The sequence below is a fragment of the Lactuca sativa genome, chromosome 4, assembly GCF_002870075.4.
Source record: "Lactuca sativa cultivar Salinas chromosome 4, Lsat_Salinas_v11, whole genome shotgun sequence".
Lineage (NCBI taxonomy): Eukaryota > Viridiplantae > Streptophyta > Magnoliopsida > Asterales > Asteraceae > Lactuca > Lactuca sativa.
The window spans coordinates 108,473,261-108,545,349 of NC_056626.2; the positions used below are offsets into that span (position 1 = coordinate 108,473,261).

The window sequence follows — 72,089 nt, forward strand, 5'->3', positions numbered from 1 at the left end:
AAGGCCATCAGGACCTTTGCTGAGGAGCAGTTGTCCATTGAGTATTTCTTTAGCAGTTCAGAGGTGTAGTTTTCTTGATGAATGAATATTCCTTGCGCAACTTGTTTGATTTGAAAACCTAGAAAGAAATTCATCTCTCTATTCATGCTCATTTGAAATTTACTGGTCATGAGCTTTGCAAATTCATCCACCATTCCCTGATCTGTAGAGCTGAAGATGATATCATCTACATATATTTGTACTAGCACATGGTGATTAACGTTTTCTTTTCTAAATAAAGTGGGATCAATCACTCCTCTTTTGTACCCAAATGAGACAAGAAATTCTAAGAGAGTCTCGTACCATGCTCTTGGAGCTTGCTTTAGACCATAGACTGCCTTTTTAAGTTTGTAATAGTGATCTGGAAATTCAAGACTTTCGAAGCCACGAGGTTGCTGAAGATAAACCTCCTCTTTTAATTCACCGTTGAGAAAAGTACTTTTCACATCAATTTGATGTACTTTGATGTTCTTGTGAGCTACATATGCTAAGAAGATTCGGATGGCTTCCATTCGTGCCACCGGAGCGTACGTTACATCATAGTCAATACGTTCAAGTTGACTATATCCCTTGGCAACTAGCCTTGCCTTGTTTCTGACGACCGCATCGGATTCATCCAACTTGTTCTTGTACACCCATCTAGTACCAACAATAGTGTGACCTTGCGGTTTTGGAATGAGTTGCCACACTTTGTTTCTTTTGAATTCGTCTAGTTCTTCTTGCGTTGCGGATATACAGTCTGGTTCTAGTAATGCTTCATTGATCGTTCGGGGCTCGACCGAGGACATAAATGCTGCGTAGTGACAGTAATCAGATAAATCCTTGGAAGATCGATTTTGGATACCTACGGATGGGTTGCCAATGATTTGACCCGGTGGGTGGTCCTTCGTCCATATGTGTAGCTGGGGTTGAAGATGAACAACATCTGCAGTAGAGGGAATGTCTTCAATATCGGAAGATTCTGCCGTTGGAGATGGCAGTTCCCCTTGGACATAAGAGGAGCCTGCAGAATCATCTTGGACTGTTGGAACAAGATTAGCATTTTCTTGAACAATTTGAATAGGTTCCCCCTGGATTGCTGATGGAAGATCCTCTTGAGCTTGAGAAGGTTCCCCCTGGATTATTGGAAGAATTGTGAAAATTCTTGAGTCGGTTCTAGTGTCAATATTCTCTATTTGTTCATCATCCGAGTCCGAAGAAACGTTTGATGGTTGAGATCCTCTGCGGAGAGTTACTGGAGCTGCTTCTTCTAGTACTGGAACCTCGATGGTTTTCGTATGATCCGGAGTTGAGTTTTCCCCCTCAAGTGGTGAGGTGGAAGTATTTAGTGACACATCATCGGATAACGTAGGCCCAAATACTTCAGCATGTTGCATTTGGGCTTCAGGACACACAAGAACCTCAGATAAATTAGCAGTCTCTATTGGGTCGAAGAGATTATCATAGTTAACTTTAACTATGTTTAATGGACCCGAAGAGTCAGGAACATCACATTCCAAGATTGCTTTGGTTTCGGTGGAGGGAGCAGTGTTGCGGACATAATGATCATCGAATTTTACATCAAAGCCTTCGACTATTAGTCTCGTACGTCTTATGAGCACCCTATAGGCTACCTTTTTTGTTGAGTACCCAAGGAAGATGCCTTCATCAGATTTTGGTGCAAACTTGTTGAGATGATCCTTGTTGTTGATCACAAAACATCTGCACCCAAATATGTGAAAGAATCGGACATTAGGCTTTCTGTTGTTAAGGCCCTCATATGGTGTTTTGTTGAGACGTTTGCACATGATGCTTTGGTTCTTGACAAAGCATGTTGTGGCCGCTACTTTTGCCCAGAAGTAGAGAGAAAGGTTTGCAAAATTGAGCATAGATTTGGCTGCTTCTACCAAAGTGCGATTCCTTCGCTCTACTACTCCATTCTGTTGTGGTGTGTATAGAGTTGAGAGGTTGTGACTTATGCCCTTGGAAACCAAGAAACTATTTAGATGATGATTAGTGAATTCGGTTCCATTGTCATTACGGATGCAACACACTTGTAGTTTGATTTGAAGTTCTGTTTACTTGGTAAAATTGATAAGTGCTTGCGGTGTTTCTGACTCGAGTCTAAGAAAGAAAACCCATGTGAAACGTGTGAAGTCATCTACTATAACCAGTATGTATTTCTTGTGGTGAAGACTGGCTACAGTGGATGGACCGTAGAGATCAATATGAAGAAGTTCCAGTGGTTCTGAGATTGAGGAGTCGATCACCATAGGATGACTTGTTTTGGACTGTTTTCCACACTCATATGCAAGGCAGAGAGTGTCATTGTGATACTTAAGAATAGGGAGACCTTGGACAAGTTCCCCTGTGACCAAGTTGTTGATATACCAAAAATTGAGATGAGCAAGCTTGTGGTGCCAGAGCCAGCTTACTTCGGATATGGCTTTTGATAAAAAAAAACATAGTTGTGGTTTGTCGATGATCAGAGAGACATCCAGAGGATACATAGTACCTTCGGATCTAGATTTGATCAGACAAGTATTCCTATTGCTTGTCATTATGTAGCAGAATTGGTTATCAAATTCAACCCGATGGCCTACCTAGTTGGCCAACACTGATGAGATTGTGTTTAAGACCTTCCACATAAGCGACCTTTTGTATAGAAAAATTTATAGTAGTAAGAACACCATAACCTCGGATGACCCCATTCGCGTTGTTGCCGCATGTGACGTTACCCCCGTTGCAAACTGGCCTGAAATCCCGAAGGTACTCTAACCTTCTGGTCATGTGCAAGGAGCAGGCACTATCGATCAACCATTCTTCTTCTTGGTCCTGCTTGCACAAAGCCTAAGAATTAAACGGTCAGTTTGGGCACCCAAACGAGTTTGGAGCCCGGGGCAACATATGAATTCTTAATTGATGCATGATACGAGGTTACCGGGACAAGTTTCGTGTCAACTTTTAAACGTAGTCCTAGGTGTTTGAGATTTTTTGGAGTTTTGTGAGATTGAGTAAAGTTACGAGGTATTTGAAAAGAACGAGGTTTGACATGAGTAGAAATCTTTTGACACTGACATTTGCAAACTGAACTTTTGTCATTTCCCTTGACATTTTGTTTGGACAATGGTTTTGGTGAGGAAGTATGCTTGTGACCAGTCTGAGGGTTGTGAGGTCTGACAGTGGTGTTGGTAAGATTTTAAAAAGCAGGTTTTGTAGATTTTGCAGGTGTAAAAGCACATGTAGACCTTTTGTGAGGTGATTTCTTAAAACTTTGATGTGATTTTAAGAGTGCTGGAGTTGGTAAAATACCCTTCTATTTTGGATATGAGGAATAGAATTGAAAACCATTGCTTCGAAAAGACTTTTCTTTCTTTTGGGTTGTGTCAGATGAATTTGGAATTGATTTAGAAACTATACATTCCTTTTTCTTTGTTTTCATAACTGCAGAGTTTTTGGACAAATAATTTGAGAAAACAAGTTTTTCTGGACTCCTAGACTTTGGAATTTTGACAGATTGCTTTTGTTTTGAAAGATTTTCCCGCTTTTTGCCACGTGATCGAAATTCTTCTTTGAAAGCCTTTTTCGCCTCGGTTTTAGGAGAACCGCAGTCAGTGATATTAAGTTGCGATTTCCTAGAAACATTTGGTAATTTTGAAAAATGAGGACTTGATTCATCCGAACTGGAGAGTTCAGGATTCAGGGGACATTGGCCAACTTCAAAATTTTTGATTGGTAATTCATGATAAATTGGTTGGATGGTCACAATACTTTTGACTAAGGTCTACGGTTCGGAGCTTTAAACAACCGCATAATAAGTCTGAGTTGATACATTGGTGGGACAATTGATGGAAGGTAGATGGATAAACTGCAGTTCATGGCTGCAGTAAGAGATATTGCGGTCTAACGGAAGAGATGGGAAGTCCATTGAGACTTCGGGATCTTCCAAGAAAATTTCCTCACCAGCAAATGATCAAGTCTGAGAACTGGGAAGAGTGGTGCTATCTATACGATTAGAGAATTCAGGAAGAATTTCTTGGATAACATAATTGTTACTCAGATCGTGAAGTCTAACAAAGTGATCTTTGATATCACCAGGAAATGTTTTGTCTTTGACCGGAAACAAGAATTCTCGGTCCGGAAGGACGTAGGGACGGTATCTATTGAATCGGGGTGATGAGTCCGTTGCGGTAGAGTACCCATTGGACCAACCCCAATTGTAAGAATTGTCAGTAGTCCCATTGTTAACAAGATTCTCAATGGCTTCACTTTCATTAAACAATTTTTCTATTAAAAGATTTAAACGTACAATTTCACTCTGAGCTAAATCTCTCTGATTCAAAGCTATTTCTAACTATTTTTCACTCAATATTCTTGCATCTTTCTCTAACATTAAGTCCTTTTCTAACATAGCCATTTTGAGTCTTTTGTTGTCCAGTCGTCCTCTTATGTGAAACATCTCCTGGGACGCAATGTTCTTCTCATATAATGCTTTGTTATAGTCTGTAAGGATGACAACATATGTGTCATTAAGATTGTCTATGAAGGGATGACAATCATGCATGCTATAATTTAGAGTTTGAATCATAAGTTTTACCTGTTTGACAATGCTGAGTGTCCCATCTTTCGCCATATAGCAATAATTCTTTTCCATTTTTGTAGAGCAACTTCATCGGCAGTTGCTATCATACAGATCTTCCCCTTTCCTTTGATGTTGTTGATGTCCCCATCTTCATCCCTAGAGGACCAAACTTGATGATCTCTTTTTACTTGAGCAACATATGCCCTTCCTTTTTCTTTTTCCTCCAGTTCTTGAGCCATTCTGAGATAGAATGCTCTATCTTTTACTACATTTGCCTTGCAGTCTTTGGTAAAGTGATTCTCATTGTTGCACTTGTGACATATTACAACGTCACTTTTGTCTTCTGAGGGAGTACTGGAGTCAGTGGTTTGGATGGACATCGGTGCCTCCTTGGGTTGAGTATTTTGAGAATGCGGTGGTGGGTGAGTGTTTATAGTGAAACGAGAGTGATTGTTTTGAGAGTTAAGATTGTGGTTGAAAGGTGGTTTGTTATACTTCTGATTCTTTAGAAATGAAGAAGGTGGTAATCGGTTGAATTGTTGGCTGACAAGAGCGATTGCATTCTGAAATTCTTCTTCATCTTCATACTCTAAGTCTCCTTCATATGTCTGTGGAGAGTTGTCAAATGCTGCAAAGTATGGTTAAGAGTGAGGAGATTGTGCTATGAGAGCAAGTGGAGCATCGAGGTCTGCACAGTCTTTGAGTACCGTAGACTCTTGGGCTTGCAATTCACCGTAGAGCTTATAAAGAGATAGAGAATGAATCTTTCTATCCCCTTGAACAATCATTTTGGCAGTCGTCCAGTTTCTTCCTAAACCGTTAAGAAACTAAATATTTGTTTCATAGTTGCTTCGGACAGTGCCAACATTGGATAGCTTTGTGACTATCAGATTAAATCTTTTAAAGGAATCTTCAAAACTTTCACCCGCATGAGCTTTAAAGTTATTAAATTCATTGAGTGCAGTAGTAAGATTTTTGTCTTGAGCTTGTTCAGTTCCTTCATATAGGTTTTTAAGAACATCCCAGATTTCCTTTGCAGACTTGAAATTTATGATTATGTCGAAGTTGTCAGGCGCAACTCCACACAAAATCTCATAAAATGCAATAGCGTCATTTTCCATTTTGTCAAGATCGTATTTGGTGGGATGATTCAATGCTGGTTGACCTCCTCCTAGTCTGGCTGTGGCTCCATCGGTTTGTACTGGAGTAAGAACAGGAACATGAGGCCCTTCTTCAACATATCTCCATATGTCTCTTCCAAGTCTCCTTAAATATCTTTCCATTCTCTGTGACCAGTGATGATATTGATTTTCCACAAGTATCGGTGCTCTATTTGAACCACCAACACTGTTTGATACCTTGAGAGATAATTCCGGTGCCATATTTCCTTGTTTTGAAAAGCTTTTTTTTTTTTTTTTTAAGAATGAGCTTTAGTGGTATAGAAGGATTTTTGAAAACCAGAGTTCTGTTTCAAAAGACAACCACTTTGGCTCTGATACCAATTGTTGAGAGAAAAACTTGAGACACACTTGAACAAATGTTAGAACAAGTATAGTTGCGAAATAGTTTATCTCAGAGGATCTATAAGCTCAACAATAATAATAAGTTAGAGTTAGATAATTAGAGAGTTAGGTGCGGAAAGGTAAGGAAATATAAATGACAACATGTATTATATCAAGTATACACATAAGCTGATTCTTAACAAGGAATGCATTCAGACCAAGTTAGTAAGTGAGATCAAACTTAGTGATTAAGTCAAGAATTACTTTCTCCGAAGAGAGATAATATTCAGTTATATTCTAGTGAACTTTTAGGAGTAAGAAGGAGATGAGAGTAATAAGATATGAGATTCAAGATGCGTAGTGTTCTCTGATATAGAATAAGAAAGGTTGAGCTCTATTTATAGAGACTCAAATGTTACATTTGTTCACCTATCTAAGTGTAGCCATGCAAGGCATACTGGAAAAAAGAGAGTATTCTAATAAAAACAGATAAACAGTTACACTAAGAAAGCTAGATAGTGAACTGCGAATGTCAAAGTGCGGAAAGGGTTGCTGATCAGTGTTGACTGCGGATCTTGGAGGACTGCGGTAAACAAAGTTTAAGAGGGTCACTTTTTATGATTCAACAGATATTACACCAGACCCCATACAAATAATGCAGCTAAATTTTAAGAGCAAACACCCCTGCTCCCAACTCCAAATCATGAGTTGGATAATAAACCTCATGCGGCTTCTACTGTTGAGAAGCATAAGTAATAACTCTCCCACGCTGCATAAGCACCGCTCCCAACCCAGTGATGGATGCATCACAAATACCACAAAATTCTCAACACACTTTGGTAGGGTTAGCTTTGGGGCCTCAAACAATTTTCGCCTCAGGGTCTCAAATGTTTCCTGCTGTTCAAGCCCGTAGTGGAAAACCACGTCCTTCCTTATCAGACAAGTGAGGGGTACCATAATCTTGGAGAAGTGATGAAGAAATCTCCGATAAGAACCTGTTAATCCCAAGAAACTCCTGATCCCACTGCATCACAACCTCAATCTTGGTCGGATAGACCAATAACCCTTTCTTGTTAACGAGATGCCCCAAGAACTGGACCTCTTGTAACCCAAACTCACACTTCGAGAACTTGGCGTACAGCCTTTCTCGCATTAAAACTCCCAAAAGCTCTTGAAGGTGCTCCTCAAGCTGCTTCATGGTCTTGGAATACACAAAAATATCATTAATAAACACAATGACTGATCAATCGAGCATCGACCTGCATACCCGATTCATCAGATCCGTAAATGTCACATGCGCATGGTGATCCCAAATGGCATCATCACGAACTCGTAATGACGATAAAGAGTCTGAAACACAATATTCTCCACGTCCTCCTATCTAACCCTCATATGATGATACCCATAAGTGTGTAACAGTTCGTCACCATCAACTTGTTCAACTCCCGGTAAATAATTACATTCTGGTGTGAACCATCCTTCTTCATGAAGAAAACAATTGGTGCTTCGCACGGAAAAATGCTCAGTCTAATAAATTGTTTGCCCAACAAATCCTAAAGCTGAGAGGACAACTGTTGTATCTTAGGTGGTGCGAATCGGTATGGTGCCTTCACAATCAGGGGAGCACCTAGAACCAAACCAATCATGAAATCAACCTGCCTCTCAGGAGGCACGCCGGGGTAACTCCTCCAGGAACACATCATCAAACTCTCTAACAACAGACAAGTCGAAAATCAAAAACTACTTCCCAGCTCAAGTATCAACCACATACATAAGATAACCCATACAACCATGTTGAATATACTACCAAACCCCGGAAGCAGAACAAAAGGATGACCTAATCCTAGTACCCTCTCCATAAATAACCAATTGTCTCCCACTTAGGGTTCGAACTACCACTCGCAGTGAATCTATGCACCATGCCTACTTAACCAGTCCATCCCGACTATCACGCACACATCCCCCATGGGAATAGGAATCAAATCAATCGGATAAGGCACCCCAAAAATCTCTAGGACATAACCTTGGTAAACGCTCGATACAGATATCCCGTGCTCGTTCGCAATAGAAACCCATACTGGACACTCTAACTCTCCAAGAGTCAAACCAAAACCGTTACTAAAATACTGAGATACAAAGGACCGACTCGCACCTGAGTTATAAAGCAGATGAGTAGTCATGAAGTTCACTAAGAAGGTACCAGTAACAATGTCCGACACCGTCCTAGCCTCCTCTGCAGTAACCTGGAAAGCACGATCTCAAGCCCTCGGGGACTCCACCCTACCCTGGCGTCCAACAATGATCCTCAGAGTAGCCGGTGTTAGAGCCTGCATCGACTTGGCGGTGGGCAAAGGACAGTTGGCTTCATATGGCCAACCTGATTATAGTGGTAACAAATCTTGGCGCTCGGTACTGGGGCTGGTTGGCGACAATCCCTCGTGAAGTGCCCCTCCCCGCCACATTTTTAGCATCCAGCAAATAATTAGCGGGCACCCTCATGAACCTTGTCGCACTTTCCACAAGTGCATCCCCTCTGTTCCCCAGATCTTGAATCAACGGGCTTGAACCGCTTCACTATAGGCTGTGACTGAATAAAAGCCTGCCTTAGCTCCCTCGTTGGGAGCTCCATCTTAATTTCTCGCCGCCTTGTGACCTATTGAAGCTCAGCAAGAGTACCATAACGCCGGGTGAACACAAACCGGAGAATATCTGTCTTAAGCAGTCTCAAATACCAGGTCATCTAAGCCTGCTCAGAAGCAGCAAACTCAGGGTAGAAAAGAGCCCTCTCCGTAAACATCTTGGTGATCTCCATCACCATTTCAGTCGTCTGTCTCAGATCCAAGTACTCATGATCCAACCTCTCCATCTCCACCAAGGGATCATATCTCGTACGGAACATCTCTGAGAACTAATCCCAAGTAACCGCAACTCTCTGCTCATGAGTGTAAGCACTAGTCACCAGTCTCCATCAATCTTTCGCCCCTAACCAAAGAAGGTTCAAGGCACACTTTAGCTTCTGGTTAACATGGAAAGAGCATGTGAAGAAACAACCCACCACGTCAGACAGCCACCTCATAGCCATAATTGGGTCCCTAACCAAAGCAAACTCTGGGGGCTTTGTATTGTCAAAGTCCCGATACTAGAAGGATCTCTCTCCTCAAATCCCCACCGCATAAACAACCACATTAGTTGCAGCAACAGCCTTAGAAAGAGCAGCATATCGATCATTAAAGAGATCAATCATGGCGGTCTTGACAGATCCAAACATCTCCGACATAGACCTCCAAACAGCAGCAGCCACCTCAGTGGCGATGATCTCCTGAATTTGAACATTAGACAATCCTAGCCCACCAGATCTTGATCCTCTTGTCTCCACCATACTGAAAAAAAAAACCCAACACATATCGGAAAAGCCACATTGATACAATCACAAGAACGTACTAACCCTTGGGATTTGTGAATTCCTTGCAACGTGTACGGGTCCTGTGCTTTCAGTAGTACTGACCCATACTACCTTCCATACATACTCGTATTTGTCTGAAGGATCATCACAACCACCCAAAATACATGCAAAAATAGGATACGCATACACCCTATCATCACTCTCTCGAGAATGGCTATACATGCCTCATCTGGTCGGCTGCTCACAAACCTACTCACCCATGAAACTTCCACCAACCCTATAACACTCGTGTATTCTAATCATACATAACATTGGATCCTATAGAAAGTTTAATACTTGATTCTACCCTAAGCCCACAACCAAACAAGGAACATGAAATAAGGCTAAACCAAATATTCTCAAGCCATAAAGTTTTAGTTATGTAGTGCTATGATGCATATAATAAGAAACTAAAATAATGATTTCAATTTCACACAAGAAGTAATCGTATGCTATCAGGCGTCACACATAAGGAAATTATATCATGCAATTCATGAAGATCCCTAGCCTATTACTAGCATGTTGTTCTATCATAAACATCATATAAAATAATATTGGGGTAACTTGGGGTATACTTTCTTGCCCCGATTGATCGTACACATCGTGTCCTTCCTTGGTTACTTTTAAAAACAATTTTTAAAACCATTTTAAAAACTTTTTTAGTTCCTTAGTTTGAGTCTAGATTCACATGAATGTTCATCCAATTCTCTCAAACCAAGGCTATGATACCAACTTGTAACATCCTAAAAATTAGAGTAATTTGAATTTTTTAAAACCAACCTAATAACCATAATGTTTACAAAATCATTGTTTCAAAAGTATTTATCAAATATCAGAGTATCCCAAAATCCAAAATCATAGAAATAAGAAGATGTACACGATCACGTCTTCACCTTCCCTCGATCCTCTAAAGTACTTGAAACAAAAAACTAAAACCGTAATCCAAAGCTTAATGAGTTTCCCCCAAACTAATACCACACCACATTACCAACAACAACATCCATACATGAGCCTTCAGCATGACTGGACCAATTCACCGGGCCTACAACCTATCTAGACCGCTATCCGGGCCGTTGGCATAACTTGACCGCTTCGTAGGCCTATAGTCAATCCGGGCCACCCTGGGTATCTTGGCCTTCAACACTAGCTCGACATCCTCAACCCATCAAAACATAACATGTCGATGTATACAATACTTTCAATAATCAACAAACATAGGTAGTCCTGCAGATCTACCAGCCTAACATATATCTAATAAAACAAGTAGTCCAACAGATCTACCAGTCTAACCACAAAATCAGTGAACACATATCCCAACCTATCAGTACATAACAAACTAGTATACCTAATCCAATGGGCCGATCTTGGTGCCTTTGACCTATTAGTACAGTGAGGAAAACTCACCTGTTAGTCCGATCAATTAGCTGAATAGGTCGTTGCTCCGAATATCAGCTCTACCTGTCACATATTTATCAAATAGTGACTAATCTCAATTACAACTCAAAATACCCAAAATACCCTTAGGTTAAACTTGGTCAAATCATGGTTAAAGTCAAAAAGTCAACCAAGTCAACTCAGCTTGAGAACGCATAACGTTCTATACACATGTCGTTCCTGGAGAATGCATAGCATTCTCCGACTATTCCGCTTTTTTCTTACATTAAGATCTCAATCCCTGAGCTCTTTTGATCAAATTCCAGATCTAGCCCTAAAATAATGTCCTTAACCATAAAGTTTCCAACTATAAAGTTTCCAACTTTATGGTCTTGCGTGGCTAATAAGTGCCCAACAACAAAAACCCTTACTCCTTAACTCATTAAGAAACTAAAACTCATGCATGGAGGGAAACTAGCAATCAAGATTGCATTTTTATGACCTTAGACACTCCAAAACGTCTGGAAAGACAATATATTTGGGTCTAGTGCATGCCATACTGAAGAACACCTTTATTTGGGACAAAAGCTCATAATAACATAATACAACCTAGATCATATCAAATAAGCCTCGAGGTTTGAACTTTATACCTTCTAGAGATGTAGCGAGGTGCAAAACTTCCAGATCTAATATTCTTCCAAGCTTCTAAGTGGTTCTCTTCTCCTTCTCCTTCTTCTATGAACACCAAAATACACACCAAAGGCTCAAGAATGCTCAAAACGAATTAAGGTTAATTTGAAAAAGGGTCGAAATGAGGTTGGAGGTTGATGAAAGGAAGAAGACTTGGGGGGTTATGGATTCTTAAATAGGATCCAAACCCTAAAAATTAGGGTTTTAATCCTGGACAAGAACACATTGCGTTTAGCATGGACGCATACCATCCAGAACGACATGTGTTCCAAATGCACATATAACGTTCTCCTTGTTATGCATTTTCCTCAAATGCTACAAGGGACCCATTTTGCCAAGATTTCACATATCAAGGGAATAAATGGAATACCTGGAAATAAAGATGTTACAAAGGTTCGTCGAGTATCTGATATGGTACGAAGGGGAACAAAAGGTGCTGCCTTTTTGCTGCGACGCCTTTAGCGGCGACTCCAGACCCTTTTACGACAACAAATTGGAGGGAAACAAAGGCACGAGTTTTTGGTGATTTTTTGCCGTCGGATCTGCTCGACAACGTAGGGCCAAGATTTCTTCTGAAAAGTGTCACACATATCTATATCAATAGCGGCGACACCATCGCCGCAAAAGGTGTCGTCACTATTACCTGGGTGAGAAAAATCGTTACCGTTGGATCTTATGGAAAATATACGGCCACGATTGAGTGTAGCATAATGTGACATCCCCATTTTCATGGCCAGAAAAGACCGATTTGTTTATGCTTATTTAAAAATAAGAGTATCCTTTTTGATGAATAATATTGCGGAATTCGTTCCTAGAAAACATGATAATGATATTATCATAGGATTTCTGAAGAAATGTATTTTATTTATGTTAAAACATTGGGATGTCATCGTCAATACAGAAACATAAGCATAACGAAATATTACAAGCCTTACAGTAATTACACTGGTGGCCTAATTCTCCTTGAATCTCTCAGCATAATGTATCTTTCATACTGCTAGCTGAGATACATTAAACTGAGTGGGTCAGGTTGGTAAACCTGATGAGTACATAGGGTTTTCAACCCACAATAATATAATTATTATGTTTAATCATCAAACAATTTACCCAATTTCCCTTCCCCATTATCTTCTTTATTCTTAAGGATTTGTCCTAAGAATCATTTATTCTTCATTTATACATTCCTAAGGATTATCCTAAGCAGTAGGCACGAAGTCCATCACTGCTAGGGTTTATCTATCAGGCACTAAGTCCATAGCTGCCGATGTTATCTATTAGGCACTAAGTCCATTGCTGCCAATGTTCATCTATAGGGTACTCAATCCACAACTATCAATGTTCATCTATAGGGAAATAAATCCATAGATGCCAACATTCATCTACATGACACTAAATCCATAGCTGCCATGGTTTTTATAGTACATCTGGTGAACACATCGTTCACAAACACCTAGAGGTTGCGAGCCTGCTAGCGTTCCACTAGATTGTCTAGAATAGTCCATGGTCATCATCTATACTCTGCTAGATGAGTGGATCAACTTTCAGGTCAAGGCTTCTCATCATCTTACACCTCTCAACCTCTGTATCATCTCTCATCATCCATATCATCTTTCATGTACCCATCTTTACCCAATATATTTATAGGTATAAAAATACATATACAGTTTAAATCAAGTAAAACATGTATAAATCATTCATCTAGCATAGATATCACGAACACAGATAATAAGCACGTATAGCATGTATTAATATTAAATACTTCATATCTATGTGTAAGATGAAAGTAACTATGCACTCACTTGTTAAAGTGATGATTCGTAACTCGGGTAGCGCTTCGCTTCTAACAATTGTCTTTTCATTTGATGAAACCTAGTATCATTATTACTAAGTTTTAGTCTAAAATTTATTGCGACTAATTATTAGTCTAGATTCATCATTAACTCAAAGTCTACTTTCATGATCTATCAAGTAAGGAAAAACTAGTTAGGATCATATCGGAGGTAGGGTCCATTTGGTATACGAAGTTTGGAAATCCCACTTTAAACACCTCACTAAATAACAGCCTAGACATAATCCTCGTAAGTAAATCAATCAGTATAACGACTTGGAATCACTGATAAATATTGTTTATAGGTTCATAATAATGATAATGAACTTAAACATAAGTTATACTTAAATTATAGTGAGCATAAATCACTTACTAGGGGGTTTAGTGAGAAACCGGGATCTACACGGGCAGAACTTCTAAGCCGAAAGCTCTTCTCCTCGGGGCTTTCCGGCGCTCCGGGCTTCGCTACTAATACCTAAGAAGTTCTAGAGAAAAGGTATTAGGACCTTGGGGGTTTGGGACAGAATGGAGTTGGAAGGTGTGAAGAAATGAGTGAATTTCGGCTCTATTTATAGGCCATCCAGGGGCCTCTCACGTCGTGAGACATGCCTCTCATGTCGCGAGTCTTGCGTAGGCATACAAGCTCTTCTTTTGACATTCTTTATATCCACGCATAGGTATTGACAAGATCCACAACTTTTATTTTGATCCTGTTGGCTAATTCTCAACCAATTTTAAATTTAACAGTCTGAGATGATTACACTGTTAACGACCGTGTAAAATTCATAATTTCAACACACAGACTCCGTTTTTGAGTTTCTTTTTTCGTCGAACTCCTATTAATGAGATCTTCAATTCTCATTTAGATCATTTTGGCTAAAAATTTACCGATCTAAAATTCGATTTATGAGATGTATACTACTAAATTGAAAATTCGAAAAATCATAACTTCCTCTTGTGAAGTCAGATTTCGACGTTCTCTATATGCATGCTCTCGGTTTAATGAATAATATGACTTTAGTTTAGATTGCTAAGGCTAAAAATTAATTTATCAATAATTCAATTTTTTAAGTTACACAGAGTCATGTCGGTTTAATCGTGAAACTTTGACGTGTCATAACTTCTTCATTATAAGTCAGATTTCAGTGTTCTTTATATGTACATAATCCTTGTGACATATACAATAAATTTGGTTAAGAATATTTAATCTAAATAATATTCTATCCAAAAGTCATTTGTAACGCTTATTATTGCTATACTGACTTGCCCGAATCTCCGGGCGTTAAACATACGTTCGTCGGATTGTTGGTTCCTATCATTAGCGACAACACTATTAGTGGAGACATCGGCCCAATAGCGACAACAACACTGCATGTGTCTGATGTTGTCCTAAATGCTTCCTGTCGTTGTCAATGATGTCGTCTCTTGTAACGCCCCAAAATACGGGTAAAAAATTTCATTTTTAATTAAGTGATTTGCAAAATGTTTGTAAGAAAATATCATTCGACCATATCATTTAATAAAACATATCTCGTGTCTGTAAACCAAAACGTAAATCATAATAATAACAGATTACAAATCCCAGAATGTCTCATAGTGCGAAAAAACAAGAGCGTGTGTATGACATGTCGCTACCGCGCCAACTCCTTCCCCTTGGCTGAAGAGGTACCTAAAACAACAACTAAAAACCGTAAGCACGAAGCTTAGTGAGTTCCCCCACTTTACCACATACCATATAACCACATATCATACATATATTGTCAGGCATATCTGGGTGCCTGACCTACCCCTTCGGTCCTCTCGACCGGATATTAGCTAGCATATCTGGGTGCTGGCCTCCCATTCGGTTCTCTCGACCGGATACTAACTAGCATATCTGGGTGCTGGTCTCCCCTTCGGTCCTCTCGACTGGATGCTAGGGACTATTTCACCCCTACCACTAGCATATAACACATATCACATAATCTATCTAGCATGGCTGGGCATGACTGCCCCTTCGGCCCTATCGACTGGTAAACCGGGGACTATCTCCCTACTGTCACTAGCACATAGCATCATATCATACTAGCACATAAACATATCACAGGTAGTAGCAGCCCCAGATGAATATCTTAGAGACAATCATCTAATCATACAACTCCTACTGGTGGGCCGACATTGTGGCCGTAGACCCACTGCTACTGGAAGGTAACTCACCTCGAAGGTAGCTGCTGAAAGTCTGCTTGCTGAGCGCCTAACTGCTGAACTGGTAATCCTCCGGCTAAAAAATCATGAACATAGATTAGATACTCATAAATACCCTTAGGTCAAATGACTGAACCTCCCCTGGTCCAAGGTCAAGTCCTTGGTCAAATTCAACTTCCAGTTGATTGGACTCGCCGAGTCATGGCATAGACTCGCCGAGTCCTTCTCCTACTAACCCGGTCCTACTCGACAAGTCCCTCTTCCCAATCACTGAGTCACACTTAACTCACTACTTAGGACGATTGAACCGACTCGTGAACCGACTCATCGAGTCCAAGAACAATTCACTGAGTCCCTATGAGCAGATCTCTTGCTCGCTTCCAAATCCTCACCAAAGCATCCTTTTTGAGGATTTGGGTTTCTGGGACTATTGCTACCTGCTAAATTGCTAATTCCGCGTACAGATACGAAGGGTTGGACCTCCAACACTTAAACCCCTCTCACTCAGTAACAGTTCACCTGACTCGTCGAGTACCATGCAATCTTCATAGGACTCGCCGAGTTGTTCATCCCACTCGCCGAGTCTATGGCCATCTTCATAGAACTCGTCGAGTTCCACTTTGGGACTCGCCGAGTCCCTTAACCCATTTCCCATATAGACCAAATCTGAGAGATGCAACGCTTCAAAACCATAGATCTATGTTTCTAGGGCATGCTTATCACGTAAAGTTGCAAACTTTACGTGCATGTATGGCCCTACAAGCTCCAAAAGGCAAATCCAAGCTTTTTATGAGGTCATACACTCAATGGGGACCTCAATCACTCCAAACACAAAAACTTTATACTTCTAATACGTCCATAATGTCTAGATCTGAAGTCCTTTTGGATCATTAAGCACAAACACAATGAGTATGGTGTTTTAGGGCTTGAAAACCACCATTTTAGGGACAAAAGGGAATCTAAAGAACTAGTGATCAAGGTAGGGGCTTTTCTACCTAAATGGAAGCCTCTTGCAGTGTAGATTCCGGATCTACCTCCCCTCCTTGCACACTGTAACCTCTTTCTTCTTCTTCTAAGCTCCAAACCTTCTTCACAAATCCAAAAGCACTCTCAAGAACAAAATGGGGGCTAGGGTTTCGCTCTTCAGCTCTCTGGAAGTGTTAGGGACAAAGGAGGCCAAGTTAGAGCGTTTAAATAGGGTGCAAACACTCGGATTAGGGTTTTTGCCCAAACAGGGTCTACTCGCCGAGTCCGAGAACCGACTCGTCGTGTCCAAAGTTCAGTCCTCGCGTCTTATCCTGCTCCTACTCGGCGAGTTGCTCCATCAACTCACCGAGTCCAAGGCAAAAATGCATTATTTAAAAATTTTTAATTACAAGGAGTACGTACCGGGAACCAGGTGCTTCAAATCTCCCCCACTTATCTTAGACTTTGTCCTCGAATTCTGTTGCTCGATCCTGAAACAGCTCGGGGTAGTGCTCCATCATCTCTTCCACTGGCTCCCAAGTCCACTCTGATCCCTTCCAATGCTGCCATTGCACCTTCACAAGTTCCACCCTTTTGTTCCTCAGATCCTTCGACTTCCTGTCGAGGATTGCCACAGGACGCTCGATGTAATTCAGGCTGTCATCGACCTGAATATCCTCCAAAGGCACCATTGTCGAGTCGTCCACCAAACACTTCCGCAACTGAGAGACGTGGAAAGTGCTGTGGATCTGGCTGAGTTCGGCTGGCAGGTCCAAGCTATACGCCACCTTGCCCACCCGGGCTACAACCCTGAATGGCCCAATGTACCTTGGGCCTAACTTTCCTCGCTTTCTGAATCGAATGACACCTTTCCATGGAGACACCTTCAGAAGAACCATATCCCCGACTTGGAATTCCAAGTCTGAACGACGCTTGTCGGCATAACTTTTCTGCCGACTCTGAGAAGTCTGAAGCCTGCTCCGAACCTGCTGAATCTTCTCTGTCATCTGGAGCACCACTTCGGTGCTTCCCATGACCCTCTGGCCAACCTCTCCCTAACATATCGGGGTCCTGCATCTCCGTCCGTACAATATCTCGAAGGGAGGACGGTCAATACTCGCGTGGTAGATGTTGTTGTATGAGAACTCAACTAAAGGAAGATATGTATCCCAGCTACAACCGAAATCTAGCACGCATGCCCGCAACATATCCTAAAGAGTCTTGATGGTCCGCTCACTCTGACCATCCGTCTGCGGGTGAAAGGCAGTGCTGAAATGCAGACGAGTGCCCAACTCATCATAAAACTTCTTCCAAAACTTGGAAGTAAAACGCACATCTCTGTCTGAAATCACTGACACTAGCACCCCGTGCCGTGCCACTATCTCCCTGATATAGATGTCGGTCAACTTCTCGGCTGAGATGCTCTCCTGAATCGGGATAAAATGGGCGCTCTTGGTCAATCGATCCACGATTACCCATATAGAATCCACTCCTCGTGCGGTCCTGGGAAGCTTTGTGATAAAATCCATCGTAATATCTTCCCATTTCCATAACGGGATATCCAACGGTTGCATCTTGTCGTGCGGTCTCTGATGCTCGGCCTTGACCTTTCTGCAGGTCAAGTATCGCTTGACGTACCAAGACACATCCCGCTTCATGCAGGGCCACTAATAGTCCAGACGAAGATCCCTATACATCTTCGTCGCCCCAGGATGAATTGAGAACCGGGATTTTTACGCCTCCTCCATCAAGATCTGGCGCTTGCCTCCGAGGTATGGCACCCACACCCTGCGGTGTAATGTCAATAATCCCCTGCTGTCATAGTCGAAGGAGGAAACCTGACCCACTATGCACTCACTCTTCCGATGTTCCTCCTTTAGGGCCTCCTGTTGGGCCTCCCGAATCCGCTCCAAAAGCGGAGTCACCACTGTCATCCGTATGCAAATATCCCTGATCGGCGCCGCCTTGTGGCTAAGCGCATCGGCCACCACATTGGCCTTCCCCGGGTGGTAAAGGATCTCACAATCATAATCCTTCACCACATCAAGCCACCGACGCTGCCTCATATTCAAATTCGGCTGATCTATGAGGTACCTCAGACTCTTGTGGTCTGTGTAAATGGTACACCGAACCCCGTTGAGGTAATGTCACCAAATCTTGAGGGCAAAGACCACCACCCCCAACTCTAAATCATGCGTCGGGTAGTTTTCCTCGTGAGGCTTCAACTGCCTCGAAGCGTAGGCAATGACGTGCCCTCTCTGCATCAGTACCGCGCCCAAACCCAAAATGGACGCGTCACAATATACCACAAAATCTTCTACGCCCTCTGGCAAGGCTAAGATTGGCGCCTCGCACAATCTCTGTCTCAGAACCTCGAACACTGCCTGCTGCTCAGGCCCCCATCGAAAGACCACGACTTTCTTAGTCAACCGTGTCAGGGGTACGGCTATCTTGGAGAAGTCCTGAATGAATCTCCGATAGTAGCCCGCTAAACCCAGGAAACTCCAAATCTCAGATGGAGACTTCGGAACCTCCCATCTCATCACGGCCTCTATCTTGGCCAGGTCAACCAGTATACCGTTCTGGTTGACAAGGTGCCCAAGGAATTGCACCTCGCGTAACCAAAAATCGCACTTAGAGAACTTGGCGTACAAGCTCTCCTTCCTCAGGGTCTCCAAAACCTCTCTCAGATGCTCCTCGTGGTCCTCCTGCATCTTGGAATAAACCAAGATGTCGTCAATGAAAACTATCACAGACCGATCCAGCATCGGTCTGCACACGAAGTTCATGAGGTCCATGAAAGCGTCAGGAGCATTGGTGAGCCCAAACGCCATCACCACGAACTCGTAATGGCCATAACGCGTTCGAAACGCAGTCTTCTGCACATCCTCCTCTTTGACCCTCATCTGATGGTAACCCGAACACAAATCAACCTTGGAGAACCAAGATGCTCCCTGTAACTGGTCAAAGAGGCCATCAATCCTCGGGAGTGGGTAACGGTTCTTCACCGTTACCTTGTTCAGCTCCAGGAACACATCAGCGTAGTCTCGCACCATTGGAACCTTGCTCACCGTCGCCTTACCCGCTTCCCGGGTATCCATAACATAAGCGACATATCCCGCGCAACCCTGCTGAAGGTAGCGCCTGACTCTCGCTATTGAACATATTATGGGTCCACGTTGTGGCCTCTCGCCGTGGATCACCAACTCTCCCCCACCTGGGGTCCTGATCCGCACCAACTGATGTGGGCAATCTATCACCGCCCCATTAGTGCTCAACCAATCCATGCCAATGATCACCTTATTCCCACGCAACGGAATAAGAACCAAATCCACCAAATAGCGCTCCTCAAACAACCGTAGAACACAATCCCCGAACCCTGCTAATGCTCGCACGGATCGATCATCGGAAATCTCTACCTCTAGAAGGCAGTCCAACATGCCCAAAGACTCAGTAAACTTCTTGCTAAGCGCAAGAGAAACAAACGATCGGGTGGCACCCAAGTCAGACAACACCTGAATTGGGATACCGTTCACATGGAATGATCCTAATGCATAAACACAGAGCACATATCAATATCATAACATCATATAAATAAAATAGAGGAAAAGTGTCATACCCGTCACCACATCGGGTGCGGCGCATGCCTCCTCGGTAGTCAAATGAAACGCCTGGCTCCTCACCACTAGAGCCTCAGCCTTGCCCTGCCGGCCATCAGTGATCCACAGGGTCTCTGGAGCTGGCGCCTTCATCGGCGCCGATGCTGCTGTCAACCGGGGGGCAACTGGCCTTCTTGTGGCCCCTCTGGTTGCAATGGAAACATAGCAACTCAGACGTCTGTATCACAGGTGCAAGGGCGGTACAATCCCTGCTGAAGTGCCCTGACTTGCCGCACTTATAGCAGCCTGACGATCCTAACTTGCACGCTCCCTCGTGCATCTTGCCACATTTCCTACAGCGGCCCCGCCCCTATTGGTCTTTCGGCCCCACATCGGGTCCCTTGGGCTTCTTCCCCGAAGCCCCCATAACATGCCCCTCTTCCGCCTTCCTCTTCCGGATGTGCTCCCGATTGATCTCCCTCTCCCTTGCCCTGGAAATCATAGAGTCCAGGGTAGGGTAAGCTGAAAAACTGACATGCTCCCAAATATTAGCTCATAGCATGTCATGATAGTGGGTCCTCCTCATATCCTCATCACCCGCGTACTGGGGCACCAACAACGCCCTCTCTCGGAACTTGGCGGTGATCTCCGCAATAGTCTCTGTCATCTGCCTCATGTCTAAAAACTCCTTGGCCAGCTGTTGAAGCTCGACAGCCAGCGCAAACTCTGCCCTGAACCTGGTCACAAAGTCCGACTAGGTCATAGCCTCAACAACCGAGGCTCCCAATGAGTCACCGACGGACTCCCACCAATCTCTAGCTCGGTCTCTCAAACATCCCGCTGCAAATCTCACCTTCGACCCCTCGGGGCAGAAGCTAGTCAACTGTGCAGACTCAATGTATGCAATCCATCACCTGGCAGCTATGGGGTCCTTCGCCCCGTAAAAATCCGGCGCACCACTGTCCCTGAAGTCCTTAAAGGACAGTGTGCGAGATCCTAACTGGCCAGATGCCATGTCACTCCTGAATGCCCTGAGGCGGTCCTCCATCAGCTCAACTATCCTTTCCTTGATCGACCCGAAAATGATGGGGGTCGACTTAAGGATGCCCCTGGTGATCTCTGACGCGATGAACTCGCGTAGCCTCTCATCTACTAGCCCGAACCCGATCCCTCTCCAGAACTGCCACCCCCTGGCCTCTGACGTAGTACCACCATTCTGCAATACACACAGGCAACCATTAGTGATACTGATACCTCTAAAGGGATCATATATGTTGCAAGTTCCCTGGTCTTGTCTCGGCCTTCCTTAGTTCGGGTACGGATCCTCTGCTTTTAGTAGTACGGGCCCATACTACCTTCCACATCTATCTGTACCTTCTTTAAGAACTGCCTCGACTCCACCAGATCCCTTTCACTATTACTAATCACTGTTACACCCATTTTAGGCTTGCCCTAGGGAAAATCTCTGACTCCACCCAAACCGGTCCTCAGCTGCTGAAGGCTTCCTTATAATTCCAATTAACCATTACCTGAATACCATCACATGTGCTGAGGCTCAGATAATCCTTCGAGTAACATACTCGTCCCTACAACGGTTAGACTCAAACAAGAGCTGCGCAATAGGGCCAAATCCAGCACTCTGAGATTATTCAACCCTGATCATATGTGACGTGACGTATTCACCTAATGACTAACTCCCATCACTCAGAGTCCCACTAAGCACAAAGCAAGCAACATTCGGACGCAGGAAAACTACTCAAGCAAATCTGCCCTCATTGTGAGAAGCTGAACTAGCATATAATGCTACGCTTATACTACCAGGCATAACCTAAATAGGCTGTCCTACTACTGTCTAATTATTACTAGCATGCAATTCTCATAAGCTGTAGCACATAAAGCAGCCACATAAGGCATCACTCCTAGATCCTTAGTCCTATTCTAGCATGTTGTTCTACTGAAACTGTTAAACACAACATAAACTTGTATGGGTACTTTGGGGAATACTTACTTGAGCTTGGCCGGTCGCGCACATCACACACTTCGTTCTTTCTTAAAACTCTTTACTTAACCCTTTATAAAACTTTTTCTTTTTCGAAATTCCTTAATCCCTCGATTTGAGTTCAGACACCCCCGAAGGTGTGTCCAAATCCCTCAAACCAGGGCTCTGATACCAACTTGTAACGCCCCAAAATACGGGTCAAAAATTTCATTATTAATTAAGTGATTTGCAAAACGTTTGTAACAAAATATCATTCGACCATATCATTTAATAAAACATATCTCGTGTCTATAAACCAAAACGTAAATCATAATAATATCAGAGTACAAATCCCAGAATGTCTCATAGTGCGGAAAAACAAGAGCGTGTGTGTGATATGCCGCTACCGCGCCAGCTCCTTCCCCTTGGCTGAAGAGGTACCTGAAACAACAACTAAAAACCATAAGCACGAAGCTTAGTGAGTTCCCCCACTGTACCACATACCATATAACCACATATCATACATATATTGTCAGACATATCTGGGTGCCCGACCTACTCCTTCGGTCCTCTCGAACGGATATTAGCTAGCATATCTGGGTGCTGGCCTCCCCTTAGGTCCTCTCGACCGGATACTAACTAGCATATCTGGGTGCTGGTCTCCCCTTAGGTCCTCTCGACCGGATGCCGGGGACTATTTCACCCCCTACTACTAGCATATAACACATATCACATAATCTATCTAGCATGGTTGGGCATGACTGCCCCTTCGGCCCTATCGACCGGTAAACCGGGGACTATCTCCCCTACTGTCACTAGCACATAGCATCATATCATACTAGCACATAAACATATCACAAGTGGTAGCAACCCTTGATGAATATCACATAGGAAATCATCTAATCATACAAATCCTACTGGTGGGCCGACATTGTGGTCGTATACCCACTGCTACTGGAAGGTAACTCACCTCGAAGGAAGCTACTGAAAGTCTGCTTGCTGAGCACCTGACTGCTGAACCGGTAATCCTCCGGCTAAAAAATCATGAACATAGATTAGACACTCATAAATACCCTTAGGTCAAATTACTGACCCTCCCCTGGTCCAAGGTCAACTCCTTAATCAAAGTCAGCTACCAGTTGACTGGACTCGCCGAGTCATGGCATAGACTCGCCGAGTCCTTCTCCTACTAACCCGGTCCTACTCAACAAGTCCCTCTTCCCACTCACTGAGTCACGCTTAACTCACTACTTGGGACGATTGAACCGACTCGCGAACCTACTCGCCGAGTCTAAGAACAATTCACCGAGTCCCCATGAGTAGATCTCTTACTCGCTTCCAAATCCTCACCAGAGCATCCTTTTTGAGGATTTGGGTTTCTGGGACTATTGCTACACGCTAAATTGCTAATTCCGCGTGCAGAAATGAAGGGTTGGACCTCCAACACTTAAACCCCTCTCACTCAGTAACAGTTCATCTTACTCGCCGAGTTTGAAGAAAAACTCGTCGAGTATCAAGCAATCTTCATAGGACTCGCCAAGTTGTTCATCCAACTCGTCAAGTCTAAGGCCATCTTCATAGAACTCGGTGAGTTCCACTTTGGGACTCGCCGATTCCCTTGACCCATTTCCCATATAGACCAAATTTGAGACATGCAACGCTTGAAAACCATAGATCTATGTTTCTAGGGCATGCTTATCACGTAAAGTTGCAAACTTTACGTGCATGCATGGCCCTACAAGCTCCAAAAGGCAAATCCAAGCTTTTTATGAGGTCATACACTCAATGGGGACCTCAATCACTCCAACCACAAAAACTTTATACTTCTAATACGTCCATAATGTCTAGATCTGAAGTCCTTTCGGATCATTAAGCACAAACACAAGGAGTATTGTGTTTTAGGGCTTGAAAACCACCATTTTAGGGACAAAAGGGAATCTAAAGAACTAGTGATCAAGGTAAGGGCTTTTCTACCTGAATGGAAGCCTCTTGCAGTGTAGATTCCGGATCTACCTCCCCTCCTTGCACACTATAACCTATTTCTTCTTCTTCTAAGCATTAAACCTTCTTCACAAAGCCAAAATCACTCTCAAGATCAAAATGGGGGCTAGGGTTTCGCTCTTCAGCTCTCTGGAAGTGTTAGGGACAAAGGAGACCAAGTTAGAGCGTTTAAATAGGGTGAAAACACCCGGATTAGGGTTTTTGCCCAAACAGGGTCTACTCGTCGAGATCGAGAACCGACTCGCCGAGTCCAAAGTTCAGTCCCCGCGTCTTATCCCGCTCCTAATCGGCGAGTTGGTCCATCAACTCGCTGAGTCCAAGGCAAAAATGCATTTTTTAAAAAAATGTTAATTACAAGGAGTACGTACCAGGAACCAAGTGCTACATCTTTAATGGTCAGATTTTTTGTTGTGTAACTGGAATAGAGACATAGTCATCACCAGTGTTTATTTTGGAGTAAAAATGGAAAATTATAAATAAAGACATGTGAAACACCCAAAAATAAGTTCCAAAATTTTCGTTTTTAAAATATAAATAAAACCATAATCGTCATCCATTATATGAAATCATAAGTCATGTATCTCAAAAACGTCATAAACAACTGTCAATATATCAAAATAATGTGACAAATCATCAGAGCTAATCATCCCAGGCTAAAAGCTGTGGTGTGTGTCATGCAGTCATCCCAAGCTCTTCCCCTTACTAGCGGAAGTACCTGAAACCAAAATTGAATACTGTAAGCACGAAGCTTAGTGAGTCTCCCCAATATACCACATACAATACACATAATCACATAATAACAAACATTGGGACTTTCCCACTACATTGGGCCCCTTCGGCATCAGATGAATCTGGCATCGGTCCCCGCCCGACATGAGACCGAAGTCTGACATTGGGCCCGCCCGACATCGGACCGAAGTCCGGTATACATATAACATATCAACAAGCATATAACATAAACACATAAAATAAACATATAAACATTCCTCGGGCTTGCCCGACATCAGATCGAAGCCCGAAATATATAACATACACATGTAAAAATCATAAAGACATCAAGCATACAAAACATTCCTCGGGCTTGTCCCAACATCAGACTAAAGTCCATAATCATACAATCTACATCGGGGTATCCCCGGAATCGGACCGAAGTCCGGCATATACTAACACATATAAACGGGTCGGCATTGGTGCATTCGACCTGTTCCTATTGGAGGAAAAGTCACCTCACAAAGCTGGTTACTGAATATCTCGGTCAGGAATCTCTATCGGCTGCTTCTGCGACTCCCCAACTAACATCAACATAATAACACTTAATCAATATCCAAAATCTTTCTTAGGGTAAAATGACTACTTTACCCCCTAGTCAAAGTCAACATTCTGAGTTGAATCAACTCGCCGAGTTGACCCATCAACTCGCCGAGTTCTATAAATCTGAAATCCTAAAATCATGATCCAACTCGTTGAGTCATCCCCCTGACTCGCCGAGTTCCTCTGCTACTCATAGTCGCGATAAAATGAGTCAACTCGTTGAGTCCCTCCTCAGTCTCATCGAGTTCTACTTGGTATAGAATAGGGACAAAACGACCAACTCGTTGAGTTCCTCCATGGATACTTCTATTTCAGATCCAAGCTTCTTATCTCTCATGCATATTGAAAACATCCTTTTAAGGGTAAACTTTCCAACTTTGCCCGTTAATACTTCTATTTCATGGGTTTAGCTCAAACCCTAAACCTTTAGGACCTAGATCTTAGTCCACAAGCCAACCATACTCCAAACTAAGGCATATTCACTAAGATCTAGACTCTAAGCACTCCATGAACACCTAAAGTTCCTGCCTTTTCCTCCATGCATGACCTTTTAGGGCTTAAAAGGCTAAAATGACAACTTATAGATTGCATGGGGATTCCATGGCCATAAAGTTTGCACCTTTATGCCATGTGAGCCCCTCAAGTTCATAGATCTGAAAGTATATCCACTTGGGATGTCCATGTCCCAAAGATCATGTTTCTTGAACCAAAAACCACATAAAATGATAACAAGGAGATCTAACAAGTTATTAAGCAAGTTTGAGACTTACTTACCAGAAAATGAAGAGGATGAGATGTTGTTTCTGGATCTATTAGCTTCGTTTTGAATCCCCAAGCTCCTCCTTCTTCAACAAGCTTCAAAACACACAATATTCATTCAAAAACAACTCACAAGCTCATACAAGGCATTAGGGTTTTGTGGATTAGGGTTTGGGAGTTGGAGGTTGGAAATGAGGCCAATAAGTGGGGATTAGGATGCTTAAATAGGGTGCAAAACCCCGAAATTAGGATTTCATCTTGGTAGCCCTACTCGTCCAGTCGAGGCTCTCAACTTGTCGAGTAGGCGACTTAAAATCCCGTAGCTATTCTGGTTTCTACTCAACGAGTTTGGGGCTCCCAACTGATCGAGTAGCTCTACAAAAGTGAATAAATTATGATTAAATGTGTACCAGGAACCATGAGTTACAGCATGAATGCAGGACAATATAACGGTAATTAAAAAGAAAGCTTTGATAGACCGAACCTCGTGTTGACATCAACTGAAAATCTGGAATCAAAGTTATACTTCATATCGATCTTGGTAGAAAATCTGGAAATAAAATATGAAACTCATAAATTTACAACATACATGATATAATATCATCACCATTCATGCCAGAATAAGAATCATCCTGACTCTTGAGAAGAAAAAAATGGAACTAATTGGATCTGAAACAACTTTAATAACCCTATGAGGGGTTGATGGAAACATCACCATCTCTTTCTAGTAGGTTGTAGCAATATGTATTGAAGGCCGCCGATGAAGGAAAGCATCAAGGGTGCGTCATGTATGACTTAGGGTTTATAGATCGATGGATATAGACAGGGACGACGTGTAGGTGGTTGGTCGATGTTTAGAGCATAATTGTGTTTGTAGTTTCTGATCTTTGCTGAGGTAGGATGAGCGTTATAGAGGATAATCGACTTGGGTAAAGAAATCAATGATGTTTGTTTGAAGCTGCCGATGGTCGTTTTGTACGAATTAGTAAGAGATGGGAGAGCACGATGTAAGCGGTTGTAGATGATGGTGGTGACAATACCTTTTGGATCTAGGTTTTTCTTAAAGGTGATGGTGGCGAAAGAAATGTGGTAGCAGTTGCAATATGTGGTTTTAAAGGTGGTGGTGACATTGGTCACGTGAAGGGAAGGTGGTAATGATGGTGGTGAAGGAGAGTTGTGGTGGCGGTCATATTCTTGGAGAGATGAAATTTTGAAAGAGAAATTGAGATTTTAGCTTTTCATATGGGAGATATAAATAAGTAGTCAAGATATCAAATTAAATTTGCTGAAAACGAAGGAATATTTGGTCAATTTAACCAATTCATTTCCTTATTTTTCTATAAATGTGGTTATATCTAACATTTTTAATGGGATTAGTTAGATTTATTCATTGGTGACTAAATAAGCGTTTAATGCATAAATTGTAATATTGTATATGTTGGGTTATGGTTTGTATGACTTAATTTGAAGCGTTTGACCAAATATATATATATATATATATATATATATATATATATATATATATATATATATATATATATATATATATATATATATATATATATATATATATATATATATATATATATATATATATATATATATATATATATATATATATATATATACTCCACATTCCTTAAAACTAAACCAATGGTAACAAGTAAATTTTAGATCATGCCAAATTAGTAAAACACTTATATGAACCAGTTAATGGATCCAAGGTTATTTGTATTACATCGTAAATTATTATGCATGACTATCGACCTAATTACATCCTAACTAGTATATGTCTTATACTCGTAATACATATATCTTGATCTTCAAGTTATATAGAAGATTATATAAGGCTGTTTACCATCCACCAAAAGAGGCACTTCTTATTCTTCTCATACTTGTTTTCCGTAAGAACACCATCCATAATTAACTAATCCCACATTTGGGACGTAAACTCATTCTTCACTTGTACATGAAAAATGCAGATTCTTCATCTTGTCTTGTACTATTATAGATATATTCATGGTACAACCGAAGATCCATCATGCAAATTCAAATCATGGGCGTGTTGAAGATTTTGCTGGTAAGAAACGAGTGAGGGGCTGAAGTACTCGACGAAGGTGGTATTATTAGTACCATGAGTAACTTCATGTGCATTTCGACCATTTGATTTCACAAGGGGAGATATTATATTGTCTTTGACAACGTTGGAGCCACATTGTCTAGGCTGTGTTTGGTAGAAAATCTTGGATACAACCAATTCACCTTCTTTTTCATCTTCATTGTTACCCAAATGGTATTGATGCATTACCCAATTCGTTTTTTCTGGCTTTTTTTGCTTCCCATAGTTAGCGTAAAGCACAAGTATCTTCTTGTAGCCTTTAACTTTTGTTTTCAGAAAAACTGGCCTAGTCTTACCAGTTTTATGCCATCTAGTCTCGCTCCCATCAATCTCACTATGCACCTTTCTTCGTTTCCTTGTTCCTGTGGTGTACGCTTTGGATGGTCTATGAAAGAAATGTCGAACCAAACCGTCCTTGCTCACTCCTGCATGTGATTAGTTTCATTTATGAAAGAACTCAGCACATGCATCATGGACATATACGCTCACTACAGTTTTTTATTGTAATATCCCGCTCATCAAAAACTTACAAACTTCAGCTTCACATGTTTTTTTTAATGGTGACAATTAATTAACTGGACAGACGCTAAAAATAAAATATCAAAAATAGCCCTTTAATTAGTAGTACATATGCAGCGAACCTGTGAACTAGGGAGAATAATTGTTACATTTGATTCGACCCTGCAAGTAATTGTTTTCACTGTAAAGTATATATATGCTTACATTTTGTTGATGCAGCTATCTTAAATATTGTTTCCAGTGAAGTAACAATTTATTTCTTTAAATAAATATGCAATCATGTTTCATTCTAGAAACAAAATACTGAAGAATGTAAGTAATCATTATCAACTCATGAACTTAAATACTTATATTTAAAAAATATTTAGTTTTTACCAAAGTTTTTAAAAATGTTTGATTTGGTAATTAACGATTTGTACAATTAACGCAAACAATCTTGGTTCTAGAATAAAGTTGTTTTGCATATTTCCTATGTAAAACATCTACTTACATAAATTTAAAAAATAAAACGTCCTTTCCTAAACAAATATTTATCCTTTTATATAAGGTGTAAAATATTTATTAAGCTATTTATTCTTCAAGCCTTGCATTTTTGAGTTGAATTAATGGAGTGATATCCGATAAATAATGTACAACTTGTGTATTATTTTGATCATTCAGAATTAAATGGACCATCATTTAGAAATAAATGCACAACTTCTTGTATATTCGGATTTGGATATCTCTACTATTAAATATCTTCTATAAAATAAATCTATATATAGTACAAATGTATTACCTGGTAATTTCTCAGGATGAGTATAGCAGATTCCATTTTCACCCTCAACTGTAGGTATGAACTCATCGATCAAAGGATGGATCCTATGTGCATCTAAACGCACTTTGGCTTCCAAATGCTCAAGCAGTTCGTGATCACTTGGATCAAACTTCACTCCGGCTGGCAACCCTGGAAGATCATGAATTCGAGCCTGATACGTACACATGACCCAATCAGAGAGTCAAATTAATACGTTAAAAAAGAAAGGTAAAAACCAAAAGGGTAATTAACATCATGATCATATAATTAATGAAAAACAAACCTTCTCGTAGCAGTTGATCCGATGACCACATGAGGGGCAAGGCACAGTCTTCTTATTATCCATTATGCTGTTATTATCGTTAGATGATGGAAATCTTTTGATGATAACTCCAGGCGTGTCACTACAATCGCTGCACCAGGTCATCTGCTAGTTCTCTGGGAGAGGAAAGATGGTTAATTACAGTGTCCAAAGAATATAAAGGGAAACAAAAGAAAGCAAAGTCGGTTGTGAGAAATAGTATGTGTAGCATGTGGGCTGGTGGATCCTATTTGTTCTTCAAGATTTGGGAAGGTATATAAGTCTTTATGTTCGTCATCTCTTCTTCCACCTTTAGTGTTTAGTACTGTTGTGTAGATTGCTCCTTTTCACCTATTCTGTACCTCTTTGGTCTTGCCTCGAATTATTGTGTGAAAGATCCGTTTCATTTTATTTTGCATATTTTCATTTGAGGTTCTTTAATTACAAAGTTTATTATCTGATCCACTAGATAATTCAAAAGTATAAACAATAAAATTACCATTATGTTGAGACATATGAACGAAGCATCATCAAGACATCTACCTTACTTATACAATATTATATGGATGGTAGAAGGTCGGGAATGATAGCTTGCATGCCAAGTTTTGTCATGTTGATATCCATGTTGTAGGAATACTTCCTTTTCTTTAAATACAATTATTGGTCTTTATTCTTGGTTAATTCCACTTCCACCCCTTACATTCCAATATATTTTGCAATTAGAAACCAGTTTGTAATAAAAGAACTTGTCGTAGTTACACCAACTTCAACCATAATAACATTCAAATTTACATGATTTTGTGTAAAATCTATATAAATCTTTTTTCAACCCTAATCACACACTACAAAATTATACCATTAACATGTTTTAGTCTGGATTGTAAGATTACAAAATAAAAATACAACAAACTATAATAATAATAATAATAATAATAATAATAATAATAATAATAATAATAATAATAATAAAATAACAGTTGAATTAAATAATATTTAAATCATAAACTTAGTTTGTATGGTCATTCCCACAAAAATGCAATATATAGCAGTCCGTTGGAGACACCATTAGAATGTTAAACATTAGGTTGTTGTCATATCTGAACAGGTTAGAAACAGTGTACTGTTAACATATGACCAAACAGAAAATCCAACACCGAAAACCAATTGACCCTTTAGAAAAGTAAATTTGGTATGGCAATGCGTTAATAGAAAGTGGAAGACTTTTAGTTTTCGCTTGTGAAATTAGGGAGTGGATAAGTGTTATGGCAAACTATAGGGATTGAAAGTAAACTAAATGATTACGCTGATTAAAAGAAACAAACAAGAATAATACGGAATATCATATACACTAAAAATATTAGTAGAAAAGTATTTGAGTGCAGATGGGGCAACCAGGAGTTGCTCTCTCTTTCTCTCTCCACACACTTCAGTTGGAATGTCATCTTGAAGTATACATTAAGCTAAAACTTTAAGAAAAACAAAAACATATATAATCTCTCTCTCTCTCTCTCTCTCTCTCTCTCTCTCTCTCTCTCTCTCTCTCTCTCTCTCTCTCTCTCTTTATATATATATATATATATATATATATATATATATATATATATGATACATACTTATAAACCTAGTATTTTTTCCTGAATCTTATGCATTTGAAACATCCATTCTTTTTTTTCTTTTCACTATATTCATTTGAAACTCCTATGACTTTTCAATTTTTTTATAATAATAACTATAATTTGGTAATTGGGTTAAATAAATATCAAATCTAAATTGTATTCATATATAAACTAAAATTTAATATTAAAATAATATCTTTAATTCTACTTATAAAATTACGTTTTTTAACTTTTAACATATTATACTTCATTTATTAGTTTTAATATATTGTTGGATTTAAACCATTATTATTTTAAAGGTATAATTTTTGAACAATGTGTATAAAATACTTAAATTATTAATTAAAATATAGCATTATAGGCTCAACTTAAATATAAATTTCATTTAACTTAAACAACCCAAAGATTATTTTATAAATAGTTAAAAGTGAGAAATTGTAGTGTCTTTTTAATAATGATTGTAAGTTGGTTAATAAGGTTAAATAAATATCAAACCTAAAGTGTAATCATAAATAGACTAAATTTCAATTTTAAAATAATTTCTTTACTTCTATTTATTAAGTTATGTCTTTAAGTTTTAACATAGTATACTTAATTTATTAGATTTAAAATGTTGTTGCATGTAAATCATTATCAGTTTAAAGCTACAATTTTTGAACAGTTTGGACAAAATACTTAAATTGTTAATTTAAATATAACATTACAGTGTCAACTTAAATATAAATTTCAGCTCCACTAAAAAAACCAAATAATATTTTGTAAATAGTTAAAAGTGATAAATTAGAGTGATAAATGCAAAAACTAAATTGTAATATTAGTTTAACTAAAATATTTCCTAAATATATTTATACAATCGTTAAAAATTTTCAAATAAGTAGCTTAAAATAACTTATAATAACAATAGTTAAAAATAACTCTATATAAATGATTATATTGTTAGCTTAAAAATCAAAAAATAATGGTTGATGTTTTAAATACTTATAATAATAGAAATTAAACATTAAGCAAATAATTTTTACAAAATTAGTTAAAAATAACAACTATAAATAATATTAAACCATATATAATATTTAATTTTATTGATGTGTAACTCGCGAGTAGAAGTCATTCAAACGATTGAGATTATGATGTTATAATAGATTTATATATTAACATATAATTCAAAATAATCAATATATTATATCAAATTAATATACGAATTATTATATCAAAATTAACAACAACGTTAGTGTTACATTTTAAAAAAATATATATTTGTAGGGACTTCAACTATATAGGTGTTTCTGCGCATTATAATATCAGCTCAAATATAAATTTCAGTTCCATTTAAAAAAACTAAAGAATATTTTGTAAATAGTTAAAATTGATAAATTGTAGTGATAAAAGCAAAAACTAAATTTTAATTTCAATTTAACTAAAATATTTCTTAAATATATTTTTATAATCGTTAAAAATTTACAAATAAGTATCTTAAAATAACTTACAATAACAATAGTTAAAAACAACTCTATATAAATGATTATATTGTTAGCTTTAAAATAAAAAAATAATGTTTGATGTTTTAAATAATTATAATGATAGAAATTAAAACATTAAGCAAATAAGTTTTAAAAAATTAATTAAAAACACCTATAAATAACATCAAATCATATATTATATTTAATTTTATTCATGTGTAACTCGCGGGTGGAAGTCATTCAAACGATTGAGATTATAAAGTTATAATAAATGTATATATTATCATATAATTCAAAATAATCAATATATTATATCAATTTAATATATACAAATTATTATATCAAATTTAACGACAACGTTATTGTTATATTTAAAAAATAATATATTTGTAAAGATATCAACTATATAGGTGTTTCTGCGCAACACGCGGACATTCGCCTAGTATATATATATATATATATATATATATATATATATATATATATATATATATATATATATATATATATATATATAGAGAGAGAGAGAGAGAGAGAGAGAGAGAGAGAGATATGGACAAGTATTCCTAACTATTAATCTTGAAGATAAAAAAAACTATAAAATACAAAGAAAAATCAAAAAATACTTTTTTTTAAATATTATTTTAGTTATTTAATTTATCCAAAAAAAGTTTAAAATAAAATAAAATAAATCAACTATAAGAGAAATATTCTAATATAATATTATACTGTAAATAATCAAATCAAATTTTAAAAATGTTACAATATTCTAATATTTATTAAAATTGGTAAATATGTTAAAATATTCTAATATTCAATTTGTACTTTTTTTTTTATTTCTTTAGAATATTTTACTATTCTATTAGAATTTTTTGAATATATTTATAGTTTATTATTCTAGTAGAATATTCTAACATTCTAAAATTTCGATTTGAATATTTACAGTATAATATTGTATTATAATATTTTACGTATATTTTGAAAAAAAAACGGTATTTAATTTTTAATTTTTTTATTTTAGTTGGATAAAAAATTGAAGAATATAATATTTTTAAAAAAAATCAAAAATTTTTATTTATTTTGCATTAAAAAATTTTTATCTCCAAAATGAATGGTTAAGATTGCATTTTCATGTCTCATAAAATATGTTGATCTCAGATGAACCTACCCCTATATATATATATATATATATATATATATATATATATATATATATATATATATAGGGTTAGGTTATTTTGTTTTTACTAACTATTGTGTGCCAGAATGCACAGATCTAGACCATCGGATGGAATATAATCAAAGGTCATGATATGAGGGTCTATGATAGTAGAATAGGATAACATGTACCATATAATCACACAAATTTCAGCATAAGGGCATTTTAGTCAATTAACCTATATTAAAAAAGGAAATTTTTGGATTTTTAGGGATGATTAATTCCTTTTTTTTTTAAATCTGTATATTTTAAATTAATTCAAATTTAAAAATCCGGTTTTATTGTGTCAGAATGATAGAATGCCAACTATAAATTAGTAAATATATTTTTCGATTTTATTCTGTCAGAATGGCAGAATGTCAACCATAAACTAGTAAAAACATTTTGAAAGAATACACAAATCAATTCTTGAACTAATAATATAAGAAATAATTACATTGTATGATTGTGATTCACTGAATAATAACAACATTCTGAAAGAAAAAAAAACATCAAAATCTAACAAAAACACTAATCTATTATGAAAGAATATTATTTTTAAGCAACACTTTATACATTGTAACATAACACATTCTGGTATAATACACTCTCGTTCTATATGTTTTCTTTCTTCTCCACATCAATGTTAGCCTCTTCAAAACCTAAATCCACAAAGAAAAGATAATCAAGTTTCAAAAATTAAACAATTCAATGCATTCTAATAGAATACAACAATAAATATTCTTACAGAATAAACTATTCTTGCAGAATATTCTACTTGGATATTCTACTTTACTTCTAACAGAATATTTCAACACAAGTATAAACATGTTACCTTAACATATTCTGACAGAATCTTCCCAATAAGTCCAACATATCAAACCTGCCTCTTTTATACAAAAATTTTCTCTTTTTGACATTATATCAAACACTTGGAGGGCATGTTTTATTATCAACATTCAAAAAACGCAATAGTACAAGCAACATTCAAAAGCATTGATAACAGAAAAACTTGATTCTTGATTCTGAGTCACTTCCAAAATCAAAACTAGTAGATAGAAAATTTGAGTGCAATGTTTCAATATTTTCTTAGGATTCAAGCCCTAAAACAGAATAAGACAGTCCAATTCTATTATTGAATTCTCAGATTGGAAATTTGTAATCATACAAACGAATTGCGAAATAAACGAAAACTAAAAATAAAGGAAAGTAAAACCATACCTGGATTGAAGAAAGAACAAATTCATATCGGCTAAGGTATGCTCTGGTGATGGCCCAAACTTAAACCGATTTAGGGCTTTTATGTCTTGTTCGTCATTTGGCTGATTGAGTAAGGGATACAAATCATTCACAAAGGAGGTCACGAAGGAATGGAACAGATGAACGAAGAGGGGGAAAAGGAAGGCTCACAGGAGGCACCATTTTCGTCGATTGATTGCAAGATGGAGAAGCAGCAAAGTTTTGCTCGTCTCTTCCGGCTACAAGGTGTGAGGTCCGGGCTTTGCAAGCAGCGTTAGTAGCAAAGATGAGCCTTTTGACCTTTGTGGTTGATGGGAACCTCAGAGGAAGAAAAAGAGAGGAAAGCGGGTCCGATAGGAGTCTGGTCGGCAGCCATTCGTCGCAGGTGAGGACCTCGGTGATGTTTGCTTGAAAATCACTCAATAGAAGAAATGTCGTTCACTTGATGATTGATAGTGGAGATGATGGCTGCCATGGTGGGTTTCTTCTCCTGGAATAATGAAGGAGTAGATGGTGAAGATTGAAGAAGCAATTTAAGGACGAATGGTGAGTGTTTTTCTAGGGTTAACAAACTAGTTTCTCCGGACATTAAACGTTTTAAATATCTACCAAAATTAAATATAGTCAAGATTACTATTATACCCTTTTCTGATTTATTATTGAATTTATTTTTGCTTAATTCTGATTGGTTGTTAGAGGTACACAATACTTGTTGAAAACATTTGAACCTAGCTCTCTCTCTCTCTCTCTCTCTCTATATATATATATATATATATATATATATATATATATATATATATATATATATATATATATACACTCACGCACAACAAGATCAAAGAAGAAAGAAATTTTTAAAAGGAAGGTAAGAATATTTTTATATGTGCATCAACAAAATGGATCGTTAGATGAGTAAACACTAAGAGGGTGTTTGGTACGGGGAAATAAGAGGTGAGAAATGAAATTATTTCTATTTCCCTTGTTTGTTTTGTACTAAAATATAGAGAAAAGAGAAAAAAATGATTTCCATTTCCATCATTTTTATTCTCTATTATTTGTAGGGAAAAGATGGGAAACAAAATGTAAAGGCATCCGAGAAATAAAAAAAACGGAGAATTGCGTAACCAACCAAGTTGTCCATAGTTCGATCCGTAAACCCCACATTCAACGATAATTTTTATTTTGCTTTCAATTTTTGCGCCAACAAGAAACAAAATTTAGGAAGTGATAAAGCTAGAAACAAAATTAAAGCAGTGATAAATTGTTCTTTCTAGTCTTCCCATTTTTAATTTTGTTCACGTTATTTCTACAACCATTTATCAACATATAGGATGGTCAAAGTAAATAACCAAGCCAATCTTTAACATGTGCTTTAAGTGAAGAAATATTATGGATGATCAAGCAAAAAAATTGTATACGTACACCTGGAAAGCATGTAAACGACATTACCATTAAAGTAGGATTCAAAATGTTTATTATAAAAACCATTAATTTATGATCACTACAAGAAATATACTCTTTAGCGGTGACGTTATTACCGGCGACTTTATCTAAAGTCGTCGGTAAAGCCCCTTGTCGTCGGTAATAGTGTCGCCGCTAAAGGGTTGCCACCTGAATCCGCACTTTCCCCCTCTGTTGCATCTCAACCGTTCGATGAGATATCCAATCCACCGGGTGGGATGTCTTATCATGTCTAACCTAATACCGGCGACACAAATGTCGCCGCTAAAGGTTAAAAAAAGTTGCCGCTAATAGTTCACTAAAAATGATGCGGTACCCTTCCCTCCAGTTTGTCGTCGCTATTATTAATTGTCGCCGGTAAAGGGTCTGGTGTCGCCGCTAAAGGTGTCGCCGCTATTGCCTCTCGCAGATAAAAAAAACCGCAAGCAGAAACCCTCCATTCTTCATTCTCCTTTCTGTTTGCTTCCAATTTCCTTCACCATTTCGCCGATTTTCTCTTCAATTTGCTTTTTCCAAGCAAATTTCTCCCCATATTGTTCCAAGCAAATATCTCTAGGTGTGGTTAAAGCCTTTGGGACCAATTTCTACCTCCATTTCTTGAAGAAAGGTAAGTTTATTTGGTGATTTCATTTTTTTTTTGTATGTTAATTTCAATTTGTAGCTTTATTTGGTGATTGAATGGTAATAAACTGTTCATATTCTTGTTTTTGGTGTTGTTGTTTTGGATTAGAAGCAAGTTATTCAATTTCTTGTTTGTGGTTATTGAATTGCAATTAGTTGTATAGCTTCCAATTGTAGTTTAGCATTTAGGGACATTTGATGACTATTAAAAGTTGATTTTGATGACTAAATTGCAATAAATTGTTCAATTTCAGTGATTTTGATGGTGTTGTTCAGTTTTTCCGGTGAAGGTAATTTCGGGTGAAAACTAGTTTTTCCGGCTACATATCCGTTGATTTCCGCCACTACAAGTTCTATTATTTCATTTTTTTGTGAATTTTGTATTTATATGTGAAATTATGTGAAAATTGTCATATGTGAAAATTAGATTGTATATTTCGTATTTGTTTGAATATATGTGAATTTGGTATATATATGCCAATGTATGTATGTTTGATGTATATGTGGTATATTAGTATTTTGTAGAAATTATATGTATTTGTTATAACTAGAATGTTATTGTGTGTATGTGAATGTATGTATGTTTGTTGTAAATGTGATATATGATTGTGAAACTTTTGTATTTGGTATAAATAGGATGTTATTATATATATATATATATATATATATATATATATATATATATATATATATATATATATATATATATATGTCAAATTATGTATATTTGGTTTAAGTATGATGTTATTTTGTGTGTATGTGTATGTATTTGTATTTGGTGTATATGTAGTATATGTGTGTAAAAGTATGTGAATTTCATCTTCTTATGTATTATGTAAAACTATGTGGTGTTGGTATAAGTAGGATGCTATAATTGAAAAAAAAAAAAAAAAATTATTGTTATAATTTGAAAAAAACACACAAAAAAAATTATAAAATTTTTTAAAAACTTATACACAAAAACTAGAAAGTTTTTAGTTTTTACCCAAGCTAACTCCAAATTAATTAACCAGTAAGTTATATAGTTAACTTATACTCTTCAAATTAATTTATAAAGTTATATTTCTATAACCAATAATAATCGGTTACCATAAAAATAGGTTAAAGGATGCTATAGTTGAAAAAAAAAATTATTGTTATAATGGAAAAAAAAAACACAAAAAGAAATTATAAAATTGTTTAAAAACTTATATACAAATACTAAAAAGTTTCTAGTTTTTAAATGTTTTATTGCAACATATATATATATATATATATATATATATATATATATATATATATATATATATATATATATATATATATATATATATTAATCTCGACGGTACAAAAGAACAACACAACAATTATGTAAAATTATGTGGTTTTCTTATAAGTAGGAGGCTATAATTGAAAAGAAAATAAAAATTAATTATTGTTATAATTGGAAAAAAACACAAAAAAAAAATTATAAAATTGTTCCAAAACTTATATAAAAATACTAGAAAGTTTCTAGTTTTTAAATGTTTTATTTGCAAGATATTTATATAATGTTATAAACTATATATATATATATATATATATATATATATATATTAATCTCGACGGTAAAAAAGAACAACACAACAACATAATATGTATGTAAAAGTATGTGGATTTCATGTTCTTATATATTATGTAAAATTATGTGGTGTTCTTATAAGTAGGATGCTATAATTGAAAAGAAAATAAAAATTAATTATTGTTATAGTTAGAAAAAAAACACAAATATATATATATATATATATATATATATATATATATATATATATATATATATATATATATATATATATATATATATATATATATATAATTGTTTAAAAAAACTTATATACAAAAACTAGAAAGTTTCTAGTTTTTACCCAAGCTAATTCCAAATTAATTAACCAATAAGTTATATAGTTAACTTATAATCTTCAAATTAATTCATAAGATTATATTTCTATAACCAATAATAATCGTTTACCATAAAAATAGGTTAAAGGATGTTATAATTGAAAAAAAAAAATTATTGTTATAATTGGAAAAAAAAACACAAAAAAAATTATAAAATTGTTTAAAAACTTATATATATTTTAATCTCGACGGTAAAAAAGAACAACACAAAAACATAATTTCTATTATAAAATTGTTTAAAAACTTACAAGTAATTTTAATTAAAATTAAATAAAAAATGCATAAATAAAAAATTTTAATTTATTTTTTTATTATTTAATTTTTGTATTATTTTAGATGTAAAAAAAATGTGGATTGGAAAAAAAACAATGATAATTCTGTATACTAAACTCTAAACCCAAAATTATGTTTCAGCAACATCATGTCTATTGATAAAAGCTGGACTACTAATCCATATCGAAACCATCCCGAGTTCCAAGCAGGACTCAAAGCTTTTATCGAGAAGTCCAAGTCGCACCTTGATAGTAATGGTAAAATCAGATGTTCGTGTGAAAAATGTGATAACAGTTACTTCAAGTACCTGATTGCAGTTGAACACCATATATTTATAATAGTTGTGAAGAAGTCAGGCAGTATATCAAGTAATTAATCTTATCTCTAACTTTTATTCTTAATTTTTTATTTTATCTTTTTAAATCTATATATTTTGGTCGTCAACATAAGAAATTCAAATCTGAGCATCCTCAAAGTGATGAAAAGAGAGAATTTCGTAATTGGTTTCGTGAAAAGGTAATATAAATTAATAAACAAATTTGTTTCATTGATCTACGAATACATAATACATATTAATTTATAATTGTTAGGTTCATCAAATGAAAATAGAAAAATCTCCATAATTCCACAAAGAGTTGTCGGTTCTTGCAATGGGCCCGCAAATGAATGCCTATTCTTACACCGCATGCATAGTCAATGGTGTTAGGTTTATGGTACTTAGTAATGACATACAACATACAACACAAAACTCTGGGGTTTTAGCGGTGGGTGAGAAAGGAGAGAAATATTATGGCCAGTTAGAAGAGATTATAGAGTTGAGGTATAAACATGATTATTCAACTATACTATTTCGTTGCAAGTGGTTTAATACTTGAACAAGAGTTATTTCTAGTGATAGTTTCACCGGTATCGACACACGACGCAAAGCATACAAAGATAATCAACTCATATATGTGTCACATGCCAAACAAGTGTTCTACATCAGAGAACCAAACAATAACCATCGGTGTGTTGTCGAGCATGTTAATCATTAAAGTATTTGGGATCTACCATCGAACGATGACCTTGTTCAAAATGTTGACAATGTCTCAAACGAAAATGTAGACGATGTCGATGTACTTCAAAATATCTCTTCATCCGATGCTCCACTTTTTATCGATTTCAGCATGTACTTTCAAAACATTCCTAGAGTCATTGTTGATGTAGAAAGTGCATCTGAAGTTCCTCCGCCAACTGGTAGAGTCAATGATGTTTCTGATTGCGAGACTGATTATGATACCGAAGAAGACACTGAAGGATATGAGGAAGATTCTGATTAGAATAGTTCTTGTGTAATGTGTATTTGTAATATGAACTTTATTTGGATTTCTAATTTAAATAGAAATGTTTATTCCTATCTAAATGTTTATTCCTATCTAAATGTTTATTTCTATGTAAAGTGTATTTATAATAAAAATTGTATTTGTATATCTTATAATTTTTCAGGAAATGATGAGAGTGTGGCTTTTGTTTATGTTTACCATGACTGTTGTCATGGGTCGTGGACATGGGGGAGACGGAGCTGATGACCCACCTTTCCCAGGTGGTAGAGGTCCTGGCCAGCACGAGCAGGACGGTAAGTCTTATCATAAATTTTTATTTACTATTTTTGTCCAATTATCATAAATTAAATATCGTTTCTAATAATTTTTAATTACATTTGTAGTTGAGGAACATGCCCGAAGGAAAGTTCGAGGAAAAGCAAAAAAATATAAAGCTTGAAAAAGCAATCATACAGAACTAGGGGAAACCAATAGGCATGCAATATGATAGGGATATCACATTTAATCCCGTAGGAGAGGCGGGAGACATTTTTTCCCGAGAAGTTGGAAAAACAATGTGGCAGATGGTCCCTTTTGACAAATGGAGTTGGAAAAGAGTTTCCCCTGATATAAAGGACACTGTATTACAACATTTAGCGGTAATTATTTATTTAAATATATTTTATAGGTTTAACTATAATTGTTTTTTACTTGGTTAACCTTTTTTTGTAGACAAAGTTTGATCTCAATCAAATGTACCAGGATGCACAAGCTAATCTATTGACAGAGAGTTTTCAAGCAGCCTTGTTAAAAGGTTATCGAGAGCGTAAAGCCGACACAAAAGAATATTTCAAGATGGTCGGAGGGTATGAAGGTATCCCGAGAGCATTGGCCAATCCTCCGGATGGTATGCTTGTTGATAAGTAGGCGAAGACAGTTGAGTATTTTCAAACTGACGAACACATAATTTCTTCAGAAAGGAACAAAAAAATCCGTGAAAAGCAAACAAATGTGAATCGTGGGGGTTCGAGCTCGTATAGCAGTACTTTCTATAAGAAGGTACCGTACGATACATGTAATTATTTATTTAAAATATAATCTAATTTTTAAAGTTAAACAGAACCTTAAGAGAGTGGAAACATTTCGCAAAGCTCATACCGATAAGAATGATGTATTTGTTACTGCTGAATCGGAACAACAATATGTAAGTATTTAATTATAATTTTATCATATATTTAAATGTTTATTTATACTTAATTGTTACTCACTTTTGGGAGTTACAGAATCGGTTAGTTGAAGAGCTGTTAGAACAAACTCAAGGTGAAAGTGAGTTAACACCCGCTCAAGAAAGAGCTACGTTCGAGAAAGTATTAGGAGAGCGACGTGGCCACATTAGAGGCATAGGCCGCAAACCTTCTGGTCTCCCGATGATTCCACAGCCTTCACCACCATCACAACCATCACAGGTAAAATAGCAATCTACTTTAGCATCGTAAAATGCATGTTGATTTGGTAGTTTTGGTTTTGTGGTGGTTATTTGCTAAAAAGTTTGGTAATTTGGTTTTTGTCCCAAGTGCAAAATGTAGCAATGTACTTTGGTTTTCTATCTTTGTTTAAAAATAGCAATCTACTTTAGCATCGTAAAATGCATGTTGATTTGGTAGTTTTGGTTTTGTGGTGGTTATTTGCTAAAAAGTTTGGTAATTTGGTTTTTGTCCCAAGTGCAAAATATAGCATTGTACTTTGGTTTTCTATCTTTGTTTAAAAATAGCAATCTACTTTAGCATCGTAAAATGCATGTTGATTTGGTAGTTTTGGTTTTGTGGTGATTATTTGCTAAAAAGTTTGGTAATTTGGTTTTTGTCCCAAGTGCAAGAAATAGCAATGTACTTTGTTTTTCTATCTTAGTTTAAAAATAACAATGTATTTTGATAGTTTTTGTTTATGTTTGACGATCTAACTTATAAGTTTATATATATTGTTATTAATTATGTCGTTGGAAAATCTTCGTGCAATGCTCGCCGACCCGACATGTAGGGATGAGCTTTATTTGTTTTTTCAATCCCAAAATAATCAAGGAAACGATGGGAACGACGATGATGGTATTTAAGGATGAGTTTTATTTGCATATGTTGTCTCGTTTTGCTACATGGTAGATTGTAAAAATTTTGTTGTTTTGCTACTCAAATACTATGACTTTTGATATTTAATTGTATTTGGATGTTTGTTTGTAATTTGCATTGACACTATTATGTTTGATATTTAAAAATATTTTTTTTTGTAATTAGCGTCGACATTATTGGTTTTGATATTTAATCGAATATTGTTATTACCGGCGATACCTTTACCTGCGATATTATCACCGACAACCAAAATCATTAATTAAAAAAAATTAAAAAATTGAAAAAAAATTACCGGCGACAAAAGTTATTACCGGCGACACTTTTGCCGGCGACACTTTTACCAGCGACAGACGTCATTACCGGCGACTAGCTTATTAGCGACGACAATACTCATTAGCGGCGACAGAGTCAATAGCGGCGACTTTTATCTTTAGCGACGACAAACTGATCAATAGCGACGACGCAGTAGCAGCGACTCAGTACCGGCGACGCGTCGCCGCTATTAGTATTACCGGAGACTTTTACCGGCGATTTTTGTCACCGGTAATGACCTTTTTCCTTGTAGTGGTTTAATATGTTATCTTTATAACCGTTAATACATTTTTATAAAAACAAAAATGTTGTTTGAAAGTGAATAAACATGGTAAAAATTTATTTCCATTTCATTGTTTAATACAATAAAAAAGAGAAATAATTTTCAAAAACATTTCTCTAGTACGTTCTTTATTCTACCAAACAGTGAAATTGATTCTTTTTCTCTAACTTAATTCTCTTTCTCTGCATTTCCATTCTCCATTATAATTCTATTTCCCTGTACCAAACACCTCTTAAGATCATTCATAACAACAAAATCATGATTTATTTCTTAGTAAATTAAGTAAAAATTCATTTCATAAGAATTTTGGTGCATAACAATAAAATCTTCGTAAAAATTAATCATTATAAAAATAAATTATCAAGATGTTTTTTTCAGGATTTTTTTAATATATTATGTTATTTTTTATTCATCTAATGATTAATTGTATTGGTTTGTCAAAAAATATGCAGAAAAAAATTTCTTACTCTCCTACCAAATATTTCATCCTCTCACACACACACACACACACACACACACACACACACACATATATATATATATATATATATATATATATATATATATATATATATATATATATATATATATATATATATTGTTCAATTCATTTTGAGACCATTAAATTGTGTGAGTCAAAGGTGGTCACGCCTCCTATCACGTCTGCCACCAACACACGCCACCTCCACCACCAACCACCATAAACAAATCGATTGAAGTCACTGGTTCCATATGGCAACCATTGATAGTGATTGCGATGAAGAAATTAACATCCACTGTCACCGCCTCTACCACCACCACTACTATCGTCATTGCCACCAACATGTCTGCTACCCACTGACACCACAACCACCACTACTACCACCATTGTCACTGCTACCATCACTACGACCACCTCTGCCACCTCTGTGATCACGATCTCTGCTACCACTTCCACCACTATCACGTCACCACAACCACAACTACCACTACCACCACCACCGCTACCTCAACCACCTCTACAACCTCCACCACCAACCGTCATATTCATATACGTATAATCGTTTTTAAATAGACACATATACTTATTTATATATGAATATACTTATTGATATATGAATACACAAATTCATATATTAATACATGTATTCATATATGAATATTAAATTTTCCGTCGTCTTAGTATGCTGGAGAGCTTAAGCGTCTGATTCAATATGAGTGGAGCATATTCAGTCCAACAATCTCAATCTTTCTTTTTCTCAATTGAGCATTCATTTCTCTCTCTCTCTCTCTCTCTCTCTCTCCATATATATATATATATATATATATATATCTATATATATATATATATATATATATATATTCAAAGTGAGTGTATGTTTTCTACTATTGTGCATCTGATCCTAGGAGATCCAAATTTAGAGCTTGAGCAACAAGGCTTATCAACTATCAGATACATAATCGTGTTTTGTTGTAGATTCCAGAGACGTGGAAGTCTGCAAGGATACGTTTTCAAGAGATGATGAAAAGTTAAAGCATGTTAAAGGCATAATTTACATTTAAACAAATAAAAACACTGCTAGATTGCACTAAAGGACAACACATAGAAGTAAGGTCGAATCCACAAGGACAGAACCTAAAAGTCATTGCTTCTTTGCATGAGGCACAAACTAGTCAAAAAAGAAAATATGAAAAAGGAAGTTTGGTTTAAAATTAAAAGCTAAAACTTGCAGTGAAATAAACTTAAGAAAATTCAATGATCATAAAATTGTTCCTTTTTTGTTGTGACAGTTATAATTATGTAATTAAGCCAAATATGGTTGTTTAAGATGCAAACTACCTAAGTTGGTACTGAAAACTACTAATCAGCTTTAGCAAGTTTTCTTTTATCAACTGAATTAACGAAAACGAGCTCTCTAATTAACCCTAACTTTTTATCAGTTTAATTAGATAATCTCTTAATTAAAATAGAAAAAGCAACATTATGAATGAGTAAACTTCCCAATAGTAATCAATAATTCTCACAAGCTTGGAAGCGTAAAAATATGTGATTTTCAATTTATATCAAAATTAAATAGCAACACTGAACCACCCTGCTTGAAACAATTATGGATTTAACCGATTAACTAGATTGACTTAATCCTAATTCAAGTCATTAGTCTAAAAAGAACTAAAATAAAACATTTATGCAACAAAAAACTGAAACCACTAGATAGAAACACAAATTAAAAACCAAATCTTAGGATTAGTTACATAAAAAGTAGAAGTTTTGTAGAACTAAAAACTAGAGTTTTAAACTGTCATGGTTAAGAACAATCTAAGACAATAAAAATAAAACTAAATAATAATATATTACAAAACTAATTGAGATAGTCGATCCACAACCTTTAGATCTTCATAAATCGTTACAAAATGGTTGAAATCACTAAAAAATCATATGAAAGGGTTCTATGGAAGTATATGTTTGATCTGGAAGTAATGGATGGTATTTATATGCAAGAGGCAACATCTAATAAGTATTGTAGAAAAGTACAGGCTCGATACGCCCCGTGCACGTCGTGGATGCATCGTGTCCGTCACAAAATCACACCTAGCTTAGATTAACAAAGTACGTTGTTATTTTTAGCATTTTTCAGAACACATGTCATGTTTGAGGCCCATGCCATTTTTGTTAGAAATAGATAGTTTTCCTCATAAAAAAAAGACTTTAGGACAAAAGCGTGGGCTGGCTACAAAAACATGGGCTTTGATTGGTAGAAACATGTTTTAGTCATTATAAAAATTAGAAATGCTTATGAAATGAAACACTAGCTAACTACCAAACAAGGGACTTGTTTGGTGGAATAAATTTCTTGGCTAAAAAAATCAGAAGTTAGCTAGTTAGTCTTCGTAAGAGGAACACGACTCGTGTTAGAGAAACAAGACATTAATTTGGTATTTTTCAGCATTTTGGCTTCGGTTAAGCTCCAGCTATGCCCGAGTTATATCTGACGATTTCCAGAATACTAATTCGCTTCAAATGACCTGAAATATACACTAAAACATGAAAAGCATGTGCATTTTGGTGACACATGAGTTGACCATTATTTAAATTAATGCACACACAAATGCATAAAATATGATGCACAACAATACTAAACACTAATAAAAAGAAAAGATACATAAAACGACATCTAATAAATCTCTACAATCTTAAACCTTACTTTTACTTAAGTAAGACAATGAATTAATATTTTAAACAAAATAGAAAGCAATAGATGACATAAAAATGAACTTAAAACAAAACCTAAAATAAACATAAAAAGCTATGAGAATAAAAGACATGAAACTGCAATAATTTAAAAACACTTCATTATATTTTTTCTCATCATCATCTTTCACATCAAGTAATATCCAATGGAATCACTTATATGAACACCAATCTCAATACCTCAAGTGTAATCTCAAATGCTTACCGAAACAAATTTATGAAACATCCATAAAATAAAATAAAATATACACCTTAATTTACCCTGTTCACAAATATAGCATATTTCATAATTATATTTCTTTTTAACTTCACCATAATTACCTAACTTGACCCATCCTTAGAGACTCCGACGAAGCATATCAACTTCCGTTGAAAAAAGTTAGCTTGTTTATAGGGGTCGACTCCTATTCTTTTCATTATTTTGAAAGTATCATATATCACATCACATAAATTCTTCTCATATGCTAGATTTGATATTTTGGTGGCGCATAACTTGATTGAAAAACTTTAACTTTTTCCTTCAAATATAATTTCTTCAATCACTTTGTATATCAATTGAGATTTCTTTGACTAAGTGCTTAAACTTTGATTTTGGTAGCGAATTTGGTAGTTGGTACCCTCTATGATCTCGTATGTGATAGTTTTTCTAACTTACTCATTTTCTTTAAAGAAATGAATAAGCTATAAGACTCTCACTTTACCTAAAAAAGTAAGGCGTATCAAAAATAGGTCCAAATTCTTTGGAGTCGAGACTTATTGTCACAACCTGGAAAATACATCATCGTCCCCCGTTATTATTTAACGATAAAACACGAAAATGTAAGAAGGTCAGTGTTGTAACCACACAATATATTTCAATATATTTAATTTTCCGTCTTTAATTCCGTCAATCTTTAGGTTCAAAATAGGTGAACGAAAAGTCACATGACTTTGAGAGTAGGTTATCACTTTTAGATTATATAACCTACTGCAATCCCATAAATATAAATTTCACAAAAATGCGAATCAGTACGGGTAAGATATGACTTATTTAGTAAATAAATATCTACTGTATGTAAAAAATTACAATGACGAAAACTACAAGAATAATGACTTACTTTTGGAAAAAAGTCACAAAAAGGATAACTGTATTAATACTCAAAATAGGAATTCTAAGACAAAGAACGCGTAAAACGAAACCTGTACGAGAGACTTATGATTTCTATAAAATCATAGAAGTTATAAAATATAGAGTAAAAACGAAAGTCAGAATTAGCCAAAATGACCACAAGGAAAGTTGTAGTGTATTTTGAGACCAATGCAGATATATAAGAGTTGTTGAAGACGAAATTCGTATGTGAGAGTTACGAATTTTTATAGTTTATAAAATAATGTCGCATCCACCCACTCGCAGCGCGTGGTGTGCACCCTAACACCTGATTCATTAGGATACAGATGACATGACACCATGAGAAGAGGACATGGGTCAACAAATGGTTGGTTCACATACGCTACACGACGTGCAACCAAAAAAAAACTTTCTATATATAGCAAGCTTAGGTTGATCCTTTCTCACACCTCAACACATCTCGCTCTCTCTCGATCTCGATACCACTAATTCCCAAAATGCCTCTTGAATCCCGGACTCACGAAATTTACCCTACATCAACGGTTTCACACTTCACAGGTGAGTTCATAGCCCCATTTTCCAAACTATAATACCCCCAAATTCAAGCTACACATAATAAGTAAGAGTTATTAAAATTAAATCCTTGATCAGGACAATCTATAGTCGTGCATGTTGCAGACTATAGAATACAAGTTTCATATTAAGGAAAAATAAGAAAAATCAACCAAATCGTCTGTAAGTCGTAAAAATAAATGTGCCAAAACATATAGACACACACACAGACATATATATATATATATATATATATATATATATATATATATATATATATATATATAGAGAGAGAGAGAGAGAGAGAGAGAGAGAGTTAGGTTCAAATGTTTTTAGCAAGTATTGTGTACCTAAATGCACCAATGAGAATTTAATAAATTATTAATTATTTTATTTATTATTTGAGGGTAATTATGTAATCTTTCATTTAAATTCTTTATTTAGTCTGATTCTTATCCCTTTATATTAGGCAATTATTTATGATTGATTTAGTTATCATTAATATAATTTTATTTATATACTCGATGCAAACGTCCCCCCCCCTCATAGAACACAATTGTCGATTCGACTAGTTGCTGATCAATTTGTTTTACACAATCGATGAATGTTCATATTGGAAATCGGAACCAGGTATTCATACATTACTAACAACATCTCTCTATGATAATGAAGATATTTTTGAAACGTCCCCCACACACCCTTTTACTGTTTTTTACATATACATATGTATCAAATCTGATAATCTTCCAGGAAAATGAAGATCAAAATCCCGGGAAGGATCTGGGTTATGGCAATGATCCCAATAACCCGGTGAATGAAGTTGTGAAGAAAAAAAGAAGATGTAAAAAGTGCTTTGGATTTGGTCATCATAGCAGGAATTGTCATTTTAGATTGAAGAAAGAATAGAACTACAAGAAATTCATCGAATCAGTCGTTTTTATATATTATTTACTTTGATTTCAGTAAATAAAAGTATGTTTTTGATGAATTATATGGTATTATCATGTTTCAGTTCAGTGTAATAAAATTATCGTTTGATGAATTCTAGGTGTTTTCCTTTAATTATTATGTTTACAACTAATAAGATGTATGTGGTTTCTGGTATATTTATGTTTCATAGGATCATACAGTATATCATTCCAACAGAATATCAAATGAAAACACTACAGTTCTCATTCTAACATAATGTCAAACAATAATGTTCATTATATTTCATAAAATATGTATGATGTTTCATAAATTCAAATCACATAATGTCAAAAAATATATATTGTAAACAATGAGCAATACAAATAATTGAACTTATACGGCTTAAGAGTTAATTGTCTTCAGCACCATATTAGTATAATATTCTTGTAGATTGATTTGGAGATAACACATAGTAAACTTTTTTGTTAGCCATATTGGTATATAATTCTTTCAGAATGATATTTAATGTGTGCATTGATTCGAGGTAACAAAAATTGATATGTTTTATAAGTCATATTGGTAATGTATTCTGATAGAATTATGTCATTCTGATAATATGCAGAGTTTGATAATCCATATTGATATATCATTCTAATAGAATTATGTCATTATGATAATATGTAGAGTTTTATAATCCATATTGATATATCATTCTAATAGAATTATGTCGTTAATAAAATATTGTGTAACTTTTTTTAAAAAAAATACATAATTATATTCTAAAGTAATTACTTTAAAAAATACATAATAATATTGTAAAGTAATTATTTTAATGTGCTATTGGTATTTTTTACATTTGGAATGTGAATATAGTATCTTATGAATATTATTATCTTTATCATGTTCTAAAAAACAATCAAATCGGAATCATTTATTTTTATCAGTGATCCCTAATATCAAGCATTTTAATTTGCATAGAATCCGTTTTCATCCCTATTTATTTTGTATGACAGTTTATAATATTTTATTTTTTCAACTTCCAAAGCATATAAAAACACTATCGAAATTTCTTAGTTATGGGCGATCAAGAACCAGATGTTAATAATCATATTTATGAGGAACACTATTTGGCTAGTGATGATGACAATGTAGTTGAAGATTTCGATTTTCCTGATAATGATACACTATATGATGGCGTATTTTAAATAGGAGAAAGCAGTAATCCTAATTTAGGTGAGTTTTTGAATATATTGTTTAATTTTTCATTGTATTTCAGATTCTATATTTTAACAAACAAGTTTAATGTTAAATGTTAATATTTTCATCGATGACATACAGAGGACACAAATCATACAGAAGACGAAAATCACTTCGTTGATGAAGATATAGAGGTTAATATTGATTTCAGTGAAGGTACTAAATTGAGCTCAGGATATTGAAATTTTTATAGGAAAAATAAAATTATTTCAGAATAATATTTATATAATTCTTTCAGAATAAGTTTTTATTTGCTATGTTTAAACATGACAACCACATGTTACACATGATTACGTTTCTCCTGGTGGCACCTTGTATTGGACCCCTATTGTTTTAGACGATATCAAACCAAAAGTTACATCAAAATTTAATTCATATGGTGAAGCAGTAACAATGTATAGAAACTATGCATTAGAATCTGTTTTTGATGTCAGACACTTGGAAGAGTACAAAAAACGAAAAATGGGATTATTACAAATAGACATCTTCTATGCAATCAGGAAGGTAATCAAAATACTAGTAAAGTAGATACTCTGGACATTCAGCATAAAAAGACTCAAAGAAGGAAAGATTTATTTAGGAGGAATTGTAAAGCGAAAGTTGTTTTAGAAATAATTCTCGGTACTCTTAAATATGTCGTGAGTGATTTTGTCGAGCAACATAATCACGAGTTGTTTAGCAAGATCAATATGTACTTATCTCGTTCAAAGAGAAAACTTGATTATTCTCAGGAAATTTTCATTCATAATTTATCAAAACAAAATATTGGTCCTGTAAAAGCACATAGACTGTATAGTGCTCTTCAGGTCGGTCCTTCTGTTCGAGGTGGATTGGTTTCTGATTTCAAGAATGCTAGGAAAAATCTTAATTGTTACATAGGTGGGAGGGACGCGAAATTCCTTGTTGACAAGATGAATGACAGGACGAAAAATGTCCCATCATTTACTTTTGAGTATAAAGTGTTGAACAAAAGATTGAATGCTTTATTTTGGGCTGACGAAACAGCAAAGTATAACTACAATTCTTTCGAAGACGTTCTATCATTTGATGCAACATTCAGCATGAATAAGTATTTCTAACCTTTAGTACTTTTACAATAACAATTTCATTGTTTTCATTTATGTAAACTAATATTTTATATTCAACATAGGTATGATATGGTTTTTGTTCCCTTCTCTGGCATCGATAACCACAAAAAGTGTGTAACATTTGGTGCTGGACTTTTAAGTAAAGAAGATGGAGTTTCTTATGAATGGTTGCTTAGGGATTTTTTGAAAGCTTTTAGAAAACAACCTCAATTGGTTATATCTGACCAAGATCCAGCTTTGAAAAAAGCTATAGATAAGGTTTTCCCGTTTGCACATCATAGGTTATGTATGTGTCATATAACAAAGAAGTTGCCAAATAAGGTATACATCAAACGAATATTATTCTTACTTTATGTTATGATTCTACAATTATTTTCTCATATTCTAATAGAATCAATTGCTTCAACTCTTAAACTATACTCATCCTCATGAAATTTCATTTTATACATATGTTATCAATTGAAGATGCAGCCACCAATCAGAAAATTCGAAAGCGTTTTCACTCTATAATTTGGAATTCTAAGTTAGAACCACATGACTTCGAGAATGTATGGCGTATGATGTTGGATGAGTTTAAAATTACAGATAACAGTTGACTGAATACTATGTATGGTTTGCAAACATCTTGGATCCCCGCATTTTTCAAGCACATTCCAATGTCTGGTCTTATGCGAACTACATCACTGTCTGAAAGTTAGAATTGGTCATTTCAAACCTCCACATTAACCGGTTCTTATCTTATCATGTTTATGATGACATTTGAATCAGTCATGGAACGACAAAGATATAACCAAATTCTAAATGATTTTAATACTGTCATCACTTTTCCTAAATTCATTACCCGTAGTCCGAATGAACCTCATGCTTTAAATGTATACACGCACAAGATTTTTTATCAGATTCAGAAAGAGATATCCAGAGCTGGAGATAATTGTTTCAAATAAAATGTGATATCTTCCAACGGTGTTGACACAATTATTGTTTTGGAGAAAAAAACAACATATCCACTAGGCAAACAAATGATGTCGATGTGGATGACAAAGATGAGGAATACAATTACGATTGTCTTATAAGGGATACTGAACAGACAGGATATTTGTTTTCACTTTAATTGTTATTCTATCATTCGAATTTAAACACTAAAAACTCACAACTTAAACATACTCACTAATCATCTTATATATTCTAGGTCACACACTCAACCAAAGATGGTTCATTCAGATGTAGTTGTATGCATTTTGAACATGTAGGGATCTTATGCAGACACATATTCTGTGTGTTTAAGTTTTATGGCATTGAACAAATTCCTAAAAAGTACATTTTGAAACGTTGGCGTAGGGATGTTATTCCAGCAGAATTACTGAAAAGACACTTCAATAGTTCTTTTGACGATTCTAATTCTGACATGATTGCTATTGATATTTTTTCAACCGTTGACCGTTGTGTGTCCTTTTTACGCCATGATGCAGCTAAGTTAAAATTATACCTTGACGAGAAGAATAAGTTGAAAAAAAATTCGTAGACGATTGTCCAACTCATGATGTACCGAACAGATCAGAACAGTTCAAGAAGCTTCTAGGTGTACGTAGTATGTCTTGATGTAGTATCTGATGTTAGCGACATTTAGAATCCTACAGATATTCGTAACAAAGGATCCGGTAGTCATGGGAAAAGATTAAAATCTACAAAAGAGATGACTGAGAAAGAAATCTCGAAAGCTAAGAGGAAGTGTGCTACATGTCAACAGATGGTTCATCATGACAAAAGAAATCGTCCTTTAAAGAACGCCGAGAAATAATTTCCTTGATTGCTTTTTTTTTTTATTGATTTTAGTAGGACATTTCATTTTAATTTTGTCGGTTCACATTCAATGATATCTTTTATGTCGTTTAATAAAGTATTCACCTTCATTTCTAGTGACGATGACATTGTAAATTAATCTAACAATATTTATATTTTCTTATTACTTAAAAATAATCATATCACGTAATACAAATATTCATTCCATTATTTGTATAAAATCATTATTTTCCTTACTTACAGCAAGTTATACAACTTCTATCAAACATTTTAAGATTTATTTTCATTTTAACAAAAATGCTTTACTGCTTATTATTGTATACAACTATTCATTATATCATATTTTCTTTCAAAAATACTATATACTACGTAAAGATATTCATTCCAAAAGAATTTTATTTTTAAACCTACTTTTACCTTCTACATCCAATTTGCATACATGTATAAAATATTCTGATAGAATAATAAAACTACAAACTAATCTATCAGCATAAAAAAATTGCAAACACAGCCCAAGCACACAACATAAGAAGTCGATGAACTTGACTTCATATTTCTAAAACATAATCATTCCAAAAGTATTTTATATTTAGATTTTTTATGCATTACACATGAACCCACACATACTTAATTTCAAAAAGGGTACATTATAGCTAAAAAACTATAACATATTCTATCAGAATCGTAACATTTAATATATTATATCAACATAAAAAACAGTACAGTCACACAACATTATTAACAACAACCTTTAATTATATTAACAACATTATTACAAAAAATACATCAACACATACATTATCAACAAAAACCTTGCATTATATTTAAAAAATCTTAATAATTTAATTCTAAAATTTATTCATAAGCAGCCCATGAAGAAAACTGATTATTAAACTACTTCCCATTCAACCAGAATTGCTTTTCACAAGGCACAACATCATCATCCCAGAAATTAAACAACGCATCAACACAACCTTCATATCAAAATTAATAATCCATTACAAGACAAAGAACCTTTCAAACATCTAACATGATGCATAATAGTATTTTAACAACCACAAAAAAAGGTTCAACTAATGCCATGTCAATATTTATCTTAAAAAAACTAAACTACCACTTCAAGTTCTTACCTACGACCCCTTGTTTTTCTTTTTTTCTTCCTATTTTCAGCTGACTGTTGAAGAAGCATATCTTGTTCCAAAATATCCAGCTTACGAAACGCTTCAAAATCTTTAACTATCATAGTCTTAAACTTATTGAACTCAGCTGTCAACAATCTTGCCATGTATTTCATCCTTAACTTAATTATAACATTCATATCACCAGACATTTTACCTGTAAGACCACACTCCTAACACCCTTCATTTTCCCCCATGTAACTTTCCATATGCCTCATGATGTAGATTCCACATTCTGTTCCAGCTTTTTCTAATTGCCAATTTATGTTCATCACCCGTGCCGCCTTAAAAGTTAAGGCTTTTGCCATTGGATGATGTTGTGATGTCAAGTAGTTGCAACACAGTTTTTTCTTTCATTAAATACAACATATACATCAGACATAGTTTTATAACATACTTTAGAATGAAAACCTAGTGATCATAATTTTATTGATTATCTTACCACCAGGTTTGGTATCATGCCATATTTTCTTTCCAAAGTTCCTATTCTCTTCACATGATCTACTATGTAGTATAAACTTGATCTCAGATCAAAGATGAGTAAATAATACTTCCCATCATCAACTATTGGGAAGAAAACCTTGTACACATTAAAAAAGGAAGTTACTTTAATATTAAGTGATGCAAGAAATATTATATTTACTACATAAACTTACAATGACAACATCTCTGAAACATGGCTTGATATCAAATTTATTAATGTAGATTCGCAATAGAGTAACAAAAAGCCTACATTTCAGATCTTCTAACTTTAATTCATTCAATATCTCTTCTGTCTGTAAAAGGCCACATCAACAACAATATTAATTTCTACAAAAATAAATTTGAATTTACAATTAATTTGAAAAATAAATTCATACCACAATAGTTGTATCGAAGAAAAATCTTGAAAGCGATGATTCATCCTTGTAGTTCTCCATTTTATTATAAAACGCAGCCCAACAATCAATTACTCTAGAATGCAAAAACATCCCTTGATTGAATTGATATGCAAAACCCTGGTGCAGCAGATGACCTATTCCAATGTCCCAAATCTCATCAGTGTGACAAAAATTATATATAAAATCAATCTAAATACTTTCACATTTATATTCTAAAAATATAATAAGTGAGTCATATATATATGAACCCATCATCTCTATTAGATGCAAAAACTAAATTGCATATCCCTGTTTCATCCCTAGTCAGTTTATCCCCAACCTTAACAATTCTTTCAATATAGGGCGAATGAAATATTTTTGCCTTTTTAGGGATACGTTTTTCCCTTTTGTCATTATCATCATCTTCTGCAGCATTATCAATAGCTTCTCCTATATTTCTTCCAACCACATTATCCCCACTGATTCCTGACATTAGTTGTTTCCTTCTATACACCTGAAACTCAGTTTCATCCAACAACTTAATCATTTCCTCATTCACCCCTGGAAGTCGATGAAACTGAGTCATTGTTAAAGAATTGGTATCAACAGGTGTACTATAATTGACTTCTTTTTCTACACTAACTTCAGTAAGTATCAATCCTCGAACAGGTGAACTATTTACTTCACCGCCATTGCCTACATCATTCATATTCAACTCATTGTAACACTCAGGCTCATGCACTTTTTTGTTACTTTCCCCTTCTTGAACTTCCTTGAAAAGCTCAATCATCTTTTCCATCCACTCATTCAGCACCACACTATCAGGGAATTTTTCCAAACCATCCTTCAACGCAACCTCCATAGTACTTTTCTCTGTTAGAATTACCCCATAACTATGTTCTATAACAGCAGCGTATGCCTACAATGCATATTATTAATTATTAATAACATTACAAGACTATTTCACCATCTTGAATATTATAAATGTATAGACAAATTAGTAGTATTCCACACATTGAATTTTATATTTTACCATAATATACATTCAAATATTAATTATAGTAATTACAAATTTAATAATTATCCATAAAGAAATATAATATTACCTCCTCATTTCCAAAATCCCTCTTAAAGCTGAGCATTTGTTGTTCTTCACCCCCTGTTTCATCCGTCGTATCAACATCATCATGCCCATCCCAAAATTGCCTCCCAAACCCTCCCAAACTAATTTCCAATTGTTGAATCTCTAATAATTTAGCACCATTAATATACCCAATAAAAGGAAGCCTTTTATCTATCTTGATAGAATACTTCATGTTATACACATACACCAACTAAAAAAAACATTAACTTAATTAATACATCAATAATAAATCAATACCAAATCTATATTTTCATATAACACTATCTCAAACTTACAATCAGGAGTGTAATAGGACCACTATAGTAGCTTGATTTGTCATCCCTTTTCCATAGTTTTTTCCTTGATCCCAAACAATCAAGCATATATTTACACCAATTTAACTTTGAAAAGTCTTCTACCAACGCCAACTTCCTTACAACTTTTATTTGATTTGTTCCCATCAACATTGACTCTATGAAGTTGTTAACAAAAAGGGTAAAAAAATTAAATCTAAACATCAAAGTATCCTTTGTTGTAGCCTGAATCCTTCTTAAATACTCCCCACCATTGAACTTATCACAACTATATTATCCCCTCCATTCTTCCATAATTTTATTGTCCTTATCACACAATGGCAACTCATTAATGTCTTCTCCACCAAGTGGAAAACCCATCATATCATGCGCTGTCTATTCTGTTATCTCAATAACAGAGTTTTGTAGGACAAGTCTTTTACTATCGGTATCATACACATCTAAAAGATAGTAGCTTAGTTGCCCCGGATAACTTGTAATATTCACTTGCAAAATTGATCCAAAACCCGTTCTCAAAACTGCTTGTTTTTGTTCTAGTGACATCCCCATAACAGCTGCAGTGATGTTATCACATTTCATTCTGGTTGGAAGGTATCTTAAACGAGGTGAATATTCCTTATTTGTTTTCCTAACATTATCTTCTTGTTCCTCTTTGACAGATTCATCAATTCCCTTATTCTTTAATTTTTTTACAATTGGAACTCTATCATTTTTCCTCTTTGACCTTACCTCTCTTTCCAAAAGTAGTATATTTAAAGGTTTAGGACTTTTCTTTTGTTCAATTGATTTATCAAGCTTTTTCTTTGACCTTCTTTCTTGTCTCACATGTTGTTCTTCTTCATGTACTTGTTGTGCTACAACACACAATAAATAATATAATGTTTAGTATAAGATATTAGATATTAATGTTTTAAAATATAAGATATTCCTTATATTCTAACAGAACCCAATTCACATTAAAATACTAATATTCATATACATATTCGTATTCTTCTAGAATAGTATAGAATACTTGTACATGTTTGATTTTAACTCATACTAATATCTTAATAACATTTACATAACAAATACTACACATATTATACAACTTGTTTCAATGATAACAGAAAAAGGAAACATTAACAAAAAAACACACTCTTTAAACTTTATCAGATGATATTACATACAAATTATAAGGGTTAGTATAAAAAATTAGATATTAATGTTTTAAAATATAAGATATTCCTTATATTCTAACAGAATAACAATTAATTTCAATAACACAATCAACATACACACAAATTTCCCATTCAAACAGAATACAAAAAAAAAAACATATTACAAAAATATATTAGAATATATGCAAGTCTAACAGAATATAAAATAATCTACAAAAAACTTCATAAATTTCATTTTGAAACATAACCCACTGCATACTGAAATACTTATATTCTATTCTACTTAAATAGTATACAAATTACTATTCTACCAGAATCATATACATTTAAATTTCAATTCTAACAGACTCATATACATTTTAATTCAAGACATATATTATCCAAAGATATTAAGTTTATTTTACACTTAAATTTTGACGCTTATTTTTATTCTTAATTAATCGAACCACATAATTAAGCAATTAAGCACAAAACACATAATACTTAAATAATACACTTCTATTATTTCAAAACGGGTTACAAAGGTTAAACTAGACTATTACATCAAAGATAATGCCTAGCCTGGAAACGCGGGCGTTACAATGAAGAACGTTAAAAACGAAGTTTATTTGACGAAGTTATGAAGTTGACAAAAATCTACGATTTGCGCCCGCGCAGTATGCGCCAGGTGCACGCCGCACGCTTCTAGAAGGTGATAATGCAGACCACGGAGATCGTTACATGTGACACAAAAGGGTTGGGGAGACGTCACCTTAAAATGCGCAACGTGCTCCCCAAAATCGGCTATAAATAGGATGCCAATCCTCATTCCTTCTATTACAACTTGCCAAACACACACACACACACACACACACACTCTCTATCTCTTTCTCTCCCTCTCTCTCTCTCTCTCTCTCTCTCTCGATTTCTTTCAGATTTAGCCCAAGAACATCATAGTGCAGAAATTCGTGGTGTGATGCGCTGCAGTCATGCGAACTCGTTTCCTTTCGAAGAAGAAGTTCCTGAAACCAAAACTAAAAATCATAAGCATAAAGCTTAGTGAGTTCCCCCATCATACCACATACCAAAATAATCACATACCACCTAGCATATCTGGGTGCTGGCCTCCACTTCGGTCTCTTTCAACCGATAACTGCCTAGCATATATGGGTGTTGGCCTCCCCTTCGGTCTCTTTCAACCGGTAACTGCCTAACATATTGTCACACCCCCAAACCAGAACGGCGGAAACGTTCGGGGGTGGCTGACGTCATGCGTAGTATCATAACAATTGTATCATAGCAAGCATAGTAAACACAACCAGACATTGAATATATATATGAAAAAGGTTTACATTGTGTTAATACATAGTTTTGTTCATATCAAAAGTAAAATAGTAAAGACGCGACTCTAGTGCGCCAACTTCTCCGAACTCCTGGAAGTACCTGTTTACTAATTCCATGAGAATACAAGTAGTTTTGAAGAATATCAACATAAAGCTGGTGAGTTCATAAGCGTTTAGTTTTTGGTGGGAAAATGTTCTTTGATCCTTTTGAGAAGTGTTCCTCAAGAAAATCCTATATTTTCTTATGAAAAGCGTTTTTGAAAGCCCATTCCTTCCATGACTTCTAGATTCGTACAAGATATGTACAATCCAAGGAGTTGTGGAATGAATATGAATATCCGTTGGTTGTAAAACAGTCCGTTTTGAGTATTCGATTTATCCCGGGAAAATCCTATATTTTCCCTAAAGGTTGATGGTTGATTATCCGTGTTAAACTGAGGTTTGCAAGTATCTACCATACTCGTGTTGATAAAATCAATTTTCTTTTAAAAACCCTGGTTACACCCAGAGAAGTATATTAGTCTTAAAACTAAATAAAAGAAAACTGTGATGAACTAAGTCTGAAGATATTATTATTAATACCCTCCAGTAATTAAATCGGTTATTACTTTGAGGTTAGTTCACTTGATTCATTATTACAAAAGTAATTCTCTGCTACCTAGGTTTTGAGATTCATAACCATAACTGACTGGATATAGCCCGCAACGGCCTGTATGCTTAATGACTTTGTCATCCGCAGACCTGCCGGTCTGACTGTAGCTAGCAGTGAGGTGCGGGATTGTCAGTCCTGTATAGATCTATACACAACAGTCACGCTCTCCTTACAAGAGACTCTGGTCACGAGTGCTAGTCCTCCACTCTGTTTCATGTGGTGAGTGTTACCAAGGACGTGTCTAAAACATAGCCTAACAAATTTACAAGTAATAATACCGAAAATCCTGTTTATGATTTGCATGAATCCTTTATAAAATAATACATTTTACTATATGATTCACAAGTTCATTGTTTTAGTTTTGAAAACTGTTTCTACGTGTTGATTTCTTAATCGGTTAGCAAAACTGTTTTCCGTGTTAAAAGCATACTGAACATATAATTTTCTTTAACAAAATAATATATTTTGAGCACAAGTTAACTTGTACTTTTGCTTGTATTCCCCCCTGAAAACATGAAAAACTCAGAAAAAGCGTAGGGGTATGAACTCACCTCGGGTGATTTGAATGAAGGATCGACACAAAATGTTGGATGTTCAAGTGAAGCCTTGAACACGATTTGATCCTAAATTACATGCAATGAGACATAAAGGAGTCAAATGGAGGTATTTCACCACTAAATGTGATGGAGAACCACTCTAGGAACTTGGGACTGCTTGTACTAAGTGTTAGATCCCTAAAGGATTGCATGAGGTGGGTGTATGGCCACCTTTAAGGTGTGTGTGGCCAGGCTGTGTGTGCGGTTGCGCATAGGAGTGTGTGGCCAGGCTGTGTGTGCGGTTGCATACAGGAGTGTGCGGCCAGGCTGTGTGTGCGGTTGCACACAGGAGTGTGTGGTCATACACCCCACACAAAGATGTCCAAAACGTCAAATCTAGGGTGTAGCAAGGCTAGGTTCATGTCCAACTCGAATATGGAAGTCCAACTCTCACTTTGGAGGGTTTTTTAGGAGTGTGCGGCCAACCTTATGAAGGTGTGCAGCCGCACTCCTTCAAGAGATGAAGAACATGATGAAATTTGATGAATCAAGGCTTAGATGAAGTGGGTCCTTCATGCATGATAAACTAGGTGATGGAAAACTCACATTTTTTGAGGCCTTGAGAGCGTTCTTGGATGAAGTTTGTAGAGAGAGAAAGTAGAGAGAGAAAGTAGAGTGCATCCAAAATGAAAGGAATGAGTGAAGGGGTCACCCTTTATAAATAGGGATGAGTGTGCGGCTGGAGGATGGGTATACGGCCACACACTCGGGTGTGCGGCCATACACTCATGTGTGCGGCAATACATTCAGGTGTGCAACCACACACTCATGTGTGCGGCCATACACTTGGGTGTGCGGCCACACACTCATGTGTGCAGCCATACACTCGGGTGTGCGGCCACATACTCATGCGTGCAGTCATACACTCGAGTGTGCGGCCACACACTCATGTGTGCGGCCATATACTCGGGGTGTGTGGCTACACACACATGTGTGCAACCATACACTTGGGTGTGCGGCCACACACTCCTTTTGATGGAGTGTATGGCCTATTTGCTACCCTAAATCTTAAACCAATACATCCGTAATTCAAACTTTGGTTGTACTCAAGGCTTTAAATGCTTCATTGAGCCCTTAATCAGTGCTAGGAGTTTGCAGAAATGAGTTTAACTTAGATTAACTGACTAGATGTACGGGTAGAAGTTTTCGGGTTGTCACACATATCTGGGTGTTGGCCCACCCCTTCCATCTCTTTTAACCAGTAACCGGGGACTATTTCACCCCTACCACTACCACATAATACCCTAGCATGTACATATAAATCATATACTTCCTAGCATATCTGGGTGCTGGCCTCCCCTTCGGTCTCTTTCAACCGGTAACCGGGGACTATTTCACCCGTACCACTATCACATAATAACATAACATACTAGCACATAAAACATAACAAATAGTGGCATACCCTACAATTATCACAAAGACAATCATCTCAACTATAATCAATACTAGTGGGCCGACATTGGTGCCTTCGACGCACTCCTACTGGAAGGTAACTCACCTTGAGAAAGCTAAGTGTCGTATCTCAAGGCAAAGAATCCCCAACGGCTGCACCAACGACTCCCCAACTATCATTATCATAACAACACTAAGTCAAAATCCATAATACTTATTAGGGTAAAATGACAATTTTACCCCTTGTCTTATTTGGACGAGATCCAAAGCCCAATTTCCATTTTATCTTTCCAAGCCCACTAATGACCCAATTTTCTAAATTGGGCCCAACTCCTCAAATGAACCTTTCCCCAAAGCACAAATATATCCTTGACCTAAAAACTAACTCCTTATGGCCCATTAAGGCCCAATAGGTGATGAGTCTGAAGATTTGGCCCAATCCGAGGCCTAAAAGACTTGAAGCCCAAATCCTAAGAGTATGTTGAGCGTACTCCTTTGTATGCTATGTGTACAACTTTTAAGGCTTGTACGCTGCGTGTACTAGCATGTACACCCAGTGTACTACCCTCTTCAGGAATATTCTTCAAAACTACTTAATCCCTTAAGACATTAAGTCCAAATTACAGATCTGGGTCCATTAACATATCTTAGCTCATAAAGTCGGTTACTTGGTGGCTTTCAACCCATGAAATGAACCCAAACTTGGATTATAGCATCTAACTTCCATGGAAATGACCAAAACTCATGCATGGTCACAAAAGGACCTTAAAGATTGAAACTTTAATGATTATGGGACTCATATATCACTATGGGTGGCAACCCTAGGCCTAGAAACGAATTTGAATCATAAAGATCCATTCTGTGGACCAAAAAGGGTCTAAAATTCGTTTTGTTTTGAATCATAAAGATCCATTCGGAGGTTGAGGGGCAGGTAAGGAGGCTAAGGTTTGAGTCATAATGTTGTATTTATATGGCTTAAACCCTAAAAATTAGGGATTGGAGTCTTCTTGCGTACGCTGCAGGTACACCTTGGTACGCTGTGTGTATGCACCTCCGCTCCCTGCATCCAATGTGACTCTACGCCCCACGTACGCTAGACTTACGCCCATCGTACGTCTTCGAGTAACCCATTCTTATCGGCCAACTTTCTAAGCCCACAAAATAATCCATTAATCACTCCTTAGTCCAAACAAATAAATTGCAAATATTTTAAAATAAATATTACCTCAAATGATGGGCGTTACAAATCTCCCCCACTTATTTTAGACTTTGTCCTCGAAGTCTGTTGTGCCTAGAAATAGCTCAGGGTAGTGCTCCCTAATATTATCCTCCGGCTCCCATGTCCACTCCGAGCCCTTACAGTGTTGCCATTCTACCTTCAACAACTCTACCCTCTTGTTCCTTAGATCCATTGTCTTCCGATTCGGAATAGCTAACATTCGCTCGATGTAGTTCAGGCTGTCATCCACCTGAATATCCTCTAGAGGCACCACGACGAAGTCATCTACCAAGCACTTCCTCAACTAGGAGACATGAAAGTATTTGTGGATCTGACTAAGCTCGGCTGGTAGATCCAGTCAATACATAACACAACCCACCCGGGCCAATACCATGAACGGACCAATGTATCTGGGGCCCAGTTTGCCCCTCTTCCTAAATCGGATGACACCTTTCCAAGGTGACACCTTCAAGAGGAACATATCTCCTACCTAAAACTGCATGTATGATCGACGTCAATCGACGTAACTCTTCTGCCGACTATGCGCCGTCTGGAGTCTACTCCGGACCTGTTGGATCTTCTCTATTGTCTTGAGTACCACTTCGGTACTTCCCATAACCCTCTGTCCAACCTCGCCTTAGTATATCGGGGTTCTGCACTTCTTCCCATATAGCAACTCAAAGGGAGGATGGTCGATGCTGGCATAGTAGCTATTACTAGAGGAAAACTCTGCCAATGGAAGGTAGGTGTCCCAGCTACCACCAAAGTCTATAACGCATGCCCTCATCATATCCTCCAAGGTATGGATGGTCTGCTCACTCTGGCCATCCGTCTGTGGGTGAAAAGACATGCTAAAGTGCATACGAGTACCCAACTCGTCATGAAATTTCTTCCAGAATCTGGAAGTGAACCGTACGTCTCGGTTAATCACGGAAATTGGCACCCCGTGACGAGCTACTACCTCTCTGATGTAGATGTGGACCAGCTTCTCTGTAACGACCAAAAATTTCAACTAATTTAAAATTTTCGAAAACAACCCGATTCCATTAAAGTTATTACAAAAAGGTTTTCAATACAATTTGTTTTAAATATTCCCAGAATCTCATCACACTATAAACACGAGGAGCGGTACGATCACGCCTTCGCCTTGGCACGGTCTCCTGAAGAACCTAAAAAACATTAAACCAGAATTGTAAGCCCGGAAGTTTAGTGAGATATCCCCAAAATAACAACCACATATACCATACACGCATAACATGCTATAACATATCCGATCACAGAACAACCATGCACTTCGGGTCTACTGTGGTACTGGTCCGCCGCACCGGCCAACAGTCCACCTGATCCACCCTCTGAGTCTAGCCATATACCTCGAGTCTATAGTGTGATTGGTCCGCCCGCACCGGGCCTTCAATCCACCTGCTCCATTCTCCGAATCTAACCACATACATCGAGTCTGCAGTGTGATTGGTCCGCCCGCACCGGGCCTTCAATCCACCTGGTCCACTCTCTGAGTCTACAATATGACTGGTCCGCCCGCACCGGGCCTTCAGTCGGCCTGGTCCACTCTCCGAGCCTCGGCACGTCTGGTCCGCCCTCTTGGGGCCTACAGCCTATCCAGACCGCTCGCTGGGCCTTCGGGACAACCGGTCCGCCCTGGGTATCTTGGCCTACAGCACAAAGCAGGACCCGCCTCAACCCAACTCCAGTCCAAACAACCATGTGCACATATACATACAATCATATAGCAATTCACAGTCAACAAGCAGATCAAACAGATCAGATAACATATCATCATCCTAACCAGGATACCGACCTCACCGGTCACTAGCATAGCATCACCCTATCTCTCAGGATACCGATCTCAACCAGGTCTCTAACATATACCATCCTAGCTACCAGGATGCAAACATATCAAAGCAAAAACATAACAACAAATACCCAAATCTCAATCCGATAAGGGCCGACCTTGGTGCCTTAGACCCTGTTGATATAGTGAGGATAACTCACCTCGAAACTGCCGACTAAACCATCACTCGACCTATATGAGCTAGAAATAACCATGCACACTACTAGAAAACAGCCCTTTAATGACGCGCAAACAATGACACACAGTCATCTACAATACGCAAAAGTGTGTGCCCTAAAAATAATGTCATCTCTTATAAAATTTGAAGGATAGAGGACACGCATTTGTGCGTACCCTAAAACTTGTGTCAGAAAAGAAAAAAAAAAGAAATACGGAAGACGCCTATCATAAAATGTGTGTCGTGTAAGTGTGTCGCTTTATATTTTTTTTTAATGAAACACGCCTTTTAAGCGGGAAATGAAATCCCCAAAAATTAGAACCCCGCCTATTCCTTGTGAAAAATTAAAACCTTCTTCCAATTAGAAAGAAAGAAGCGCGCCTAGGGTTTTCGTCTTCTCTCTCTCTCTCTCTCTCGCTCTCTCTCTCTCTAGCCTAAAACCCAACCTGCGATTTCAAGAAAGACCTCAAGCTCAACCACTCCCTCTTCAGTTCTTCACCATTCCTGTATGACTCGTGCCGAGTCTGGACTCTATGTATCTGGAAAACAAAAACAAGAAAAAGACTCTAAAACGCCTCCCTTTCTTCCACTCCCCCATATGTGAACCAGACCAGATGACGCGATGACACCATCTCCTGCCAGACTTTCATCTCCGACATAGACGCAGCCGTCGATTCCACTCCAGCCGACGATTCCATCATAGGTAAGATTTTTGATTTCCATCACAGGTTTGGTTTTTGAACCATAATTTTCCTAGTTCGATTTTTTGAACGAGTTTACTTCTATTCTATTGCACCTTAGGGTTCGATTTGTTGTATTTAATTAGTTACAAGAAGGTTACTCCATTTAGGGTTTGTCTGGGAGAACTGCCTCCTCGTTCGTTTGATGGTGCGATAGCAACTGAAGTGGATTCTGGCTCTTCGCCCTCGAAGCGTGAATTGAAATTGGAAAAGTTAAACTCCCTGATTCAATCCCCTGAAATGATTGTTGAAGGTAAGGTAGCTAAACCTTTATTTAATTAACTTTCCTGCCCTTTCTCCTAGCATTTCGAAAATCAATTTAGCAAATGAAATGGATATTGTTTTGCACCATATAACTGATCCTAATCAAAAATATGAATTTAATAAATGATGGAATGGGTTGCTGATGGTGCCAAGATAGAGTATGGCTCGGAAATTAAAATAAAAATAGAAATAAAAGAGGAATCGACCTCAAATCCTCTTATTATCATAATTTTCATGTGGGAATTGCATACAGGGTCAAGGTTAATCATGAAAAAAGTTTTGAAAGTTGGTGTTTTCCTCTAAATCTAATGCAGGACCTGCTGTCAAGATTATATCAGTTGCCAGGTGAAATATTGTTTTTCTTTTTGTTCACTTTGCTTTTTGAAAAAAAAATCTTATATTCTTTTTTTTTGTTTGTATTAGAAACTTCTATTCCAAGCTAGACTGGGTGAAATTGAAATATTATCTCCATTTGAGTTTGTTGATCATTTAGACAGTGTCCAAAATCCATTAGCATCTTCAATTTACGACTTCTATGTTCTTATCGAGACAACCGGAAGCAATGAATCTAATGACAAGTAACTAAATTTTTTCTATTTTACTTTACCTATTTATATATTTATATATAATAATAATAATTATATATAATATGTATCTGAATTTTGTAGAGAGAATGTTAAAGGTTTTCTTGTGGATGCAATGAAAAGTGGTTTAGTAAGTGATGGAGCCATATCACATGATTTGAATCAAACATCATCATTTTGGCAAATTCGTGAGGGAATTCCAGAAGCATTGCAGAAAGCTAGAGTTGTATATAAATATGATTTGTCAATTCTAGTTAAGAAAATGTATGATCTTGTTGAAGAAATGAGGATACTTTTTAGTTAAAAGTTAAACTTTTTTTTTGATGAAAATTATTTCAATTTGTTATGATTTGCTAATTTTGGTTTTAAAAAAGAAAAACAGGTGGTAAAGCAAATGTAGTGGGATATGGTCACCTTGGAGATGGAAACCTTCATTTGAATGTGTCGGGCTCCCAGTATGATGATGTTGTAAGATTTTTTATTTTATTTTTCAAAAATATGAAATCAAATTTTTTGCTAATTGTTACAATAAAAAAAAATACAGATTTTGGTTGAAACTGAACCATTTGTGTATGAATGGACATCAAAGCAGTATGCGAGTATTAGTGCTGAACATGGATTAGGTCTTATGAAAGCTAAAAAGATTTACTATAGTAAGTCAACTGCAACTAACTGTATGTCTACTTTTGTATTATTATTATTATTATTATTATTATTATTATTATTATTACCTTTTAGTCTTTCACTAAGGTCTTGTTTTTGTTTTACTTAATGGACTTAATAGTTCAAGGCCTAATAGATACAAATATATAGATTAGCTTTTTTTTTTTTTTTTTTTTTTTTTTTTTTTTTGTAAACTCTATGCATAAATCATATCTTAGTGGGTTAAGACATCCACAATAGCATCAACTATCCCCATCTAAATAGGCAACACAAATAGTGTTATGATTATAAATTTATAACATAATACAATGTAGCTGAAAATATATATATATATATATATATATATATATATATATATATATATATATATATATATATATATATTAACTCTACTCTACATTGTTGAAGAATAAAAAGTTCTTAATAAGCCATATAAGACTATAATAAGAACATATGTTTTCTTGTTAGTTTTATGAATATTAGTTTAATTAAATTTGTGAAATTTTTGAAATTAATTGTGTCATCAATGTCTTACCATAGGAGCTGCTTCGAATGCCCCATCAACTGTTGAAAAAACAACCATCCAGTCTCTATGACAGAGAAAGGCATTGCAAAACTTGGTCCTCATGTGGCAACCATGGCTGAAGTCGAACGCTTGGATGCTCATGAATGTGAAGTGCTCTTTTTAGATCTTGGATTTTTGGGTTAAAAATTACAATGAATGTTGTATTTATTATCCATATTTTGATTACTATCTACCAGACATAGAGGTGAGGATGCTGGTGATGGGAGGGGTACAGCCAATGACTTGTTGGAAAAAATAGCATCACTGGAAAGTGAGGCAGAAAAGTCTTTTATGCACAGGTTTACACTTGAAATCTCTCATTTTTACTTACATGTACAAGAGGAAATTTAACTAACAATCATCATGTGTAACCCAATTCCTTTGATCCTTGCTTTAGCTGTTACGGTAATGGGATTTATCCAAGTTGATAAGATTACAGATTATAGTCTAAAATGTTAGTCTAAAATGTTAGTTGAAGACAGGGGTTTTTCTAGTACTAGGTTAATTTTTTTTAATCTTCAATAATATCCATATCATATTACATTATATTACTAAATTATGATTATAATTATGGGTTTGGTTATAGATTTCCATGGCATTGCAATGTATTAAATTTCTTTAAACTTATCTTTTTTTGCTAGGTTATTTTCGAGTTGCTTCTTAAAATTGAAAGATGCAATATCAGAACATGAATATTTCTGGTTAAAAGTTGTTTTAGTTGCTCTTACAAGTAAGCATTCTCCTCCATCATCTTTTACATTGTTTTAGTTGAAGGTTAAAAGTTGGTTTTAGTTGCTCTTTACAAAATCCTAATAAATTTGTTCGGATCGTTGGTTTATGTGAATCTAATGGTTGCATTATTCACATTTTCAGGTCTTGTTGATGTGTATACTTCTTCAGAAAGTTGATAACATGACTTATGTTCGTGATAAAATCGTCTAGATGTACAAACAAGCAAATAATCTAGATTTCAAGTATTCCAGCACCTTGATAATTATTACATTGCTATGTTTCACATTTAACCCTATTTTCTAATATTGTTTTGGTTGAACATGTTATTCCTCAAATTTTAACAGATTCTTGAATTGTGACTCACCCCTGTAGCTTTCTGAATGCAGGCTTATTTTGGTGCTGGATTAAGTGGAGTTCTAGCTTGGTGTGTGCGAGTGGGAAGGAACCAACCCAATGCCCCCGAAGTTTTGGCACCTTCCATCTTTACTTCCTATGTATCCAGGTTAATCTACTCGTATTTATTCATGTCTCAAAGTGTGTATTCCAATATCAGGTATCATGATTTGTGTATTTATAAAATTTTGAAATAGGGTTTTGTTCAATGCTTTAGCTGTGTTTGCTCTAAGGGAGATCAACTTATCAAAAGTAAGTTATTGTTTCACCCTTTTATTTAATATTTTTGTGATTGAATGAAAGTCTTAATGAAAGTAATTGACAACCCTTTCTCTGTAAATGATGTTGTGATTGTGGGAGAGGTGTTGTGTTTTTCTCTGTTGCTAGGTAACCTTCTCAACAACAACATTCTACTTAAGTAGGTGAGTAATCAAGATTAAGGAAGACTTGTAATCATGTTTGACATTCCTTTCCAGTAAGAAACAGAGTTGTATGATTATTTGTTAGTTTTATAGGAATGTATAACCCATATTAGCAATGTATTATTTTTGTTTGACATTTGAATGATTCTTAGTATGACATTACAATTTGTGCAATTTATTTTATTTTTTGAGTATGAAATTTTATTTTATAATATGCAATGGATTGTATTTTTAGTATATGGTATTTTATTTCTATTATGAGAAATTAAATGCAAATTTTATTTAAAATAAATATATAAATTTTTTTTTAACATTTAAATTTACGATACGCAAAAATGTGTGTCATCTTCATTTATGACATGGCCTTTCTTGACAGGGGCTTTCTTGATACGCATTGTGTGTCATTAACACGCGCGTCGTAAGGTTACGACACGCGAATGCATGTCGTCTTCCTTTATGACAGGGCCTTCCTTGATACGCATTGCGTGTCGTAAACGCGCGTCGTAAATGAGCGTCGTAAATGCGCGTCATCTATAGACGACGCGCAAAAGCGCGTCGTCTCTCTTTATGACAGGGCCTTCCTTGACACGCATTTGCGCGTCGTCTGAGCCTTTTACAACGCGCAATGAGCGTCGTAAAAGGCTGTTTTTCTAGTAGTGGCACCACCGGATTCCCGATCCGAGTCCAACTCTAGTCATTCTTTTGACAGAAAGACACATTCTTCAGAGCAACTCCCATGAGTTATCCTCTTGCAATCACATGCACATGCTGAACTAGCTCTTGCACCCTTAGGTTGGGAAACCCGATATACTGATGACATCTCCAAACATCCCCCAGGATGAACCACTACTACATACGCACTTCCCTGATCAGAATCACACTGAGATCCTGAGACTCCCTCCCTGCATCCCTTCCGAGCCTCTTGGCTCTATACCCGCAGAATTCCTTCCGCGACCTCAGCAGACATCCCAAACCGGATGCGATTCCATCCCACTGCCGCAAACACGCTGCTCAATGACCATACTCGGATCACTCTAATCATAACTCTGCTCTGCCGCTTTCAATTCCGTAAACTTGCACTCCCTCTCGGAGTTACACTCCTCTCTCATTCCTTTACCAAGGAATCCACTTGGCCGCCTTGTCACTCCAACAAGTGCCACGGTGCTCGCGCAACGCTGCACCACTCCTTCATAGTGTAACCGCTATCCATCCAACACACATGCTCTGACTCTGATCGCGGGGATCCTCAGGCCCATGCACTATCTCAACTAATCAAGATCAGTACCCGGGGCCAGACCTTCAAATGCTATCACACCGCAACATACACAAACCATATCCTCGAACCGATCCAACAATACCTGCAGAGTCTTCAGCATGGCTGGACCGCCTTACCAGGGCTTCAGCCAATCTGGACCACTCTCAGAACCTTCAGTCAATCTGGACCGCTCTCTGTGCCTTCAGTTTAGCTGGACCGTTCTCCGAGCCTTCGGCCTGACTGGTACGCCTACCGGCCTTCAGTCTATCTGGACCGCTCAACTAGCATTCATCATTCCGAGCTATCACTCTGGGAAAACTTCCCATGCATACCGTTCTAGCCCTCTAGGGGTTCCGAACTCTATCTCCATCACACAACTCAATCCCGGCCTGATCCCAGACCCTCCGCAAATAAGTACCTTTGGTCTGTATTCTACCCCGCATGCCTGCCACTTACTCATGCCAGCCTATGCTCTTGGCTGACAGAACACTGCTGAATCCCAGACAGCTCAACAATCTCACATACTCATCGATCATCCGGAGAATTTTCGAATTCTCCCCCACTTAGGGCACTGACTATCAACCACCGGTCACTATCACCGACCTCCCAAAACAACCCTGCACAACACCACACTTACACGCGGACTGATTTCCCACTAGCACTAGCAACCTTCACAAAATCACATTTCCACACTGATCCTCCCGCTCGATAGAAACTCAATCAGCAGCTAACCACTCCTCAGAAGGCAGATGCTACCCGACATTCAGACCAATGCCAGATTCCCACTAATAACCCCATGAATGATAACCAACGAAATTCCCAACACTAACCTATAATCATGCCATAACTCTGTAAAACAACAAATACCACACCAAGAATCACACAAAGATACTAGCACATAAACAATACTCCACAATA

General features: G+C 36.3%; 3 protein-coding genes across 3 annotated transcripts; 2 read left to right on the top strand and 1 right to left on the bottom strand.

Moving 5' to 3' along the window:
* Positions 1-27,891: 27,891 nt before the first annotated feature.
* LOC111886261 (NAC domain-containing protein 73) lies at positions 27,892-30,395 on the bottom strand. Its single transcript, XM_023882504.3, has 3 exons — positions 29,952-30,395; positions 29,651-29,840; positions 27,892-28,778 (listed from the first exon to the last, which is right to left on the bottom strand). Exons 1-3 carry the CDS (start codon positions 30,093-30,095, stop codon positions 28,252-28,254), a joined length of 861 nt encoding a protein of 286 aa, XP_023738272.1. The 5' UTR covers positions 30,096-30,395; the 3' UTR covers positions 27,892-28,251.
* A 20,823-nt stretch (positions 30,396-51,218) lies between these two features.
* On the top strand, positions 51,219-53,435 carry LOC111886252 (protein FAR1-RELATED SEQUENCE 5-like). Its single transcript, XM_023882493.1, has 4 exons — positions 51,219-51,329; positions 51,371-51,894; positions 51,976-52,199; positions 53,164-53,435. The coding sequence occupies exons 1-4, from the start codon at positions 51,219-51,221 to the stop codon at positions 53,433-53,435; spliced, it is 1,131 nt and encodes a 376-aa protein (XP_023738261.1).
* Positions 53,436-66,683: 13,248 nt separating this feature from the next.
* Positions 66,684-69,277, top strand: LOC128133491 (D-2-hydroxyglutarate dehydrogenase, mitochondrial-like). Its single transcript, XM_052770958.1, has 10 exons — positions 66,684-66,715; positions 66,811-66,817; positions 66,981-67,135; positions 67,226-67,405; positions 67,516-67,609; positions 67,686-67,829; positions 68,345-68,409; positions 68,567-68,668; positions 69,011-69,099; positions 69,243-69,277. The coding sequence occupies exons 1-10, from the start codon at positions 66,684-66,686 to the stop codon at positions 69,275-69,277; spliced, it is 903 nt and encodes a 300-aa protein (XP_052626918.1).
* The last annotated feature ends 2,812 nt before the right edge of the window (positions 69,278-72,089 follow it).

Excerpts from the sequence above, each read along its gene's own strand:
- LOC128133491 (XM_052770958.1), top strand. The coding sequence starts at position 66,684 with ATGGAATGGGTTGCTGATGGTGCCAAGATAGA. Across the intron at positions 67,406-67,515 it reads TCAATTCTAGTTAAGAAAAT|AAAAACAGGTGGTAAAGCAA; the intron begins GTATGATCTTGT and ends GTTTTAAAAAAG. Across the intron at positions 69,100-69,242 it reads TGTTTTAGTTGCTCTTACAA|GTCTTGTTGATGTGTATACT; the intron begins GTAAGCATTCTC and ends TCACATTTTCAG.
- LOC111886261 (XM_023882504.3), bottom strand. The coding sequence starts at position 30,095 with ATGACCTGGTGCAGCGATTGTAGTGACACGCCTGGAGTTATCATCAAA. Across the intron at positions 29,841-29,951 it reads GGATCAACTGCTACGAGAAG|GCTCGAATTCATGATCTTCC; the intron begins GTTTGTTTTTCA and ends TGTACGTATCAG. Across the intron at positions 28,779-29,650 it reads TCATCCTGAGAAATTACCAG|GAGTGAGCAAGGACGGTTTG; the intron begins GTAATACATTTG and ends AATCACATGCAG.
- LOC111886252 (XM_023882493.1), top strand. The coding sequence starts at position 51,219 with ATGTATAGAAACTATGCATTAGAATCTGTTTTTGATGTCAGACACTTG. Across the intron at positions 51,330-51,370 it reads TCTTCTATGCAATCAGGAAG|CATAAAAAGACTCAAAGAAG; the intron begins GTAATCAAAATA and ends CTGGACATTCAG. Across the intron at positions 52,200-53,163 it reads GTTTGCACATCATAGGTTAT|GGATCTTATGCAGACACATA; the intron begins GTATGTGTCATA and ends TTGAACATGTAG.